This window comes from Zosterops lateralis (genome assembly GCF_965231275.1).
Source record: "Zosterops lateralis genome assembly, contig: HAP1_HAP1_SCAFFOLD_63, whole genome shotgun sequence".
In the NCBI taxonomy this organism is placed as follows: domain Eukaryota; kingdom Metazoa; phylum Chordata; class Aves; order Passeriformes; family Zosteropidae; genus Zosterops; species Zosterops lateralis.
In genome coordinates, this window is record NW_028154605.1 from 2,325 (window position 1) to 69,139 (window position 66,815).

Below are 66,815 nucleotides of genomic sequence, written 5' to 3' on the forward strand. Positions count from 1 at the left end.
CGGACTTGGTTCCTGCCTAGGGAGGCTGTGGGTAGACCTGCTGTCCGCGGCCGGACTTAGTTCCTGCCTAGGGAGGCTGTGGGTAGACCTGCTGTCCGCGGCCGGACTTAGTTCCTGCCTAGGGAAGCGGTGGGTAGACCTGCTCTCCGCGGCCGGACTTAGTTCCTGCCTAGGGAAGCTGTGGGTAGACCTGCTCTCCGCGGCCGGCCTCGCTTCCGGGGTAGACCTGGTCTCCGCGGCCGGACTTGGTTCCTGCCTAGGGAGGCTGTGGGTAGACCTGCTCTCCGCGGCCGGCCTCGCTTCCGGGGTAGACCTGCTCTCCGCGGCCGGACTTGGTTCCTGCCTAGGGAAGCGGTGGGTAGACCTGCTCTCCGCGGCCGGACTTGGTTCCTGCCTAGGGAGGCTGTGGGTAGACCTGCTGTCCGCGGCCGGACTTAGTTCCTGCCTAGGGAGGCTGTGGGTAGACCTGCTGTCCGCGGCCGGACTTAGTTCCTGCCTAGGGAAGCGGTGGGTAGACCTGCTCTCCGCGGCCGGACTTAGTTCCTGCCTAGGGAAGCTGTGGGTAGACCTGCTCTCCCCGGCCGGACTCAGTTCCTGCCTAGGGAGGCTGTGGGTAGACCTGCTGTCCGCGGCCGGACTTAGTTCCTGCCTAGAGAAGCGGTGGGTAGACCTGCTCTCCGCAAGCCGGACTCGGTTCCGGGGTAGACCTGGTCTCCGCGGCCGGACTTAGTTCCTGCCTAGGGAAGCGGTGGGTAGACCTGCTGTCCGCGGCCGGACTTCGTTCCTGCCTAGGGAAGCGGTGGGTAGACCTGCTCTCCGCGGCCGGACTTAGTTCCTGCCTAGGGAAGCGGTGGGTAGACCTGCTCTCCGCGGCCGGCCTCGCTTCCGGGGTAGACCTGCTCTCCGCGGCCGGACTTAGTTCCTGCCTAGGGAAGCGGTGGGTAGACCTGCTCTCCGCGGCCGGACTTAGTTCCTGCCTAGGGAAGCTGTGGGTAGACCTGCTCTCCGCGGCCGGCCTCGCTTCCGGGGTAGACCTGGTCTCCGCGGCCGGACTCGGTTCCTGCCTAGGGAAGCGGTGGGTAGACCTGCTGTCCGCGGCCGGACTTCGTTCCTGCCTAGGGAAGCGGTGGGTAGACCTGGTCTCCGCGGCCGGACTCGGTTCCTGCCTAGGGAGGCTGTGGGTAGACCTGGTCTCCGCGGCCGGACTCGGTTCCTGCCTAGGGAAGCTGTGGGTAGACCTGCTGTCCGCGGCCGGACTTCGTTCCTGCCTAGGGAAGCTGTGGGTAGACCTGCTCTCCGCGGCCGGCCTCGCTTCCGGGGTAGACCTGGTCTCCGCGGCCGGACTTGGTTCCTGCCTAGGGAGGCTGTGGGTAGACCTGCTCTCCGCGGCCGGCCTCGCTTCCGGGGTAGACCTGCTCTCCGCGGCCGGACTTGGTTCCTGCCTAGGGAAGCGGTGGGTAGACCTGCTCTCCGCGGCCGGACTTGGTTCCTGCCTAGGGAGGCTGTGGGTAGACCTGCTGTCCGCGGCCGGACTTAGTTCCTGCCTAGGGAGGCTGTGGGTAGACCTGCTGTCCGCGGCCGGACTTAGTTCCTGCCTAGGGAAGCGGTGGGTAGACCTGCTCTCCGCGGCCGGACTTAGTTCCTGCCTAGGGAAGCTGTGGGTAGACCTGCTCTCCCCGGCCGGACTTAGTTCCTGCCTAGGGAGGCTGTGGGTAGACCTGCTGTCCGCGGCCGGACTTAGTTCCTGCCTAGAGAAGCGGTGGGTAGACCTGCTCTCCGCAAGCCGGACTCGGTTCCGGGGTAGACCTGGTCTCCGCGGCCGGACTTAGTTCCTGCCTAGGGAAGCGGTGGGTAGACCTGCTGTCCGCGGCCGGACTTCGTTCCTGCCTAGGGAAGCGGTGGGTAGACCTGCTCTCCGCGGCCGGACTTAGTTCCTGCCTAGGGAAGCTGTGGGTAGACCTGCTCTCCGCGGCCGGCCTCGCTTCCGGGGTAGACCTGGTCTCCGCGGCCGGACTTGGTTCCTGCCTAGGGAGGCTGTGGGTAGACCTGCTCTCCGCGGCCGGCCTCGCTTCCGGGGTAGACCTGCTCTCCGCGGCCGGACTTGGTTCCTGCCTAGGGAAGCGGTGGGTAGACCTGCTCTCCGCGGCCGGACTTGGTTCCTGCCTAGGGAGGCTGTGGGTAGACCTGCTGTCCGCGGCCGGACTTAGTTCCTGCCTAGGGAGGCTGTGGGTAGACCTGCTGTCCGCGGCCGAACTTAGTTCCTGCCTAGGGAAGCGGTGGGTAGACCTGCTCTCCGCGGCCGGACTTAGTTCCTGCCTAGGGAAGCTGTGGGTAGACCTGCTCTCCCCGGCCGGACTCAGTTCCTGCCTAGGGAGGCTGTGGGTAGACCTGCTGTCCGCGGCCGGACTTAGTTCCTGCCTAGAGAAGCGGTGGGTAGACCTGCTCTCCGCAAGCCGGACTCGGTTCCGGGGTAGACCTGGTCTCCGCGGCCGGACTTAGTTCCTGCCTAGGGAAGCGGTGGGTAGACCTGCTCTCCGCGGCCGGACTCGGTTCCTGCCTAGGGAGGCTGTGGGTAGACCTGCTCTCCGCGGCCGGACTCGGTTCCTGCCTAGGGAGGCTGTGGGTAGACCTGCTCTCCGCGGCCGGACTTAGTTCCCGGCCGCTGGCTCCCGAGGTAGACCTGCTCTCCGCGGCCGGACTTAGTTCCTGCCTAGGGAAGCGGTGGGTAGACCTGGTCTCCGCGGCCGGACTTGGTTCCTGCCTAGGGAGGCTGTGGGTAGACCTGCTGTCCGCGGCCGGACTTAGTTCCTGCCTAGGGAAGCTGTGGGTAGACCTGCTCTCCGCGGCCGTACTTAGTTCCTGCCTAGGGAAGCGGTGGGTAGACCTGCTCTCCGCGGCCGGACTTAGTTCCTGCCTAGGGAAGCGGTGGGTAGACCTGGTCTCCGCGGCCGGACTCGGTTCCTGCCTAGGGAGGCTGTGGGTAGACCTGGTCTCCGCGGCCGGACTCGGTTCCTGCCTAGGGAAGCTGTGGGTAGACCTGCTGTCCGCGGCCGGACTTGGTTCCTGCCTAGGGAAGCTGTGGGTAGACCTGCTCTCCGCGGCCGGCCTCGCTTCCGGGGTAGACCTGGTCTCCGCGGCCGGACTTGGTTCCTGCCTAGGGAGGCTGTGGGTAGACCTGCTCTCCGCGGCCGGCCTCGCTTCCGGGGTAGACCTGCTCTCCGCGGCCGGACTTGGTTCCTGCCTAGGGAAGCGGTGGGTAGACCTGCTCTCCGCGGCCGGACTTGGTTCCTGCCTAGGGAGGCTGTGGGTAGACCTGCTGTCCGCGGCCGGACTTAGTTCCTGCCTAGGGAGGCTGTGGGTAGACCTGCTGTCCGCGGCCGGACTTAGTTCCTGCCTAGGGAAGCGGTGGGTAGACCTGCTCTCCGCGGCCGGACTTAGTTCCTGCCTAGGGAAGCTGTGGGTAGACCTGCTCTCCGCGGCCGGCCTCGCTTCCGGGGTAGACCTGGTCTCCGCGGCCGGACTTGGTTCCTGCCTAGGGAGGCTGTGGGTAGACCTGCTCTCCGCGGCCGGCCTCGCTTCCGGGGTAGACCTGCTCTCCGCGGCCGGACTTGGTTCCTGCCTAGGGAAGCGGTGGGTAGACCTGCTCTCCGCGGCCGGACTTGGTTCCTGCCTAGGGAGGCTGTGGGTAGACCTGCTGTCCGCGGCCGGACACAGTTCCTGCCTAGGGAGGCTGTGGGTAGACCTGCTGTCCGCGGCCGGACTTAGTTCCTGCCTAGGGAAGCGGTGGGTAGACCTGCTCTCCGCGGCCGGACTTAGTTCCTGCCTAGGGAAGCTGTGGGTAGACCTGCTCTCCCCGGCCGGACTCAGTTCCTGCCTAGGGAGGCTGTGGGTAGACCTGCTGTCCGCGGCCGGACTTAGTTCCTGCCTAGAGAAGCGGTGGGTAGACCTGCTCTCCGCAAGCCGGACTCGGTTCCGGGGTAGACCTGGTCTCCGCGGCCGGACTTAGTTCCTGCCTAGGGAAGCGGTGGGTAGACCTGCTCTCCGCGGCCGGACTCGGTTCCTGCCTAGGGAGGCTGTGGGTAGACCTGCTGTCCGCGGCCGGACTCGGTTCCTGCCTAGGGAGGCTGTGGGTAGACCTGCTCTCCGCGGCCGGACTTAGTTCCTGCCTAGGGAAGCGGTGGGTAGACCTGCTCTCCGCGGCCGGACTTAGTTCCTGCCTAGGGAAGCGGTGGGTAGACCTGCTCTCCGCGGCCGGACTTAGTTCCTGCCTAGGGAAGCTGTGGGTAGACCTGCTCTCCGCGGCCGGCCTCGCTTCCGGGGTAGACCTGCTGTCCGCGGCCGGACTTAGTTCCTGCCTAGGGAAGCGGTGGGTAGACCTGCTCTCCGCGGCCGGACTTAGTTCCTGCCTAGGGAAGCGGTGGGTAGACCTGGTCTCCGCGGCCGGACTTGGTTCCTGCCTAGGGAGGCTGTGGGTAGACCTGCTGTCCGCGGCCGGACTTAGTTCCTGCCTAGGGAAGCTGTGGGTAGACCTGCTCTCCGCGGCCGTACTTAGTTCCTGCCTAGGGAAGCGGTGGGTAGACCTGCTCTCCGCGGCCGGACTTAGTTCCTGCCTAGGGAAGCGGTAGGTAGACCTGCTCTCGGCGGCCGGACTTGGTTCCTGCCTAGAGAAGCGGTGGGTAGACCTGCTGTCCGCGGCCGGACTTGGTTCCTGCCTAGAGAAGCGGTGGGTAGACCTGCTGTCCGCGGCCGGACTTAGTTCCTGCCTAGGGAAGCGGTGGGTAGACCTGCTCTCCGCGGCCGGACTCAGTTCCCGGCCGCTGGCTCCCCAGGTAGACCTGGTCTCCGCGGCCGGACTTGGTTCCTGCCTAGGGAAGCTGTGGGTAGACCTGCTCTCCGCAAGCCGGACTCGGTTCCGGGGTAGACCTGCTCTCCGCGGCCGGACTTAGTTCCTGCCTAGGGAAGCGGTGGGTAGACCTGCTCTCCGCGGCCGGCCTCGCTTCCGGGGTAGACCTGCTCTCCGCGGCCGGACTTGGTTCCTGCCTAGGGAAGCGGTGGGTAGACCTGGTCTCCGCGGCCGGACTTAGTTCCTGCCTAGGGAAGCTGTGGGTAGACCTGGTCTCCGCGGCCGTACTTCGTTCCTGCCTAGGGAAGCGGTGGGTAGACCTGCTCTCCGCGGCCGGACTTAGTTCCTGCCTAGGGAAGCGGTGGGTAGACCTGCTCTCGGCGGCCGGACTTGGTTCCTGCCTAGAGAAGCGGTGGGTAGACCTGCTCTCCGCGGCCGGCCTCGCTTCCGGGGTAGACCTGGTCTCCGCGGCCGGACTCGGTTCCTGCCTAGGGAAGCGGTGGGTAGACCTGCTCTCCGCGGCCGGACTTAGTTCCTGCCTAGGGAAGCTGTGGGTAGACCTGCTCTCCCCGGCCGGACTTAGTTCCTGCCTAGGGAGGCTGTGGGTAGACCTGCTGTCCGCGGCCGGACTTAGTTCCTGCCTAGGGAAGCGGTGGGTAGACCTGCTGTCCGCGGCCGGCCTCGCTTCCGGGGTAGACCTGGTCTCCGCGGCCGGACTCGGTTCCTGCCTAGGGAAGCGGTGGGTAGACCTGCTGTCCGCGGCCGGACTTCGTTCCTGCCTAGGGAAGCGGTGGGTAGACCTGGTCTCCGCGGCCGGACTCGGTTCCTGCCTAGGGAGGCTGTGGGTAGACCTGGTCTCCGCGGCCGGACTCGGTTCCTGCCTAGGGAAGCTGTGGGTAGACCTGCTGTCCGCGGCCGGACTTCGTTCCTGCCTAGGGAAGCTGTGGGTAGACCTGCTCTCCGCGGCCGGCCTCGCTTCCGGGGTAGACCTGCTCTCCGCGGCCGGACTTGGTTCCTGCCTAGGGAAGCGGTGGGTAGACCTGGTCTCCGCGGCCGGACTTGGTTCCTGCCTAGGGAGGCTGTGGGTAGACCTGCTCTCCGCGGCCGGCCTCGCTTCCGGGGTAGACCTGCTCTCCGCGGCCGGACTTGGTTCCTGCCTAGGGAAGCGGTGGGTAGACCTGCTCTCCGCGGCCGGACTTGGTTCCTGCCTAGGGAGGCTGTGGGTAGACCTGCTGTCCGCGGCCGGACTTAGTTCCTGCCTAGGGAGGCTGTGGGTAGACCTGCTGTCCGCGGCCGGACTTAGTTCCTGCCTAGGGAAGCGGTGGGTAGACCTGCTCTCCGCGGCCGGACTTAGTTCCTGCCTAGGGAAGCTGTGGGTAGACCTGCTCTCCGCGGCCGGCCTCGCTTCCGGGGTAGACCTGGTCTCCGCGGCCGGACTTGGTTCCTGCCTAGGGAGGCTGTGGGTAGACCTGCTCTCCGCGGCCGGCCTCGCTTCCGGGGTAGACCTGCTCTCCGCGGCCGGACTTGGTTCCTGCCTAGGGAAGCGGTGGGTAGACCTGCTCTCCGCGGCCGGACTTGGTTCCTGCCTAGGGAGGCTGTGGGTAGACCTGCTGTCCGCGGCCGGACTTAGTTCCTGCCTAGGGAGGCTGTGGGTAGACCTGCTGTCCGCGGCCGGACTTAGTTCCTGCCTAGGGAAGCGGTGGGTAGACCTGCTCTCCGCGGCCGGACTTAGTTCCTGCCTAGGGAAGCGGTGGGTAGACCTGCTCTCCGCGGCCGGCCTCGCTTCCGGGGTAGACCTGGTCTCCGCGGCCGGACTTGGTTCCTGCCTAGGGAGGCTGTGGGTAGACCTGCTCTCCGCGGCCGGCCTCGCTTCCGGGGTAGACCTGCTCTCCGCGGCCGGACTTGGTTCCTGCCTAGGGAAGCGGTGGGTAGACCTGCTCTCCGCGGCCGGACTTGGTTCCTGCCTAGGGAGGCTGTGGGTAGACCTGCTGTCCGCGGCCGGACTTAGTTCCTGCCTAGGGAGGCTGTGGGTAGACCTGCTGTCCGCGGCCGGACTTAGTTCCTGCCTAGGGAAGCGGTGGGTAGACCTGCTCTCCGCGGCCGGACTTAGTTCCTGCCTAGGGAAGCTGTGGGTAGACCTGCTCTTCCGCGGCCGGCCTCGCTTCCGGGGTAGACCTGCTCTCCGCGGCCGGACTTGGTTCCTGCCTAGGGAAGCGGTGGGTAGACCTGCTCTCCGCGGCCGGACTTGGTTCCTGCCTAGGGAGGCTGTGGGTAGACCTGCTGTCCGCGGCCGGACTTAGTTCCTGCCTAGGGAGGCTGTGGGTAGACCTGCTGTCCGCGGCCGGACTTAGTTCCTGCCTAGGGAAGCGGTGGGTAGACCTGCTCTCCGCGGCCGGACTTAGTTCCTGCCTAGGGAAGCTGTGGGTAGACCTGCTCTCCCCGGCCGGACTTAGTTCCTGCCTAGGGAGGCTGTGGGTAGACCTGCTGTCCGCGGCCGGACTTAGTTCCTGCCTAGAGAAGCGGTGGGTAGACCTGCTCTCCGCAAGCCGGACTCGGTTCCGGGGTAGACCTGGTCTCCGCGGCCGGACTTAGTTCCTGCCTAGGGAAGCGGTGGGTAGACCTGCTGTCCGCGGCCGGACTTCGTTCCTGCCTAGGGAAGCGGTGGGTAGACCTGCTCTCCGCGGCCGGACTTAGTTCCTGCCTAGGGAAGCTGTGGGTAGACCTGCTCTCCGCGGCCGGCCTCGCTTCCGGGGTAGACCTGGTCTCCGCGGCCGGACTCGGTTCCTGCTTAGGGAAGCTGTGGGTAGACCTGCTGTCCGCGGCCGGACTCAGTTCCCGGCCGCTGGCTCCCGAGGTAGACCTGGTCTCCGCGGCCGGACTTGGTTCCTGCCTAGGGAGGCTGTGGGTAGACCTGCTGTCCGCGGCCGGACTCGGTTCCTGCCTAGGGAGGCTGTGGGTAGACCTGCTGTCCGCGGCCGGACACAGTTCCTGCCTAGGGAAGCGGTGGGTAGACCTGCTCTCCGCGGCCGGACTTAGTTCCTGCCTAGGGAAGCTGTGGGTAGACCTGCTCTCCGCGGCCGGCCTCGCTTCCGGGGTAGACCTGCTCTCCGCGGCCGGACTTAGTTCCTGCCTAGGGAAGCGGTGGGTAGACCTGCTCTCCGCGGCCGGACTTAGTTCCTGCCTAGGGAAGCGGTGGGTAGACCTGCTGTCCGCGGCCGGCCTCGCTTCCGGGGTAGACCTGGTCTCCGCGGCCGGACTTGGTTCCTGCCTAGGGAGGCTGTGGGTAGACCTGCTGTCCGCGGCCGGACTTAGTTCCTGCCTAGGGAAGCTGTGGGTAGACCTGCTCTCCGCGGCCGTACTTAGTTCCTGCCTAGGGAAGCGGTGGGTAGACCTGCTCTCGGCGGCCGGACTTGGTTCCTGCCTAGAGAAGCGGTGGGTAGACCTGCTGTCCGCGGCCGGACTTGGTTCCTGCCTAGAGAAGCGGTGGGTAGACCTGCTGTCCGCGGCCGGACTTAGTTCCTGCCTAGGGAAGCGGTGGGTAGACCTGCTCTCCGCGGCCGGACTCAGTTCCCGGCCGCTGGCTCCCCAGGTAGACCTGGTCTCCGCGGCCGGACTTGGTTCCTGCCTAGGGAAGCTGTGGGTAGACCTGCTCTCCGCAAGCCGGACTCGGTTCCGGGGTAGACCTGCTCTCCGCGGCCGGACTTAGTTCCTGCCTAGGGAAGCGGTGGGTAGACCTGCTCTCCGCGGCCGGCCTCGCTTCCGGGGTAGACCTGCTCTCCGCGGCCGGACTTGGTTCCTGCCTAGGGAAGCGGTGGGTAGACCTGGTCTCCGCGGCCGGACTTAGTTCCTGCCTAGGGAAGCTGTGGGTAGACCTGGTCTCCGCGGCCGTACTTCGTTCCTGCCTAGGGAAGCGGTGGGTAGACCTGCTCTCCGCGGCCGGACTTAGTTCCTGCCTAGGGAAGCGGTGGGTAGACCTGCTCTCGGCGGCCGGACTTGGTTCCTGCCTAGAGAAGCGGTGGGTAGACCTGCTCTCCGCGGCCGGCCTCGCTTCCGGGGTAGACCTGGTCTCCGCGGCCGGACTCGGTTCCTGCCTAGGGAAGCGGTGGGTAGACCTGCTCTCCGCGGCCGGACTTAGTTCCTGCCTAGGGAAGCTGTGGGTAGACCTGCTCTCCCCGGCCGGACTTAGTTCCTGCCTAGGGAGGCTGTGGGTAGACCTGCTGTCCGCGGCCGGACTTAGTTCCTGCCTAGGGAAGCGGTGGGTAGACCTGCTGTCCGCGGCCGGCCTCGCTTCCGGGGTAGACCTGGTCTCCGCGGCCGGACTCGGTTCCTGCCTAGGGAAGCGGTGGGTAGACCTGCTGTCCGCGGCCGGACTTCGTTCCTGCCTAGGGAAGCGGTGGGTAGACCTGGTCTCCGCGGCCGGACTCGGTTCCTGCCTAGGGAGGCTGTGGGTAGACCTGGTCTCCGCGGCCGGACTCGGTTCCTGCCTAGGGAAGCTGTGGGTAGACCTGCTGTCCGCGGCCGGACTTCGTTCCTGCCTAGGGAAGCTGTGGGTAGACCTGCTCTCCGCGGCCGGCCTCGCTTCCGGGGTAGACCTGGTCTCCGCGGCCGGACTTGGTTCCTGCCTAGGGAAGCGGTGGGTAGACCTGCTCTCCGCGGCCGGACTTGGTTCCTGCCTAGGGAGGCTGTGGGTAGACCTGCTGTCCGCGGCCGGACTTAGTTCCTGCCTAGGGAGGCTGTGGGTAGACCTGCTGTCCGCGGCCGGACTTAGTTCCTGCCTAGGGAAGCGGTGGGTAGACCTGCTCTCCGCGGCCGGACTTAGTTCCTGCCTAGGGAAGCTGTGGGTAGACCTGCTCTCCGCGGCCGGCCTCGCTTCCGGGGTAGACCTGGTCTCCGCGGCCGGACTTGGTTCCTGCCTAGGGAGGCTGTGGGTAGACCTGCTCTCCGCGGCCGGCCTCGCTTCCGGGGTAGACCTGCTCTCCGCGGCCGGACTTGGTTCCTGCCTAGGGAAGCGGTGGGTAGACCTGCTCTCCGCGGCCGGACTTGGTTCCTGCCTAGGGAGGCTGTGGGTAGACCTGCTGTCCGCGGCCGGACTTAGTTCCTGCCTAGGGAGGCTGTGGGTAGACCTGCTGTCCGCGGCCGGACTTAGTTCCTGCCTAGGGAAGCGGTGGGTAGACCTGCTCTCCGCGGCCGGACTTAGTTCCTGCCTAGGGAAGCTGTGGGTAGACCTGCTCTCCCAGGCCGGACTCAGTTCCTGCCTAGGGAGGCTGTGGGTAGACCTGCTGTCCGCGGCCGGACTTAGTTCCTGCCTAGAGAAGCGGTGGGTAGACCTGCTCTCCGCAAGCCGGACTCGGTTCCGGGGTAGACCTGGTCTCCGCGGCCGGACTTAGTTCCTGCCTAGGGAAGCGGTGGGTAGACCTGCTGTCCGCGGCCGGACTTCGTTCCTGCCTAGGGAAGCGGTGGGTAGACCTGCTCTCCGCGGCCGGACTTAGTTCCTGCCTAGGGAAGCGGTGGGTAGACCTGCTCTCCGCGGCCGGCCTCGCTTCCGGGGTAGACCTGCTCTCCGCGGCCGGACTTAGTTCCTGCCTAGGGAAGCGGTGGGTAGACCTGCTCTCCGCGGCCGGACTTAGTTCCTGCCTAGGGAAGCGGTGGGTAGACCTGCTCTCCGCGGCCGGCCTCGCTTCCGGGGTAGACCTGGTCTCCGCGGCCGGACTCGGTTCCTGCCTAGGGAAGCGGTGGGTAGACCTGCTCTCCGCGGCCGGACTTCGTTCCTGCCTAGGGAAGCGGTGGGTAGACCTGGTCTCCGCGGCCGGACTCGGTTCCTGCCTAGGGAGGCTGTGGGTAGACCTGGTCTCCGCGGCCGGACTCGGTTCCTGCCTAGGGAAGCTGTGGGTAGACCTGCTGTCCGCGGCCGGACTTCGTTCCTGCCTAGGGAAGCTGTGGGTAGACCTGCTCTCCGCGGCCGGCCTCGCTTCCGGGGTAGACCTGCTCTCCGCGGCCGGACTTGGTTCCTGCCTAGGGAGGCTGTGGGTAGACCTGCTCTCCGCGGCCGGCCTCGCTTCCGGGGTAGACCTGCTCTCCGCGGCCGGACTTGGTTCCTGCCTAGGGAAGCGGTGGGTAGACCTGCTCTCCGCGGCCGGACTTGGTTCCTGCCTAGGGAGGCTGTGGGTAGACCTGCTCTCCCCGGCCGGACTTAGTTCCTGCCTAGGGAGGCTGTGGGTAGACCTGCTGTCCGCGGCCGGACTTAGTTCCTGCCTAGAGAAGCGGTGGGTAGACCTGCTCTCCGCAAGCCGGACTCGGTTCCGGGGTAGACCTGGTCTCCGCGGCCGGACTTAGTTCCTGCCTAGGGAAGCGGTGGGTAGACCTGCTGTCCGCGGCCGGACTTCGTTCCTGCCTAGGGAAGCGGTGGGTAGACCTGCTCTCCGCGGCCGGACTTAGTTCCTGCCTAGGGAAGCTGTGGGTAGACCTGCTCTCCGCGGCCGGCCTCGCTTCCGGGGTAGACCTGGTCTCCGCGGCCGGACTTGGTTCCTGCCTAGGGAGGCTGTGGGTAGACCTGCTCTCCGCGGCCGGCCTCGCTTCCGGGGTAGACCTGCTCTCCGCGGCCGGACTTGGTTCCTGCCTAGGGAAGCGGTGGGTAGACCTGCTCTCCGCGGCCGGACTTGGTTCCTGCCTAGGGAGGCTGTGGGTAGACCTGCTGTCCGCGGCCGGACTTAGTTCCTGCCTAGGGAGGCTGTGGGTAGACCTGCTGTCCGCGGCCGGACTTAGTTCCTGCCTAGGGAAGCGGTGGGTAGACCTGCTCTCCGCGGCCGGACTTAGTTCCTGCCTAGGGAAGCTGTGGGTAGACCTGCTCTCCCCGGCCGGACTTAGTTCCTGCCTAGGGAGGCTGTGGGTAGACCTGCTGTCCGCGGCCGGACTTAGTTCCTGCCTAGAGAAGCGGTGGGTAGACCTGCTCTCCGCAAGCCGGACTCGGTTCCGGGGTAGACCTGGTCTCCGCGGCCGGACTTAGTTCCTGCCTAGGGAAGCGGTGGGTAGACCTGCTGTCCGCGGCCGGACTTCGTTCCTGCCTAGGGAAGCGGTGGGTAGACCTGCTCTCCGCGGCCGGACTTAGTTCCTGCCTAGGGAAGCTGTGGGTAGACCTGCTCTCCGCGGCCGGCCTCGCTTCCGGGGTAGACCTGGTCTCCGCGGCCGGACTCGGTTCCTGCTTAGGGAAGCTGTGGGTAGACCTGCTGTCCGCGGCCGGACTCAGTTCCCGGCCGCTGGCTCCCGAGGTAGACCTGGTCTCCGCGGCCGGACTTGGTTCCTGCCTAGGGAGGCTGTGGGTAGACCTGCTGTCCGCGGCCGGACTCGGTTCCTGCCTAGGGAGGCTGTGGGTAGACCTGCTGTCCGCGGCCGGACACAGTTCCTGCCTAGGGAAGCGGTGGGTAGACCTGCTGTCCGCGGCCGGACTTCGTTCCTGCCTAGGGAAGCTGTGGGTAGACCTGCTCTCCGCGGCCGGCCTCGCTTCCGGGGTAGACCTGGTCTCCGCGGCCGGACTTGGTTCCTGCCTAGGGAGGCTGTGGGTAGACCTGCTCTCCGCGGCCGGCCTCGCTTCCGGGGTAGACCTGCTCTCCGCGGCCGGACTTGGTTCCTGCCTAGGGAAGCGGTGGGTAGACCTGCTCTCCGCGGCCGGACTTGGTTCCTGCCTAGGGAGGCTGTGGGTAGACCTGCTGTCCGCGGCCGGACTTAGTTCCTGCCTAGGGAGGCTGTGGGTAGACCTGCTGTCCGCGGCCGGACTTAGTTCCTGCCTAGGGAAGCGGTGGGTAGACCTGCTCTCCGCGGCCGGACTTAGTTCCTGCCTAGGGAAGCGGTGGGTAGACCTGCTCTCCGCGGCCGGCCTCGCTTCCGGGGTAGACCTGGTCTCCGCGGCCGGACTTGGTTCCTGCCTAGGGAGGCTGTGGGTAGACCTGCTCTCCGCGGCCGGCCTCGCTTCCGGGGTAGACCTGCTCTCCGCGGCCGGACTTGGTTCCTGCCTAGGGAAGCGGTGGGTAGACCTGCTCTCCGCGGCCGGACTTGGTTCCTGCCTAGGGAGGCTGTGGGTAGACCTGCTGTCCGCGGCCGGACTTAGTTCCTGCCTAGGGAGGCTGTGGGTAGACCTGCTGTCCGCGGCCGGACTTAGTTCCTGCCTAGGGAAGCGGTGGGTAGACCTGCTCTCCGCGGCCGGACTTAGTTCCTGCCTAGGGAAGCTGTGGGTAGACCTGCTCTCCCCGGCCGGACTTAGTTCCTGCCTAGGGAGGCTGTGGGTAGACCTGCTGTCCGCGGCCGGACTTAGTTCCTGCCTAGAGAAGCGGTGGGTAGACCTGCTCTCCGCAAGCCGGACTCGGTTCCGGGGTAGACCTGGTCTCCGCGGCCGGACTTAGTTCCTGCCTAGGGAAGCGGTGGGTAGACCTGCTGTCCGCGGCCGGACTTCGTTCCTGCCTAGGGAAGCGGTGGGTAGACCTGCTCTCCGCGGCCGGACTTAGTTCCTGCCTAGGGAAGCTGTGGGTAGACCTGCTCTCCGCGGCCGGCCTCGCTTCCGGGGTAGACCTGGTCTCCGCGGCCGGACTTGGTTCCTGCCTAGGGAGGCTGTGGGTAGACCTGCTCTCCGCGGCCGGCCTCGCTTCCGGGGTAGACCTGCTCTCCGCGGCCGGACTTGGTTCCTGCCTAGGGAAGCGGTGGGTAGACCTGCTCTCCGCGGCCGGACTTGGTTCCTGCCTAGGGAGGCTGTGGGTAGACCTGCTGTCCGCGGCCGGACTTAGTTCCTGCCTAGGGAGGCTGTGGGTAGACCTGCTGTCCGCGGCCGGACTTAGTTCCTGCCTAGGGAAGCGGTGGGTAGACCTGCTCTCCGCGGCCGGACTTAGTTCCTGCCTAGGGAAGCTGTGGGTAGACCTGCTCTCCCCGGCCGGACTTAGTTCCTGCCTAGGGAGGCTGTGGGTAGACCTGCTGTCCGCGGCCGGACTTAGTTCCTGCCTAGAGAAGCGGTGGGTAGACCTGCTCTCCGCAAGCCGGACTCGGTTCCGGGGTAGACCTGGTCTCCGCGGCCGGACTTAGTTCCTGCCTAGGGAAGCGGTGGGTAGACCTGCTGTCCGCGGCCGGACTTCGTTCCTGCCTAGGGAAGCGGTGGGTAGACCTGCTCTCCGCGGCCGGACTTAGTTCCTGCCTAGGGAAGCTGTGGGTAGACCTGCTCTCCGCGGCCGGCCTCGCTTCCGGGGTAGACCTGGTCTCCGCGGCCGGACTCGGTTCCTGCTTAGGGAAGCTGTGGGTAGACCTGCTGTACGCGGCCGGACTCAGTTCCCGGCCGCTGGCTCCCGAGGTAGACCTGGTCTCCGCGGCCGGACTTGGTTCCTGCCTAGGGAGGCTGTGGGTAGACCTGCTGTCCGCGGCCGGACTCGGTTCCTGCCTAGGGAGGCTGTGGGTAGACCTGCTGTCCTCGGCCGGACACAGTTCCTGCCTAGGGAAGCGGTGGGTAGACCTGCTCTCCGCGGCCGGACTTAGTTCCTGCCTAGGGAAGCTGTGGGTAGACCTGCTCTCCGCGGCCGGCCTCGCTTCCGGGGTAGACCTGCTCTCCGCGGCCGGACTTGGTTCCTGCCTAGGGAAGCGGTGGGTAGACCTGCTCTCCGCGGCCGGACTTAGTTCCTGCCTAGGGAAGCGGTGGGTAGACCTGCTGTCCGCGGCCGGCCTCGCTTCCGGGGTAGACCTGGTCTCCGCGGCCGGACTTGGTTCCTGCCTAGGGAGGCTGTGGGTAGACCTGCTGTTCGCGGCCGGACTTAGTTCCTGCCTAGGGAAGCTGTGGGTAGACCTGCTCTCCGCGGCCGTACTTAGTTCCTGCCTAGGGAAGCGGTGGGTAGACCTGCTCTCCGCGGCCGGACTTAGTTCCTGCCTAGGGAAGCGGTGGGTAGACCTGCTCTCGGCGGCCGGACTTGGTTCCTGCCTAGAGAAGCGGTGGGTAGACCTGCTGTCCGCGGCCGGACTTGGTTCCTGCCTAGAGAAGCGGTGGGTAGACCTGCTGTCCGCGGCCGGACTTAGTTCCTGCCTAGGGAAGCGGTGGGTAGACCTGCTCTCCGCGGCCGGACTCAGTTCCCGGCCGCTGGCTTCCCAGGTAGACCTGGTCTCCGCGGCCGGACTTGGTTCCTGCCTAGGGAAGCTGTGGGTAGACCTGCTCTCCGCAAGCCGGACTCGGTTCCGGGGTAGACCTGCTCTCCGCGGCCGGACTTAGTTCCTGCCTAGGGAAGCGGTGGGTAGACCTGCTCTCCGCGGCCGGCCTCGCTTCCGGGGTAGACCTGCTCTCCGCGGCCGGACTTGGTTCCTGCCTAGGGAAGCGGTGGGTAGACCTGGTCTCCGCGGCCGGACTTAGTTCCTGCCTAGGGAAGCTGTGGGTAGACCTGGTCTCCGCGGCCGTACTTCGTTCCTGCCTAGGGAAGCGGTGGGTAGACCTGCTCTCCGCGGCCGGACTTAGTTCCTGCCTAGGGAAGCGGTGGGTAGACCTGCTCTCGGCGGCCGGACTTGGTTCCTGCCTAGAGAAGCGGTGGGTAGACCTGCTCTCCGCGGCCGGCCTCGCTTCCGGGGTAGACCTGGTCTCCGCGGCCGGACTCGGTTCCTGCCTAGGGAAGCGGTGGGTAGACCTGCTCTCCGCGGCCGGACTTAGTTCCTGCCTAGGGAAGCTGTGGGTAGACCTGCTCTCCCCGGCCGGACTTAGTTCCTGCCTAGGGAGGCTGTGGGTAGACCTGCTGTCCGCGGCCGGACTTAGTTCCTGCCTAGGGAAGCGGTGGGTAGACCTGCTGTCCGCGGCCGGCCTCGCTTCCGGGGTAGACCTGGTCTCCGCGGCCGGACTCGGTTCCTGCCTAGGGAAGCGGTGGGTAGACCTGCTGTCCGCGGCCGGACTTCGTTCCTGCCTAGGGAAGCGGTGGGTAGACCTGGTCTCCGCGGCCGGACTCGGTTCCTGCCTAGGGAGGCTGTGGGTAGACCTGGTCTCCGCGGCCGGACTCGGTTCCTGCCTAGGGAAGCTGTGGGTAGACCTGCTGTCCGCGGCCGGACTTCGTTCCTGCCTAGGGAAGCTGTGGGTAGACCTGCTCTCCGCGGCCGGCCTCGCTTCCGGGGTAGACCTGGTCTCCGCGGCCGGACTTGGTTCCTGCCTAGGGAGGCTGTGGGTAGACCTGCTCTCCGCGGCCGGCCTCGCTTCCGGGGTAGACCTGCTCTCCGCGGCCGGACTTGGTTCCTGCCTAGGGAAGCGGTGGGTAGACCTGCTCTCCGCGGCCGGACTTGGTTCCTGCCTAGGGAGGCTGTGGGTAGACCTGCTGTCCGCGGCCGGACTTAGTTCCTGCCTAGGGAGGCTGTGGGTAGACCTGCTGTCCGCGGCCGGACTTAGTTCCTGCCTAGGGAAGCGGTGGGTAGACCTGCTCTCCGCGGCCGGACTTAGTTCCTGCCTAGGGAAGCTGTGGGTAGACCTGCTCTCCGCGGCCGGCCTCGCTTCCGGGGTAGACCTGGTCTCCGCGGCCGGACTTGGTTCCTGCCTAGGGAGGCTGTGGGTAGACCTGCTCTCCGCGGCCGGCCTCGCTTCCGGGGTAGACCTGCTCTCCGCGGCCGGACTTGGTTCCTGCCTAGGGAAGCGGTGGGTAGACCTGCTCTCCGCGGCCGGACTTGGTTCCTGCCTAGGGAGGCTGTGGGTAGACCTGCTGTCCGCGGCCGGACTTAGTTCCTGCCTAGGGAGGCTGTGGGTAGACCTGCTGTCCGCGGCCGGACTTAGTTCCTGCCTAGGGAAGCGGTGGGTAGACCTGCTCTCCGCGGCCGGACTTAGTTCCTGCCTAGGGAAGCTGTGGGTAGACCTGCTCTCCCCGGCCGGACTCAGTTCCTGCCTAGGGAGGCTGTGGGTAGACCTGCTGTCCGCGGCCGGACTTAGTTCCTGCCTAGAGAAGCGGTGGGTAGACCTGCTCTCCGCAAGCCGGACTCGGTTCCGGGGTAGACCTGGTCTCCGCGGCCGGACTTAGTTCCTGCCTAGGGAAGCGGTGGGTAGACCTGCTGTCCGCGGCCGGACTTCGTTCCTGCCTAGGGAAGCGGTGGGTAGACCTGCTCTCCGCGGCCGGACTTAGTTCCTGCCTAGGGAAGCGGTGGGTAGACCTGCTCTCCGCGGCCGGCCTCGCTTCCGGGGTAGACCTGCTCTCCGCGGCCGGACTTAGTTCCTGCCTAGGGAAGCGGTGGGTAGACCTGCTCTCCGCGGCCGGACTTAGTTCCTGCCTAGGGAAGCGGTGGGTAGACCTGCTCTCCGCGGCCGGCCTCGCTTCCGGGGTAGACCTGGTCTCCGCGGCCGGACTCGGTTCCTGCCTAGGGAAGCGGTGGGTAGACCTGCTGTCCGCGGCCGGACTTCGTTCCTGCCTAGGGAAGCGGTGGGTAGACCTGGTCTCCGCGGCCGGACTCGGTTCCTGCCTAGGGAGGCTGTGGGTAGACCTGGTCTCCGCGGCCGGACTCGGTTCCTGCCTAGGGAAGCTGTGGGTAGACCTGCTGTCCGCGGCCGGACTTCGTTCCTGCCTAGGGAAGCTGTGGGTAGACCTGCTCTCCGCGGCCGGCCTCGCTTCCGGGGTAGACCTGGTCTCCGCGGCCGGACTTGGTTCCTGCCTAGGGAGGCTGTGGGTAGACCTGCTCTCCGCGGCCGGCCTCGCTTCCGGGGTAGACCTGCTCTCCGCGGCCGGACTTGGTTCCTGCCTAGGGAAGCGGTGGGTAGACCTGCTCTCCGCGGCCGGACTTGGTTCCTGCCTAGGGAGGCTGTGGGTAGACCTGCTGTCCGCGGCCGGACTTAGTTCCTGCCTAGGGAGGCTGTGGGTAGACCTGCTGTCCGCGGCCGGACTTAGTTCCTGCCTAGGGAAGCGGTGGGTAGACCTGCTCTCCGCGGCCGGACTTAGTTCCTGCCTAGGGAAGCTGTGGGTAGACCTGCTCTCCCCGGCCGGACTTAGTTCCTGCCTAGGGAGGCTGTGGGTAGACCTGCTGTCCGCGGCCGGACTTAGTTCCTGCCTAGAGAAGCGGTGGGTAGACCTGCTCTCCGCAAGCCGGACTCGGTTCCGGGGTAGACCTGGTCTCCGCGGCCGGACTTAGTTCCTGCCTAGGGAAGCGGTGGGTAGACCTGCTGTCCGCGGCCGGACTTCGTTCCTGCCTAGGGAAGCGGTGGGTAGACCTGCTCTCCGCGGCCGGACTTAGTTCCTGCCTAGGGAAGCTGTGGGTAGACCTGCTCTCCGCGGCCGGCCTCGCTTCCGGGGTAGACCTGGTCTCCGCGGCCGGACTTGGTTCCTGCCTAGGGAGGCTGTGGGTAGACCTGCTCTCCGCGGCCGGCCTCGCTTCCGGGGTAGACCTGCTCTCCGCGGCCGGACTTGGTTCCTGCCTAGGGAAGCGGTGGGTAGACCTGCTCTCCGCGGCCGGACTTGGTTCCTGCCTAGGGAGGCTGTGGGTAGACCTGCTGTCCGCGGCCGGACTTAGTTCCTGCCTAGGGAGGCTGTGGGTAGACCTGCTGTCCGCGGCCGAACTTAGTTCCTGCCTAGGGAAGCGGTGGGTAGACCTGCTCTCCGCGGCCGGACTTAGTTCCTGCCTAGGGAAGCTGTGGGTAGACCTGCTCTCCCCGGCCGGACTCAGTTCCTGCCTAGGGAGGCTGTGGGTAGACCTGCTGTCCGCGGCCGGACTTAGTTCCTGCCTAGAGAAGCGGTGGGTAGACCTGCTCTCCGCAAGCCGGACTCGGTTCCGGGGTAGACCTGGTCTCCGCGGCCGGACTTAGTTCCTGCCTAGGGAAGCGGTGGGTAGACCTGCTCTCCGCGGCCGGACTCGGTTCCTGCCTAGGGAGGCTGTGGGTAGACCTGCTCTCCGCGGCCGGACTCGGTTCCTGCCTAGGGAGGCTGTGGGTAGACCTGCTCTCCGCGGCCGGACTTAGTTCCCGGCCGCTGGCTCCCGAGGTAGACCTGCTCTCCGCGGCCGGACTTAGTTCCTGCCTAGGGAAGCGGTGGGTAGACCTGGTCTCCGCGGCCGGACTTGGTTCCTGCCTAGGGAGGCTGTGGGTAGACCTGCTGTCCGCGGCCGGACTTAGTTCCTGCCTAGGGAAGCTGTGGGTAGACCTGCTCTCCGCGGCCGTACTTAGTTCCTGCCTAGGGAAGCGGTGGGTAGACCTGCTCTCCGCGGCCGGACTTAGTTCCTGCCTAGGGAAGCGGTGGGTAGACCTGGTCTCCGCGGCCGGACTCGGTTCCTGCCTAGGGAGGCTGTGGGTAGACCTGGTCTCCGCGGCCGGACTCGGTTCCTGCCTAGGGAAGCTGTGGGTAGACCTGCTGTCCGCGGCCGGACTTGGTTCCTGCCTAGGGAAGCTGTGGGTAGACCTGCTCTCCGCGGCCGGCCTCGCTTCCGGGGTAGACCTGGTCTCCGCGGCCGGACTTGGTTCCTGCCTAGGGAGGCTGTGGGTAGACCTGCTCTCCGCGGCCGGCCTCGCTTCCGGGGTAGACCTGCTCTCCGCGGCCGGACTTGGTTCCTGCCTAGGGAAGCGGTGGGTAGACCTGCTCTCCGCGGCCGGACTTGGTTCCTGCCTAGGGAGGCTGTGGGTAGACCTGCTGTCCGCGGCCGGACTTAGTTCCTGCCTAGGGAGGCTGTGGGTAGACCTGCTGTCCGCGGCCGGACTTAGTTCCTGCCTAGGGAAGCGGTGGGTAGACCTGCTCTCCGCGGCCGGACTTAGTTCCTGCCTAGGGAAGCTGTGGGTAGACCTGCTCTCCGCGGCCGGCCTCGCTTCCGGGGTAGACCTGGTCTCCGCGGCCGGACTTGGTTCCTGCCTAGGGAGGCTGTGGGTAGACCTGCTCTCCGCGGCCGGCCTCGCTTCCGGGGTAGACCTGCTCTCCGCGGCCGGACTTGGTTCCTGCCTAGGGAAGCGGTGGGTAGACCTGCTCTCCGCGGCCGGACTTGGTTCCTGCCTAGGGAGGCTGTGGGTAGACCTGCTGTCCGCGGCCGGACACAGTTCCTGCCTAGGGAGGCTGTGGGTAGACCTGCTGTCCGCGGCCGGACTTAGTTCCTGCCTAGGGAAGCGGTGGGTAGACCTGCTCTCCGCGGCCGGACTTAGTTCCTGCCTAGGGAAGCTGTGGGTAGACCTGCTCTCCCCGGCCGGACTTAGTTCCTGCCTAGGGAGGCTGTGGGTAGACCTGCTGTCCGCGGCCGGACTTAGTTCCTGCCTAGAGAAGCGGTGGGTAGACCTGCTCTCCGCAAGCCGGACTCGGTTCCGGGGTAGACCTGGTCTCCGCGGCCGGACTTAGTTCCTGCCTAGGGAAGCGGTGGGTAGACCTGCTGTCCGCGGCCGGACTTCGTTCCTGCCTAGGGAAGCGGTGGGTAGACCTGCTCTCCGCGGCCGGACTTAGTTCCTGCCTAGGGAAGCTGTGGGTAGACCTGCTCTCCGCGGCCGGCCTCGCTTCCGGGGTAGACCTGGTCTCCGCGGCCGGACTCGGTTCCTGCTTAGGGAAGCTGTGGGTAGACCTGCTGTCCGCGGCCGGACTCAGTTCCCGGCCGCTGGCTCCCGAGGTAGACCTGGTCTCCGCGGCCGGACTTGGTTCCTGCCTAGGGAGGCTGTGGGTAGACCTGCTGTCCGCGGCCGGACTCGGTTCCTGCCTAGGGAGGCTGTGGGTAGACCTGCTGTCCGCGGCCGGACACAGTTCCTGCCTAGGGAAGCGGTGGGTAGACCTGCTCTCCGCGGCCGGACTTAGTTCCTGCCTAGGGAAGCTGTGGGTAGACCTGCTCTCCGCGGCCGGCCTCGCTTCCGGGGTAGACCTGCTCTCCGCGGCCGGACTTAGTTCCTGCCTAGGGAAGCGGTGGGTAGACCTGCTCTCCGCGGCCGGACTTAGTTCCTGCCTAGGGAAGCGGTGGGTAGACCTGCTGTCCGCGGCCGGCCTCGCTTCCGGGGTAGACCTGGTCTCCGCGGCCGGACTTGGTTCCTGCCTAGGGAGGCTGTGGGTAGACCTGCTGTCCGCGGCCGGACTTAGTTCCTGCCTAGGGAAGCTGTGGGTAGACCTGCTCTCCGCGGCCGTACTTAGTTCCTGCCTAGGGAAGCGGTGGGTAGACCTGCTCTCGGCGGCCGGACTTGGTTCCTGCCTAGAGAAGCGGTGGGTAGACCTGCTGTCCGCGGCCGGACTTGGTTCCTGCCTAGAGAAGCGGTGGGTAGACCTGCTGTCCGCGGCCGGACTTAGTTCCTGCCTAGGGAAGCGGTGGGTAGACCTGCTCTCCGCGGCCGGACTCAGTTCCCGGCCGCTGGCTCCCCAGGTAGACCTGGTCTCCGCGGCCGGACTTGGTTCCTGCCTAGGGAAGCTGTGGGTAGACCTGCTCTCCGCAAGCCGGACTCGGTTCCGGGGTAGACCTGCTCTCCGCGGCCGGACTTAGTTCCTGCCTAGGGAAGCGGTGGGTAGACCTGCTCTCCGCGGCCGGCCTCGCTTCCGGGGTAGACCTGCTCTCCGCGGCCGGACTTGGTTCCTGCCTAGGGAAGCGGTGGGTAGACCTGGTCTCCGCGGCCGGACTTAGTTCCTGCCTAGGGAAGCTGTGGGTAGACCTGGTCTCCGCGGCCGTACTTCGTTCCTGCCTAGGGAAGCGGTGGGTAGACCTGCTCTCCGCGGCCGGACTTAGTTCCTGCCTAGGGAAGCGGTGGGTAGACCTGCTCTCGGCGGCCGGACTTGGTTCCTGCCTAGAGAAGCGGTGGGTAGACCTGCTCTCCGCGGCCGGCCTCGCTTCCGGGGTAGACCTGGTCTCCGCGGCCGGACTCGGTTCCTGCCTAGGGAAGCGGTGGGTAGACCTGCTCTCCGCGGCCGGACTTAGTTCCTGCCTAGGGAAGCTGTGGGTAGACCTGCTCTCCCCGGCCGGACTTAGTTCCTGCCTAGGGAGGCTGTGGGTAGACCTGCTGTCCGCGGCCGGACTTAGTTCCTGCCTAGGGAAGCGGTGGGTAGACCTGCTGTCCGCGGCCGGCCTCGCTTCCGGGGTAGACCTGGTCTCCGCGGCCGGACTCGGTTCCTGCCTAGGGAAGCGGTGGGTAGACCTGCTGTCCGCGGCCGGACTTCGTTCCTGCCTAGGGAAGCGGTGGGTAGACCTGGTCTCCGCGGCCGGACTCGGTTCCTGCCTAGGGAGGCTGTGGGTAGACCTGGTCTCCGCGGCCGGACTCGGTTCCTGCCTAGGGAAGCTGTGGGTAGACCTGCTGTCCGCGGCCGGACTTCGTTCCTGCCTAGGGAAGCTGTGGGTAGACCTGCTCTCCGCGGCCGGCCTCGCTTCCGGGGTAGACCTGGTCTCCGCGGCCGGACTTGGTTCCTGCCTAGGGAAGCGGTGGGTAGACCTGCTCTCCGCGGCCGGACTTGGTTCCTGCCTAGGGAGGCTGTGGGTAGACCTGCTGTCCGCGGCCGGACTTAGTTCCTGCCTAGGGAGGCTGTGGGTAGACCTGCTGTCCGCGGCCGGACTTAGTTCCTGCCTAGGGAAGCGGTGGGTAGACCTGCTCTCCGCGGCCGGACTTAGTTCCTGCCTAGGGAAGCTGTGGGTAGACCTGCTCTCCGCGGCCGGCCTCGCTTCCGGGGTAGACCTGGTCTCCGCGGCCGGACTTGGTTCCTGCCTAGGGAGGCTGTGGGTAGACCTGCTCTCCGCGGCCGGCCTCGCTTCCGGGGTAGACCTGCTCTCCGCGGCCGGACTTGGTTCCTGCCTAGGGAAGCGGTGGGTAGACCTGCTCTCCGCGGCCGGACTTGGTTCCTGCCTAGGGAGGCTGTGGGTAGACCTGCTGTCCGCGGCCGGACTTAGTTCCTGCCTAGGGAGGCTGTGGGTAGACCTGCTGTCCGCGGCCGGACTTAGTTCCTGCCTAGGGAAGCGGTGGGTAGACCTGCTCTCCGCGGCCGGACTTAGTTCCTGCCTAGGGAAGCTGTGGGTAGACCTGCTCTCCCCGGCCGGACTCAGTTCCTGCCTAGGGAGGCTGTGGGTAGACCTGCTGTCCGCGGCCGGACTTAGTTCCTGCCTAGAGAAGCGGTGGGTAGACCTGCTCTCCGCAAGCCGGACTCGGTTCCGGGGTAGACCTGGTCTCCGCGGCCGGACTTAGTTCCTGCCTAGGGAAGCGGTGGGTAGACCTGCTGTCCGCGGCCGGACTTCGTTCCTGCCTAGGGAAGCGGTGGGTAGACCTGCTCTCCGCGGCCGGACTTAGTTCCTGCCTAGGGAAGCGGTGGGTAGACCTGCTCTCCGCGGCCGGCCTCGCTTCCGGGGTAGACCTGCTCTCCGCGGCCGGACTTAGTTCCTGCCTAGGGAAGCGGTGGGTAGACCTGCTCTCCGCGGCCGGACTTAGTTCCTGCCTAGGGAAGCGGTGGGTAGACCTGCTCTCCGCGGCCGGCCTCGCTTCCGGGGTAGACCTGGTCTCCGCGGCCGGACTCGGTTCCTGCCTAGGGAAGCGGTGGGTAGACCTGCTCTCCGCGGCCGGACTTCGTTCCTGCCTAGGGAAGCGGTGGGTAGACCTGGTCTCCGCGGCCGGACTCGGTTCCTGCCTAGGGAGGCTGTGGGTAGACCTGGTCTCCGCGGCCGGACTCGGTTCCTGCCTAGGGAAGCTGTGGGTAGACCTGCTGTCCGCGGCCGGACTTCGTTCCTGCCTAGGGAAGCTGTGGGTAGACCTGCTCTCCGCGGCCGGCCTCGCTTCCGGGGTAGACCTGCTCTCTGCGGCCGGACTTGGTTCCTGCCTAGGGAGGCTGTGGGTAGACCTGCTCTCCGCGGCCGGCCTCGCTTCCGGGGTAGACCTGCTCTCCGCGGCCGGACTTGGTTCCTGCCTAGGGAAGCGGTGGGTAGACCTGCTCTCCGCGGCCGGACTTGGTTCCTGCCTAGGGAGGCTGTGGGTAGACCTGCTGTCCGCGGCCGGACTTAGTTCCTGCCTAGGGAGGCTGTGGGTAGACCTGCTGTCCGCGGCCGGACTTAGTTCCTGCCTAGGGAAGCGGTGGGTAGACCTGCTCTCCGCGGCCGGACTTAGTTCCTGCCTAGGGAAGCTGTGGGTAGACCTGCTCTCCCCGGCCGGACTTAGTTCCTGCCTAGGGAGGCTGTGGGTAGACCTGCTGTCCGCGGCCGGACTTAGTTCCTGCCTAGAGAAGCGGTGGGTAGACCTGCTCTCCGCAAGCCGGACTCGGTTCCGGGGTAGACCTGGTCTCCGCGGCCGGACTTAGTTCCTGCCTAGGGAAGCGGTGGGTAGACCTGCTGTCCGCGGCCGGACTTCGTTCCTGCCTAGGGAAGCGGTGGGTAGACCTGCTCTCCGCGGCCGGACTTAGTTCCTGCCTAGGGAAGCTGTGGGTAGACCTGCTCTCCGCGGCCGGCCTCGCTTCCGGGGTAGACCTGGTCTCCGCGGCCGGACTCGGTTCCTGCTTAGGGAAGCTGTGGGTAGACCTGCTGTCCGCGGCCGGACTCAGTTCCCGGCCGCTGGCTCCCGAGGTAGACCTGGTCTCCGCGGCCGGACTTGGTTCCTGCCTAGGGAGGCTGTGGGTAGACCTGCTGTCCGCGGCCGGACTCGGTTCCTGCCTAGGGAGGCTGTGGGTAGACCTGCTGTCCGCGGCCGGACACAGTTCCTGCCTAGGGAAGCGGTGGGTAGACCTGCTGTCCGCGGCCGGACTTCGTTCCTGCCTAGGGAAGCTGTGGGTAGACCTGCTCTCCGCGGCCGGCCTCGCTTCCGGGGTAGACCTGGTCTCCGCGGCCGGACTTGGTTCCTGCCTAGGGAGGCTGTGGGTAGACCTGCTCTCCGCGGCCGGCCTCGCTTCCGGGGTAGACCTGCTCTCCGCGGCCGGACTTGGTTCCTGCCTAGGGAAGCGGTGGGTAGACCTGCTCTCCGCGGCCGGACTTGGTTCCTGCCTAGGGAGGCTGTGGGTAGACCTGCTGTCCGCGGCCGGACTTAGTTCCTGCCTAGGGAGGCTGTGGGTAGACCTGCTGTCCGCGGCCGGACTTAGTTCCTGCCTAGGGAAGCGGTGGGTAGACCTGCTCTCCGCGGCCGGACTTAGTTCCTGCCTAGGGAAGCGGTGGGTAGACCTGCTCTCCGCGGCCGGCCTCGCTTCCGGGGTAGACCTGGTCTCCGCGGCCGGACTTGGTTCCTGCCTAGGGAGGCTGTGGGTAGACCTGCTCTCCGCGGCCGGCCTCGCTTCCGGGGTAGACCTGCTCTCCGCGGCCGGACTTGGTTCCTGCCTAGGGAAGCGGTGGGTAGACCTGCTCTCCGCGGCCGGACTTGGTTCCTGCCTAGGGAGGCTGTGGGTAGACCTGCTGTCCGCGGCCGGACTTAGTTCCTGCCTAGGGAGGCTGTGGGTAGACCTGCTGTCCGCGGCCGGACTTAGTTCCTGCCTAGGGAAGCGGTGGGTAGACCTGCTCTCCGCGGCCGGACTTAGTTCCTGCCTAGGGAAGCTGTGGGTAGACCTGCTCTCCCCGGCCGGACTTAGTTCCTGCCTAGGGAGGCTGTGGGTAGACCTGCTGTCCGCGGCCGGACTTAGTTCCTGCCTAGAGAAGCGGTGGGTAGACCTGCTCTCCGCAAGCCGGACTCGGTTCCGGGGTAGACCTGGTCTCCGCGGCCGGACTTAGTTCCTGCCTAGGGAAGCGGTGGGTAGACCTGCTGTCCGCGGCCGGACTTCGTTCCTGCCTAGGGAAGCGGTGGGTAGACCTGCTCTCCGCGGCCGGACTTAGTTCTTGCCTAGGGAAGCTGTGGGTAGACCTGCTCTCCGCGGCCGGCCTCGCTTCCGGGGTAGACCTGGTCTCCGCGGCCGGACTTGGTTCCTGCCTAGGGAGGCTGTGGGTAGACCTGCTGTCCGCGGCCGGCCTCGCTTCCGGGGTAGACCTGCTCTCCGCGGCCGGACTTGGTTCCTGCCTAGGGAAGCGGTGGGTAGACCTGCTCTCCGCGGCCGGACTTGGTTCCTGCCTAGGGAGGCTGTGGGTAGACCTGCTGTCCGCGGCCGGACTTAGTTCCTGCCTAGGGAGGCTGTGGGTAGACCTGCTGTCCGCGGCCGGACTTAGTTCCTGCCTAGGGAAGCGGTGGGTAGACCTGCTCTCCGCGGCCGGACTTAGTTCCTGCCTAGGGAAGCTGTGGGTAGACCTGCTCTCCCCGGCCGGACTTAGTTCCTGCCTAGGGAGGCTGTGGGTAGACCTGCTGTCCGCGGCCGGACTTAGTTCCTGCCTAGAGAAGCGGTGGGTAGACCTGCTCTCCGCAAGCCGGACTCGGTTCCGGGGTAGACCTGGTCTCCGCGGCCGGACTTAGTTCCTGCCTAGGGAAGCGGTGGGTAGACCTGCTGTCCGCGGCCGGACTTCGTTCCTGCCTAGGGAAGCGGTGGGTAGACCTGCTCTCCGCGGCCGGACTTAGTTCCTGCCTAGGGAAGCTGTGGGTAGACCTGCTCTCCGCGGCCGGCCTCGCTTCCGGGGTAGACCTGGTCTCCGCGGCCGGACTCGGTTCCTGCTTAGGGAAGCTGTGGGTAGACCTGCTGTCCGCGGCCGGACTCAGTTCCCGGCCGCTGGCTCCCGAGGTAGACCTGGTCTCCGCGGCCGGACTTGGTTCCTGCCTAGGGAGGCTGTGGGTAGACCTGCTGTCCGCGGCCGGACTCGGTTCCTGCCTAGGGAGGCTGTGGGTAGACCTGCTGTCCGCGGCCGGACACAGTTCCTGCCTAGGGAAGCTGTGGGTAGACCTGCTCTCCGCGGCCGGCCTCGCTTCCGGGGTAGACCTGCTCTCCGCGGCCGGACTTAGTTCCTGCCTAGGGAAGCGGTGGGTAGACCTGCTCTCCGCGGCCGGACTTAGTTCCTGCCTAGGGAAGCGGTGGGTAGACCTGCTGTCCGCGGCCGGCCTCGCTTCCGGGGTAGACCTGGTCTCCGCGGCCGGACTTGGTTCCTGCCTAGGGAGGCTGTGGGTAGACCTGCTGTTCGCGGCCGGACTTAGTTCCTGCCTAGGGAAGCTGTGGGTAGACCTGCTCTCCGCGGCCGTACTTAGTTCCTGCCTAGGGAAGCGGTGGGTAGACCTGCTCTCCGCGGCCGGACTTAGTTCCTGCCTAGGGAAGCGGTGGGTAGACCTGCTCTCGGCGGCCGGACTTGGTTCCTGCCTAGAGAAGCGGTGGGTAGACCTGCTGTCCGCGGCCGGACTTGGTTCCTGCCTAGAGAAGCGGTGGGTAGACCTGCTGTCCGCGGCCGGACTTAGTTCCTGCCTAGGGAAGCGGTGGGTAGACCTGCTCTCCGCGGCCGGACTCAGTTCCCGGCCGCTGGCTTCCCAGGTAGACCTGGTCTCCGCGGCCGGACTTGGTTCCTGCCTAGGGAAGCTGTGGGTAGACCTGCTCTCCGCAAGCCGGACTCGGTTCCGGGGTAGACCTGCTCTCCGCGGCCGGACTTAGTTCCTGCCTAGGGAAGCGGTGGGTAGACCTGCTCTCCGCGGCCGGCCTCGCTTCCGGGGTAGACCTGCTCTCCGCGGCCGGACTTGGTTCCTGCCTAGGGAAGCGGTGGGTAGACCTGGTCTCCGCGGCCGGACTTAGTTCCTGCCTAGGGAAGCTGTGGGTAGACCTGGTCTCCGCGGCCGTACTTCGTTCCTGCCTAGGGAAGCGGTGGGTAGACCTGCTCTCCGCGGCCGGACTTAGTTCCTGCCTAGGGAAGCGGTGGGTAGACCTGCTCTCGGCGGCCGGACTTGGTTCCTGCCTAGAGAAGCGGTGGGTAGACCTGCTCTCCGCGGCCGGCCTCGCTTCCGGGGTAGACCTGGTCTCCGCGGCCGGACTCGGTTCCTGCCTAGGGAAGCGGTGGGTAGACCTGCTCTCCGCGGCCGGACTTAGTTCCTGCCTAGGGAAGCTGTGGGTAGACCTGCTCTCCCCGGCCGGACTTAGTTCCTGCCTAGGGAGGCTGTGGGTAGACCTGCTGTCCGCGGCCGGACTTAGTTCCTGCCTAGGGAAGCGGTGGGTAGACCTGCTGTCCGCGGCCGGCCTCGCTTCCGGGGTAGACCTGGTCTCCGCGGCCGGACTCGGTTCCTGCCTAGGGAAGCGGTGGGTAGACCTGCTGTCCGCGGCCGGACTTCGTTCCTGCCTAGGGAAGCGGTGGGTAGACCTGGTCTCCGCGGCCGGACTCGGTTCCTGCCTAGGGAGGCTGTGGGTAGACCTGGTCTCCGCGGCCGGACTCGGTTCCTGCCTAGGGAAGCTGTGGGTAGACCTGCTGTCCGCGGCCGGACTTCGTTCCTGCCTAGGGAAGCTGTGGGTAGACCTGCTCTCCGCGGCCGGCCTCGCTTCCGGGGTAGACCTGGTCTCCGCGGCCGGACTTGGTTCCTGCCTAGGGAGGCTGTGGGTAGACCTGCTCTCCGCGGCCGGCCTCGCTTCCGGGGTAGACCTGCTCTCCGCGGCCGGACTTGGTTCCTGCCTAGGGAAGCGGTGGGTAGACCTGCTCTCCGCGGCCGGACTTGGTTCCTGCCTAGGGAGGCTGTGGGTAGACCTGCTGTCCGCGGCCGGACTTAGTTCCTGCCTAGGGAGGCTGTGGGTAGACCTGCTGTCCGCGGCCGGACTTAGTTCCTGCCTAGGGAAGCGGTGGGTAGACCTGCTCTCCGCGGCCGGACTTAGTTCCTGCCTAGGGAAGCTGTGGGTAGACCTGCTCTCCGCGGCCGGCCTCGCTTCCGGGGTAGACCTGGTCTCCGCGGCCGGACTTGGTTCCTGCCTAGGGAGGCTGTGGGTAGACCTGCTCTCCGCGGCCGGCCTCGCTTCCGGGGTAGACCTGCTCTCCGCGGCCGGACTTGGTTCCTGCCTAGGGAAGCGGTGGGTAGACCTGCTCTCCGCGGCCGGACTTGGTTCCTGCCTAGGGAGGCTGTGGGTAGACCTGCTGTCCGCGGCCGGACTTAGTTCCTGCCTAGGGAGGCTGTGGGTAGACCTGCTGTCCGCGGCCGGACTTAGTTCCTGCCTAGGGAAGCGGTGGGTAGACCTGCTCTCCGCGGCCGGACTTAGTTCCTGCCTAGGGAAGCTGTGGGTAGACCTGCTCTCCCCGGCCGGACTCAGTTCCTGCCTAGGGAGGCTGTGGGTAGACCTGCTGTCCGCGGCCGGACTTAGTTCCTGCCTAGAGAAGCGGTGGGTAGACCTGCTCTCCGCAAGCCGGACTCGGTTCCGGGGTAGACCTGGTCTCCGCGGCCGGACTTAGTTCCTGCCTAGGGAAGCGGTGGGTAGACCTGCTGTCCGCGGCCGGACTTCGTTCCTGCCTAGGGAAGCGGTGGGTAGACCTGCTCTCCGCGGCCGGACTTAGTTCCTGCCTAGGGAAGCGGTGGGTAGACCTGCTCTCCGCGGCCGGCCTCGCTTCCGGGGTAGACCTGCTCTCCGCGGCCGGACTTAGTTCCTGCCTAGGGAAGCGGTGGGTAGACCTGCTCTCCGCGGCCGGACTTAGTTCCTGCCTAGGGAAGCGGTGGGTAGACCTGCTCTCCGCGGCCGGCCTCGCTTCCGGGGTAGACCTGGTCTCCGCGGCCGGACTCGGTTCCTGCCTAGGGAAGCGGTGGGTAGACCTGCTGTCCGCGGCCGGACTTCGTTCCTGCCTAGGGAAGCGGTGGGTAGACCTGGTCTCCGCGGCCGGACTCGGTTCCTGCCTAGGGAGGCTGTGGGTAGACCTGGTCTCCGCGGCCGGACTCGGTTCCTGCCTAGGGAAGCTGTGGGTAGACCTGCTGTCCGCGGCCGGACTTCGTTCCTGCCTAGGGAAGCTGTGGGTAGACCTGCTCTCCGCGGCCGGCCTCGCTTCCGGGGTAGACCTGGTCTCCGCGGCCGGACTTGGTTCCTGCCTAGGGAGGCTGTGGGTAGACCTGCTCTCCGCGGCCGGCCTCGCTTCCGGGGTAGACCTGCTCTCCGCGGCCGGACTTGGTTCCTGCCTAGGGAAGCGGTGGGTAGACCTGCTCTCCGCGGCCGGACTTGGTTCCTGCCTAGGGAGGCTGTGGGTAGACCTGCTGTCCGCGGCCGGACTTAGTTCCTGCCTAGGGAGGCTGTGGGTAGACCTGCTGTCCGCGGCCGGACTTAGTTCCTGCCTAGGGAAGCGGTGGGTAGACCTGCTCTCCGCGGCCGGACTTAGTTCCTGCCTAGGGAAGCTGTGGGTAGACCTGCTCTCCCCGGCCGGACTTAGTTCCTGCCTAGGGAGGCTGTGGGTAGACCTGCTGTCCGCGGCCGGACTTAGTTCCTGCCTAGAGAAGCGGTGGGTAGACCTGCTCTCCGCAAGCCGGACTCGGTTCCGGGGTAGACCTGGTCTCCGCGGCCGGACTTAGTTCCTGCCTAGGGAAGCGGTGGGTAGACCTGCTGTCCGCGGCCGGACTTCGTTCCTGCCTAGGGAAGCGGTGGGTAGACCTGCTCTCCGCGGCCGGACTTAGTTCCTGCCTAGGGAAGCTGTGGGTAGACCTGCTCTCCGCGGCCGGCCTCGCTTCCGGGGTAGACCTGGTCTCCGCGGCCGGACTTGGTTCCTGCCTAGGGAGGCTGTGGGTAGACCTGCTCTCCGCGGCCGGCCTCGCTTCCGGGGTAGACCTGCTCTCCGCGGCCGGACTTGGTTCCTGCCTAGGGAAGCGGTGGGTAGACCTGCTCTCCGCGGCCGGACTTGGTTCCTGCCTAGGGAGGCTGTGGGTAGACCTGCTGTCCGCGGCCGGACTTAGTTCCTGCCTAGGGAGGCTGTGGGTAGACCTGCTGTCCGCGGCCGGACTTAGTTCCTGCCTAGGGAAGCGGTGGGTAGACCTGCTCTCCGCGGCCGGACTTAGTTCCTGCCTAGGGAAGCTGTGGGTAGACCTGCTCTCCCCGGCCGGACTTAGTTCCTGCCTAGGGAGGCTGTGGGTAGACCTGCTGTCCGCGGCCGGACTTAGTTCCTGCCTAGAGAAGCGGTGGGTAGACCTGCTCTCCGCAAGCCGGACTCGCTTCCGGGGTAGACCTGGTCTCCGCGGCCGGACTTAGTTCCTGCCTAGGGAAGCGGTGGGTAGACCTGCTGTCCGCGGCCGGACTTCGTTCCTGCCTAGGGAAGCGGTGGGTAGACCTGCTCTCCGCGGCCGGACTTAGTTCCTGCCTAGGGAAGCTGTGGGTAGACCTGCTCTCCGCGGCCGGCCTCGCTTCCGGGGTAGACCTGGTCTCCGCGGCCGGACTCGGTTCCTGCTTAGGGAAGCTGTGGGTAGACCTGCTGTCCGCGGCCGGACTCAGTTCCCGGCCGCTGGCTCCCGAGGTAGACCTGGTCTCCGCGGCCGGACTTGGTTCCTGCCTAGGGAGGCTGTGGGTAGACCTGCTGTCCGCGGCCGGACTCGGTTCCTGCCTAGGGAGGCTGTGGGTAGACCTGCTGTCCGCGGCCGGACACAGTTCCTGCCTAGGGAAGCGGTGGGTAGACCTGCTCTCCGCGGCCGGCCTCGCTTCCGGGGTAGACCTGGTCTCCGCGGCCGGACTTGGTTCCTGCCTAGGGAGGCTGTGGGTAGACCTGCTCTCCGCGGCCGGCCTCGCTTCCGGGGTAGACCTGCTCTCCGCGGCCGGACTTGGTTCCTGCCTAGGGAAGCGGTGGGTAGACCTGCTCTCCGCGGCCGGACTTGGTTCCTGCCTAGGGAGGCTGTGGGTAGACCTGCTGTCCGCGGCCGGACTTAGTTCCTGCCTAGGGAGGCTGTGGGTAGACCTGCTGTCCGCGGCCGGACTTAGTTCCTGCCTAGGGAAGCGGTGGGTAGACCTGCTCTCCGCGGCCGGACTTAGTTCCTGCCTAGGGAAGCTGTGGGTAGACCTGCTCTCCGCGGCCGGCCTCGCTTCCGGGGTAGACCTGGTCTCCGCGGCCGGACTTGGTTCCTGCCTAGGGAGGCTGTGGGTAGACCTGCTCTCCGCGGCCGGCCTCGCTTCCGGGGTAGACCTGCTCTCCGCGGCCGGACTTGGTTCCTGCCTAGGGAAGCGGTGGGTAGACCTGCTCTCCGCGGCCGGACTTGGTTCCTGCCTAGGGAGGCTGTGGGTAGACCTGCTGTCCGCGGCCGGACACAGTTCCTGCCTAGGGAGGCTGTGGGTAGACCTGCTGTCCGCGGCCGGACTTAGTTCCTGCCTAGGGAAGCGGTGGGTAGACCTGCTCTCCGCGGCCGGACTTAGTTCCTGCCTAGGGAAGCTGTGGGTAGACCTGCTCTCCCCGGCCGGACTCAGTTCCTGCCTAGGGAGGCTGTGGGTAGACCTGCTGTCCGCGGCCGGACTTAGTTCCTGCCTAGAGAAGCGGTGGGTAGACCTGCTCTCCGCAAGCCGGACTCGGTTCCGGGGTAGACCTGGTCTCCGCGGCCGGACTTAGTTCCTGCCTAGGGAAGCGGTGGGTAGACCTGCTCTCCGCGGCCGGACTCGGTTCCTGCCTAGGGAGGCTGTGGGTAGACCTGCTGTCCGCGGCCGGACTCGGTTCCTGCCTAGGGAGGCTGTGGGTAGACCTGCTCTCCGCGGCCGGACTTAGTTCCTGCCTAGGGAAGCGGTGGGTAGACCTGCTCTCCGCGGCCGGACTTAGTTCCTGCCTAGGGAAGCGGTGGGTAGACCTGCTCTCCGCGGCCGGACTTAGTTCCTGCCTAGGGAAGCTGTGGGTAGACCTGCTCTCCGCGGCCGGCCTCGCTTCCGGGGTAGACCTGCTGTCCGCGGCCGGACTTAGTTCCTGCCTAGGGAAGCGGTGGGTAGACCTGCTCTCCGCGGCCGGACTTAGTTCCTGCCTAGGGAAGCGGTGGGTAGACCTGGTCTCCGCGGCCGGACTTGGTTCCTGCCTAGGGAGGCTGTGGGTAGACCTGCTGTCCGCGGCCGGACTTAGTTCCTGCCTAGGGAAGCTGTGGGTAGACCTGCTCTCCGCGGCCGTACTTAGTTCCTGCCTAGGGAAGCGGTGGGTAGACCTGCTCTCCGCGGCCGGACTTAGTTCCTGCCTAGGGAAGCGGTAGGTAGACCTGCTCTCGGCGGCCGGACTTGGTTCCTGCCTAGAGAAGCGGTGGGTAGACCTGCTGTCCGCGGCCGGACTTGGTTCCTGCCTAGAGAAGCGGTGGGTAGACCTGCTGTCCGCGGCCGGACTTAGTTCCTGCCTAGGGAAGCGGTGGGTAGACCTGCTCTCCGCGGCCGGACTCAGTTCCCGGCCGCTGGCTCCCCAGGTAGACCTGGTCTCCGCGGCCGGACTTGGTTCCTGCCTAGGGAAGCTGTGGGTAGACCTGCTCTCCGCAAGCCGGACTCGGTTCCGGGGTAGACCTGCTCTCCGCGGCCGGACTTAGTTCCTGCCTAGGGAAGCGGTGGGTAGACCTGCTCTCCGCGGCCGGCCTCGCTTCCGGGGTAGACCTGCTCTCCGCGGCCGGACTTGGTTCCTGCCTAGGGAAGCGGTGGGTAGACCTGGTCTCCGCGGCCGGACTTAGTTCCTGCCTAGGGAAGCTGTGGGTAGACCTGGTCTCCGCGGCCGTACTTCGTTCCTGCCTAGGGAAGCGGTGGGTAGACCTGCTCTCCGCGGCCGGACTTAGTTCCTGCCTAGGGAAGCGGTGGGTAGACCTGCTCTCGGCGGCCGGACTTGGTTCCTGCCTAGAGAAGCGGTGGGTAGACCTGCTCTCCGCGGCCGGCCTCGCTTCCGGGGTAGACCTGGTCTCCGCGGCCGGACTCGGTTCCTGCCTAGGGAAGCGGTGGGTAGACCTGCTCTCCGCGGCCGGACTTAGTTCCTGCCTAGGGAAGCTGTGGGTAGACCTGCTCTCCCCGGCCGGACTTAGTTCCTGCCTAGGGAGGCTGTGGGTAGACCTGCTGTCCGCGGCCGGACTTAGTTCCTGCCTAGGGAAGCGGTGGGTAGACCTGCTGTCCGCGGCCGGCCTCGCTTCCGGGGTAGACCTGGTCTCCGCGGCCGGACTCGGTTCCTGCCTAGGGAAGCGGTGGGTAGACCTGCTGTCCGCGGCCGGACTTCGTTCCTGCCTAGGGAAGCGGTGGGTAGACCTGGTCTCCGCGGCCGGACTCGGTTCCTGCCTAGGGAGGCTGTGGGTAGACCTGGTCTCCGCGGCCGGACTCGGTTCCTGCCTAGGGAAGCTGTGGGTAGACCTGCTGTCCGCGGCCGGACTTCGTTCCTGCCTAGGGAAGCTGTGGGTAGACCTGCTCTCCGCGGCCGGCCTCGCTTCCGGGGTAGACCTGCTCTCCGCGGCCGGACTTGGTTCCTGCCTAGGGAAGCGGTGGGTAGACCTGGTCTCCGCGGCCGGACTTGGTTCCTGCCTAGGGAGGCTGTGGGTAGACCTGCTCTCCGCGGCCGGCCTCGCTTCCGGGGTAGACCTGCTCTCCGCGGCCGGACTTGGTTCCTGCCTAGGGAAGCGGTGGGTAGACCTGCTCTCCGCGGCCGGACTTGGTTCCTGCCTAGGGAGGCTGTGGGTAGACCTGCTGTCCGCGGCCGGACTTAGTTCCTGCCTAGGGAGGCTGTGGGTAGACCTGCTGTCCGCGGCCGGACTTAGTTCCTGCCTAGGGAAGCGGTGGGTAGACCTGCTCTCCGCGGCCGGACTTAGTTCCTGCCTAGGGAAGCTGTGGGTAGACCTGCTCTCCGCGGCCGGCCTCGCTTCCGGGGTAGACCTGGTCTCCGCGGCCGGACTTGGTTCCTGCCTAGGGAGGCTGTGGGTAGACCTGCTCTCCGCGGCCGGCCTCGCTTCCGGGGTAGACCTGCTCTCCGCGGCCGGACTTGGTTCCTGCCTAGGGAAGCGGTGGGTAGACCTGCTCTCCGCGGCCGGACTTGGTTCCTGCCTAGGGAGGCTGTGGGTAGACCTGCTGTCCGCGGCCGGACTTAGTTCCTGCCTAGGGAGGCTGTGGGTAGACCTGCTGTCCGCGGCCGGACTTAGTTCCTGCCTAGGGAAGCGGTGGGTAGACCTGCTCTCCGCGGCCGGACTTAGTTCCTGCCTAGGGAAGCTGTGGGTAGACCTGCTCTCCCCGGCCGGACTTAGTTCCTGCCTAGGGAGGCTGTGGGTAGACCTGCTGTCCGCGGCCGGACTTAGTTCCTGCCTAGAGAAGCGGTGGGTAGACCTGCTCTCCGCAAGCCGGACTCGGTTCCGGGGTAGACCTGGTCTCCGCGGCCGGACTTAGTTCCTGCCTAGGGAAGCGGTGGGTAGACCTGCTGTCCGCGGCCGGACTTCGTTCCTGCCTAGGGAAGCGGTGGGTAGACCTGCTCTCCGCGGCCGGACTTAGTTCCTGCCTAGGGAAGCTGTGGGTAGACCTGCTCTCCGCGGCCGGCCTCGCTTCCGGGGTAGACCTGGTCTCCGCGGCCGGACTTGGTTCCTGCCTAGGGAGGCTGTGGGTAGACCTGCTCTCCGCGGCCGGCCTCGCTTCCGGGGTAGACCTGCTCTCCGCGGCCGGACTTGGTTCCTGCCTAGGGAAGCGGTGGGTAGACCTGCTCTCCGCGGCCGGACTTGGTTCCTGCCTAGGGAGGCTGTGGGTAGACCTGCTGTCCGCGGCCGGACTTAGTTCCTGCCTAGGGAGGCTGTGGGTAGACCTGCTGTCCGCGGCCGGACTTAGTTCCTGCCTAGGGAAGCGGTGGGTAGACCTGCTCTCCGCGGCCGGACTTAGTTCCTGCCTAGGGAAGCTGTGGGTAGACCTGCTCTCCCCGGCCGGACTTAGTTCCTGCCTAGGGAGGCTGTGGGTAGACCTGCTGTCCGCGGCCGGACTTAGTTCCTGCCTAGAGAAGCGGTGGGTAGACCTGCTCTCCGCAAGCCGGACTCGGTTCCGGGGTAGACCTGGTCTCCGCGGCCGGACTTAGTTCCTGCCTAGGGAAGCGGTGGGTAGACCTGCTGTCCGCGGCCGGACTTCGTTCCTGCCTAGGGAAGCGGTGGGTAGACCTGCTCTCCGCGGCCGGACTTAGTTCCTGCCTAGGGAAGCTGTGGGTAGACCTGCTCTCCGCGGCCGGCCTCGCTTCCGGGGTAGACCTGGTCTCCGCGGCCGGACTCGGTTCCTGCTTAGGGAAGCTGTGGGTAGACCTGCTGTCCGCGGCCGGACTCAGTTCCCGGCCGCTGGCTCCCGAGGTAGACCTGGTCTCCGCGGCCGGACTTGGTTCCTGCCTAGGGAGGCTGTGGGTAGACCTGCTGTCCGCGGCCGGACTCGGTTCCTGCCTAGGGAGGCTGTGGGTAGACCTGCTGTCCGCGGCCGGACACAGTTCCTGCCTAGGGAAGCGGTGGGTAGACCTGCTCTCCGCGGCCGGACTTAGTTCCTGCCTAGGGAAGCTGTGGGTAGACCTGCTCTCCGCGGCCGGCCTCGCTTCCGGGGTAGACCTGCTCTCCGCGGCCGGACTTAGTTCCTGCCTAGGGAAGCGGTGGGTAGACCTGCTCTCCGCGGCCGGACTTAGTTCCTGCCTAGGGAAGCGGTGGGTAGACCTGCTGTCCGCGGCCGGCCTCGCTTCCGGGGTAGACCTGGTCTCCGCGGCCGGACTTGGTTCCTGCCTAGGGAGGCTGTGGGTAGACCTGCTGTCCGCGGCCGGACTTAGTTCCTGCCTAGGGAAGCTGTGGGTAGACCTGCTCTCCGCGGCCGGACTTAGTTCCTGCCTAGGGAAGCGGTGGGTAGACCTGCTCTCGGCGGCCGGACTTGGTTCCTGCCTAGAGAAGCGGTGGGTAGACCTGCTGTCCGCGGCCGGACTTGGTTCCTGCCTAGAGAAGCGGTGGGTAGACCTGCTGTCCGCGGCCGGACTTAGTTCCTGCCTAGGGAAGCGGTGGGTAGACCTGCTCTCCGCGGCCGGACTCAGTTCCCGGCCGCTGGCTCCCCAGGTAGACCTGGTCTCCGCGGCCGGACTTGGTTCCTGCCTAGGGAAGCTGTGGGTAGACCTGCTCTCCGCAAGCCGGACTCGGTTCCGGGGTAGACCTGCTCTCCGCGGCCGGACTTAGTTCCTGCCTAGGGAAGCGGTGGGTAGACCTGCTCTCCGCGGCCGGCCTCGCTTCCGGGGTAGACCTGCTCTCCGCGGCCGGACTTGGTTCCTGCCTAGGGAAGCGGTGGGTAGACCTGGTCTCCGCGGCCGGACTTAGTTCCTGCCTAGGGAAGCTGTGGGTAGACCTGGTCTCCGCGGCCGTACTTCGTTCCTGCCTAGGGAAGCGGTGGGTAGACCTGCTCTCCGCGGCCGGACTTAGTTCCTGCCTAGGGAAGCGGTGGGTAGACCTGCTCTCGGCGGCCGGACTTGGTTCCTGCCTAGAGAAGCGGTGGGTAGACCTGCTCTCCGCGGCCGGCCTCGCTTCCGGGGTAGACCTGGTCTCCGCGGCCGGACTCGGTTCCTGCCTAGGGAAGCGGTGGGTAGACCTGCTCTCCGCGGCCGGACTTAGTTCCTGCCTAGGGAAGCTGTGGGTAGACCTGCTCTCCCCGGCCGGACTTAGTTCCTGCCTAGGGAGGCTGTGGGTAGACCTGCTGTCCGCGGCCGGACTTAGTTCCTGCCTAGGGAAGCGGTGGGTAGACCTGCTGTCCGCGGCCGGCCTCGCTTCCGGGGTAGACCTGGTCTCCGCGGCCGGACTCGGTTCCTGCCTAGGGAAGCGGTGGGTAGACCTGCTGTCCGCGGCCGGACTTCGTTCCTGCCTAGGGAAGCGGTAGGTAGACCTGGTCTCCGCGGCCGGACTCGGTTCCTGCCTAGGGAGGCTGTGGGTAGACCTGGTCTCCGCGGCCGGACTCGGTTCCTGCCTAGGGAAGCTGTGGGTAGACCTGCTGTCCGCGGCCGGACTTCGTTCCTGCCTAGGGAAGCTGTGGGTAGACCTGCTCTCCGCGGCCGGCCTCGCTTCCGGGGTAGACCTGGTCTCCGCGGCCGGACTTGGTTCCTGCCTAGGGAAGCGGTGGGTAGACCTGCTCTCCGCGGCCGGACTTGGTTCCTGCCTAGGGAGGCTGTGGGTAGACCTGCTGTCCGCGGCCGGACTTAGTTCCTGCCTAGGGAGGCTGTGGGTAGACCTGCTGTCCGCGGCCGGACTTAGTTCCTGCCTAGGGAAGCGGTGGGTAGACCTGCTCTCCGCGGCCGGACTTAGTTCCTGCCTAGGGAAGCTGTGGGTAGACCTGCTCTCCGCGGCCGGCCTCGCTTCCGGGGTAGACCTGGTCTCCGCGGCCGGACTTGGTTCCTGCCTAGGGAGGCTGTGGGTAGACCTGCTCTCCGCGGCCGGCCTCGCTTCCGGGGTAGACCTGCTCTCCGCGGCCGGACTTGGTTCCTGCCTAGGGAAGCGGTGGGTAGACCTGCTCTCCGCGGCCGGACTTGGTTCCTGCCTAGGGAGGCTGTGGGTAGACCTGCTGTCCGCGGCCGGACTTAGTTCCTGCCTAGGGAGGCTGTGGGTAGACCTGCTGTCCGCGGCCGGACTTAGTTCCTGCCTAGGGAAGCGGTGGGTAGACCTGCTCTCCGCGGCCGGACTTAGTTCCTGCCTAGGGAAGCTGTGGGTAGACCTGCTCTCCCCGGCCGGACTCAGTTCCTGCCTAGGGAGGCTGTGGGTAGACCTGCTGTCCGCGGCCGGACTTAGTTCCTGCCTAGAGAAGCGGTGGGTAGACCTGCTCTCCGCAAGCCGGACTCGGTTCCGGGGTAGACCTGGTCTCCGCGGCCGGACTTAGTTCCTGCCTAGGGAAGCGGTGGGTAGACCTGCTGTCCGCGGCCGGACTTCGTTCCTGCCTAGGGAAGCGGTGGGTAGACCTGCTCTCCGCGGCCGGACTTAGTTCCTGCCTAGGGAAGCGGTGGGTAGACCTGCTCTCCGCGGCCGGCCTCGCTTCCGGGGTAGACCTGCTCTCCGCGGCCGGACTTAGTTCCTGCCTAGGGAAGCGGTGGGTAGACCTGCTCTCCGCGGCCGGACTTAGTTCCTGCCTAGGGAAGCGGTGGGTAGACCTGCTCTCCGCGGCCGGCCTCGCTTCCGGGGTAGACCTGGTCTCCGCGGCCGGACTCGGTTCCTGCCTAGGGAAGCGGTGGGTAGACCTGCTCTCCGCGGCCGGACTTCGTTCCTGCCTAGGGAAGCGGTGGGTAGACCTGGTCTCCGCGGCCGGACTCGGTTCCTGCCTAGGGAGGCTGTGGGTAGACCTGGTCTCCGCGGCCGGACTCGGTTCCTGCCTAGGGAAGCTGTGGGTAGACCTGCTGTCCGCGGCCGGACTTCGTTCCTGCCTAGGGAAGCTGTGGGTAGACCTGCTCTCCGCGGCCGGCCTCGCTTCCGGGGTAGACCTGCTCTCTGCGGCCGGACTTGGTTCCTGCCTAGGGAGGCTGTGGGTAGACCTGCTCTCCGCGGCCGGCCTCGCTTCCGGGGTAGACCTGCTCTCCGCGGCCGGACTTGGTTCCTGCCTAGGGAAGCGGTGGGTAGACCTGCTCTCCGCGGCCGGACTTGGTTCCTGCCTAGGGAGGCTGTGGGTAGACCTGCTGTCCGCGGCCGGACTTAGTTCCTGCCTAGGGAGGCTGTGGGTAGACCTGCTGTCCGCGGCCGGACTTAGTTCCTGCCTAGGGAAGCGGTGGGTAGACCTGCTCTCCGCGGCCGGACTTAGTTCCTGCCTAGGGAAGCTGTGGGTAGACCTGCTCTCCCCGGCCGGACTTAGTTCCTGCCTAGGGAGGCTGTGGGTAGACCTGCTGTCCGCGGCCGGACTTAGTTCCTGCCTAGAGAAGCGGTGGGTAGACCTGCTCTCCGCAAGCCGGACTCGGTTCCGGGGTAGACCTGGTCTCCGCGGCCGGACTTAGTTCCTGCCTAGGGAAGCGGTGGGTAGACCTGCTGTCCGCGGCCGGACTTCGTTCCTGCCTAGGGAAGCGGTGGGTAGACCTGCTCTCCGCGGCCGGACTTAGTTCCTGCCTAGGGAAGCTGTGGGTAGACCTGCTCTCCGCGGCCGGCCTCGCTTCCGGGGTAGACCTGGTCTCCGCGGCCGGACTCGGTTCCTGCTTAGGGAAGCTGTGGGTAGACCTGCTGTCCGCGGCCGGACTCAGTTCCCGGCCGCTGGCTCCCGAGGTAGACCTGGTCTCCGCGGCCGGACTTGGTTCCTGCCTAGGGAGGCTGTGGGTAGACCTGCTGTCCGCGGCCGGACTCGGTTCCTGCCTAGGGAGGCTGTGGGTAGACCTGCTGTCCGCGGCCGGACACAGTTCCTGCCTAGGGAAGCGGTGGGTAGACCTGCTGTCCGCGGCCGGACTTCGTTCCTGCCTAGGGAAGCTGTGGGTAGACCTGCTCTCCGCGGCCGGCCTCGCTTCCGGGGTAGACCTGGTCTCCGCGGCCGGACTTGGTTCCTGCCTAGGGAGGCTGTGGGTAGACCTGCTCTCCGCGGCCGGCCTCGCTTCCGGGGTAGACCTGCTCTCCGCGGCCGGACTTGGTTCCTGCCTAGGGAAGCGGTGGGTAGACCTGCTCTCCGCGGCCGGACTTGGTTCCTGCCTAGGGAGGCTGTGGGTAGACCTGCTGTCCGCGGCCGGACTTAGTTCCTGCCTAGGGAGGCTGTGGGTAGACCTGCTGTCCGCGGCCGGACTTAGTTCCTGCCTAGGGAAGCGGTGGGTAGACCTGCTCTCCGCGGCCGGACTTAGTTCCTGCCTAGGGAAGCGGTGGGTAGACCTGCTCTCCGCGGCCGGCCTCGCTTCCGGGGTAGACCTGGTCTCCGCGGCCGGACTTGGTTCCTGCCTAGGGAGGCTGTGGGTAGACCTGCTCTCCGCGGCCGGCCTCGCTTCCGGGGTAGACCTGCTCTCCGCGGCCGGACTTGGTTCCTGCCTAGGGAAGCGGTGGGTAGACCTGCTCTCCGCGGCCGGACTTGGTTCCTGCCTAGGGAGGCTGTGGGTAGACCTGCTGTCCGCGGCCGGACTTAGTTCCTGCCTAGGGAGGCTGTGGGTAGACCTGCTGTCCGCGGCCGGACTTAGTTCCTGCCTAGGGAAGCGGTGGGTAGACCTGCTCTCCGCGGCCGGACTTAGTTCCTGCCTAGGGAAGCTGTGGGTAGACCTGCTCTCCCCGGCCGGACTTAGTTCCTGCCTAGGGAGGCTGTGGGTAGACCTGCTGTCCGCGGCCGGACTTAGTTCCTGCCTAGAGAAGCGGTGGGTAGACCTGCTCTCCGCAAGCCGGACTCGGTTCCGGGGTAGACCTGGTCTCCGCGGCCGGACTTAGTTCCTGCCTAGGGAAGCGGTGGGTAGACCTGCTGTCCGCGGCCGGACTTCGTTCCTGCCTAGGGAAGCGGTGGGTAGACCTGCTCTCCGCGGCCGGACTTAGTTCTTGCCTAGGGAAGCTGTGGGTAGACCTGCTCTCCGCGGCCGGCCTCGCTTCCGGGGTAGACCTGGTCTCCGCGGCCGGACTTGGTTCCTGCCTAGGGAGGCTGTGGGTAGACCTGCTCTCCGCGGCCGGCCTCGCTTCCGGGGTAGACCTGCTCTCCGCGGCCGGACTTGGTTCCTGCCTAGGGAAGCGGTGGGTAGACCTGCTCTCCGCGGCCGGACTTGGTTCCTGCCTAGGGAGGCTGTGGGTAGACCTGCTGTCCGCGGCCGGACTTAGTTCCTGCCTAGGGAGGCTGTGGGTAGACCTGCTGTCCGCGGCCGGACTTAGTTCCTGCCTAGGGAAGCGGTGGGTAGACCTGCTCTCCGCGGCCGGACTTAGTTCCTGCCTAGGGAAGCTGTGGGTAGACCTGCTCTCCCCGGCCGGACTTAGTTCCTGCCTAGGGAGGCTGTGGGTAGACCTGCTGTCCGCGGCCGGACTTAGTTCCTGCCTAGAGAAGCGGTGGGTAGACCTGCTCTCCGCAAGCCGGACTCGGTTCCGGGGTAGACCTGGTCTCCGCGGCCGGACTTAGTTCCTGCCTAGGGAAGCGGTGGGTAGACCTGCTGTCCGCGGCCGGACTTCGTTCCTGCCTAGGGAAGCGGTGGGTAGACCTGCTCTCCGCGGCCGGACTTAGTTCCTGCCTAGGGAAGCTGTGGGTAGACCTGCTCTCCGCGGCCGGCCTCGCTTCCGGGGTAGACCTGGTCTCCGCGGCCGGACTCGGTTCCTGCTTAGGGAAGCTGTGGGTAGACCTGCTGTCCGCGGCCGGACTCAGTTCCCGGCCGCTGGCTCCCGAGGTAGACCTGGTCTCCGCGGCCGGACTTGGTTCCTGCCTAGGGAGGCTGTGGGTAGACCTGCTGTCCGCGGCCGGACTCGGTTCCTGCCTAGGGAGGCTGTGGGTAGACCTGCTGTCCGCGGCCGGACACAGTTCCTGCCTAGGGAAGCTGTGGGTAGACCTGCTCTCCGCGGCCGGCCTCGCTTCCGGGGTAGACCTGCTCTCCGCGGCCGGACTTAGTTCCTGCCTAGGGAAGCGGTGGGTAGACCTGCTCTCCGCGGCCGGACTTAGTTCCTGCCTAGGGAAGCGGTGGGTAGACCTGCTGTCCGCGGCCGGCCTCGCTTCCGGGGTAGACCTGGTCTCCGCGGCCGGACTTGGTTCCTGCCTAGGGAGGCTGTGGGTAGACCTGCTGTTCGCGGCCGGACTTAGTTCCTGCCTAGGGAAGCTGTGGGTAGACCTGCTCTCCGCGGCCGTACTTAGTTCCTGCCTAGGGAAGCGGTGGGTAGACCTGCTCTCCGCGGCCGGACTTAGTTCCTGCCTAGGGAAGCGGTGGGTAGACCTGCTCTCGGCGGCCGGACTTGGTTCCTGCCTAGAGAAGCGGTGGGTAGACCTGCTGTCCGCGGCCGGACTTGGTTCCTGCCTAGAGAAGCGGTGGGTAGACCTGCTGTCCGCGGCCGGACTTAGTTCCTGCCTAGGGAAGCGGTGGGTAGACCTGCTCTCCGCGGCCGGACTCAGTTCCCGGCCGCTGGCTTCCCAGGTAGACCTGGTCTCCGCGGCCGGACTTGGTTCCTGCCTAGGGAAGCTGTGGGTAGACCTGCTCTCCGCAAGCCGGACTCGGTTCCGGGGTAGACCTGCTCTCCGCGGCCGGACTTAGTTCCTGCCTAGGGAAGCGGTGGGTAGACCTGCTCTCCGCGGCCGGCCTCGCTTCCGGGGTAGACCTGCTCTCCGCGGCCGGACTTGGTTCCTGCCTAGGGAAGCGGTGGGTAGACCTGGTCTCCGCGGCCGGACTTAGTTCCTGCCTAGGGAAGCTGTGGGTAGACCTGGTCTCCGCGGCCGTACTTCGTTCCTGCCTAGGGAAGCGGTGGGTAGACCTGCTCTCCGCGGCCGGACTTAGTTCCTGCCTAGGGAAGCGGTGGGTAGACCTGCTCTCGGCGGCCGGACTTGGTTCCTGCCTAGAGAAGCGGTGGGTAGACCTGCTCTCCGCGGCCGGCCTCGCTTCCGGGGTAGACCTGGTCTCCGCGGCCGGACTCGGTTCCTGCCTAGGGAAGCGGTGGGTAGACCTGCTCTCCGCGGCCGGACTTAGTTCCTGCCTAGGGAAGCTGTGGGTAGACCTGCTCTCCCCGGCCGGACTTAGTTCCTGCCTAGGGAGGCTGTGGGTAGACCTGCTGTCCGCGGCCGGACTTAGTTCCTGCCTAGGGAAGCGGTGGGTAGACCTGCTGTCCGCGGCCGGCCTCGCTTCCGGGGTAGACCTGGTCTCCGCGGCCGGACTCGGTTCCTGCCTAGGGAAGCGGTGGGTAGACCTGCTGTCCGCGGCCGGACTTCGTTCCTGCCTAGGGAAGCGGTGGGTAGACCTGGTCTCCGCGGCCGGACTCGGTTCCTGCCTAGGGAGGCTGTGGGTAGACCTGGTCTCCGCGGCCGGACTCGGTTCCTGCCTAGGGAAGCTGTGGGTAGACCTGCTGTCCGCGGCCGGACTTCGTTCCTGCCTAGGGAAGCTGTGGGTAGACCTGCTCTCCGCGGCCGGCCTCGCTTCCGGGGTAGACCTGGTCTCCGCGGCCGGACTTGGTTCCTGCCTAGGGAGGCTGTGGGTAGACCTGCTCTCCGCGGCCGGCCTCGCTTCCGGGGTAGACCTGCTCTCCGCGGCCGGACTTGGTTCCTGCCTAGGGAAGCGGTGGGTAGACCTGCTCTCCGCGGCCGGACTTGGTTCCTGCCTAGGGAGGCTGTGGGTAGACCTGCTGTCCGCGGCCGGACTTAGTTCCTGCCTAGGGAGGCTGTGGGTAGACCTGCTGTCCGCGGCCGGACTTAGTTCCTGCCTAGGGAAGCGGTGGGTAGACCTGCTCTCCGCGGCCGGACTTAGTTCCTGCCTAGGGAAGCTGTGGGTAGACCTGCTCTCCGCGGCCGGCCTCGCTTCCGGGGTAGACCTGGTCTCCGCGGCCGGACTTGGTTCCTGCCTAGGGAGGCTGTGGGTAGACCTGCTCTCCGCGGCCGGCCTCGCTTCCGGGGTAGACCTGCTCTCCGCGGCCGGACTTGGTTCCTGCCTAGGGAAGCGGTGGGTAGACCTGCTCTCCGCGGCCGGACTTGGTTCCTGCCTAGGGAGGCTGTGGGTAGACCTGCTGTCCGCGGCCGGACTTAGTTCCTGCCTAGGGAGGCTGTGGGTAGACCTGCTGTCCGCGGCCGGACTTAGTTCCTGCCTAGGGAAGCGGTGGGTAGACCTGCTCTCCGCGGCCGGACTTAGTTCCTGCCTAGGGAAGCTGTGGGTAGACCTGCTCTCCCCGGCCGGACTCAGTTCCTGCCTAGGGAGGCTGTGGGTAGACCTGCTGTCCGCGGCCGGACTTAGTTCCTGCCTAGAGAAGCGGTGGGTAGACCTGCTCTCCGCAAGCCGGACTCGGTTCCGGGGTAGACCTGGTCTCCGCGGCCGGACTTAGTTCCTGCCTAGGGAAGCGGTGGGTAGACCTGCTGTCCGCGGCCGGACTTCGTTCCTGCCTAGGGAAGCGGTGGGTAGACCTGCTCTCCGCGGCCGGACTTAGTTCCTGCCTAGGGAAGCGGTGGGTAGACCTGCTCTCCGCGGCCGGCCTCGCTTCCGGGGTAGACCTGCTCTCCGCGGCCGGACTTAGTTCCTGCCTAGGGAAGCGGTGGGTAGACCTGCTCTCCGCGGCCGGACTTAGTTCCTGCCTAGGGAAGCGGTGGGTAGACCTGCTCTCCGCGGCCGGCCTCGCTTCCGGGGTAGACCTGGTCTCCGCGGCCGGACTCGGTTCCTGCCTAGGGAAGCGGTGGGTAGACCTGCTGTCCGCGGCCGGACTTCGTTCCTGCCTAGGGAAGCGGTGGGTAGACCTGGTCTCCGCGGCCGGACTCGGTTCCTGCCTAGGGAGGCTGTGGGTAGACCTGGTCTCCGCGGCCGGACTCGGTTCCTGCCTAGGGAAGCTGTGGGTAGACCTGCTGTCCGCGGCCGGACTTCGTTCCTGCCTAGGGAAGCTGTGGGTAGACCTGCTCTCCGCGGCCGGCCTCGCTTCCGGGGTAGACCTGGTCTCCGCGGCCGGACTTGGTTCCTGCCTAGGGAGGCTGTGGGTAGACCTGCTCTCCGCGGCCGGCCTCGCTTCCGGGGTAGACCTGCTCTCCGCGGCCGGACTTGGTTCCTGCCTAGGGAAGCGGTGGGTAGACCTGCTCTCCGCGGCCGGACTTGGTTCCTGCCTAGGGAGGCTGTGGGTAGACCTGCTGTCCGCGGCCGGACTTAGTTCCTGCCTAGGGAGGCTGTGGGTAGACCTGCTGTCCGCGGCCGGACTTAGTTCCTGCCTAGGGAAGCGGTGGGTAGACCTGCTCTCCGCGGCCGGACTTAGTTCCTGCCTAGGGAAGCTGTGGGTAGACCTGCTCTCCCCGGCCGGACTTAGTTCCTGCCTAGGGAGGCTGTGGGTAGACCTGCTGTCCGCGGCCGGACTTAGTTCCTGCCTAGAGAAGCGGTGGGTAGACCTGCTCTCCGCAAGCCGGACTCGGTTCCGGGGTAGACCTGGTCTCCGCGGCCGGACTTAGTTCCTGCCTAGGGAAGCGGTGGGTAGACCTGCTGTCCGCGGCCGGACTTCGTTCCTGCCTAGGGAAGCGGTGGGTAGACCTGCTCTCCGCGGCCGGACTTAGTTCCTGCCTAGGGAAGCTGTGGGTAGACCTGCTCTCCGCGGCCGGCCTCGCTTCCGGGGTAGACCTGGTCTCCGCGGCCGGACTTGGTTCCTGCCTAGGGAGGCTGTGGGTAGACCTGCTCTCCGCGGCCGGCCTCGCTTCCGGGGTAGACCTGCTCTCCGCGGCCGGACTTGGTTCCTGCCTAGGGAAGCGGTGGGTAGACCTGCTCTCCGCGGCCGGACTTGGTTCCTGCCTAGGGAGGCTGTGGGTAGACCTGCTGTCCGCGGCCGGACTTAGTTCCTGCCTAGGGAGGCTGTGGGTAGACCTGCTGTCCGCGGCCGGACTTAGTTCCTGCCTAGGGAAGCGGTGGGTAGACCTGCTCTCCGCGGCCGGACTTAGTTCCTGCCTAGGGAAGCTGTGGGTAGACCTGCTCTCCCCGGCCGGACTTAGTTCCTGCCTAGGGAGGCTGTGGGTAGACCTGCTGTCCGCGGCCGGACTTAGTTCCTGCCTAGAGAAGCGGTGGGTAGACCTGCTCTCCGCAAGCCGGACTCGCTTCCGGGGTAGACCTGGTCTCCGCGGCCGGACTTAGTTCCTGCCTAGGGAAGCGGTGGGTAGACCTGCTGTCCGCGGCCGGACTTCGTTCCTGCCTAGGGAAGCGGTGGGTAGACCTGCTCTCCGCGGCCGGACTTAGTTCCTGCCTAGGGAAGCTGTGGGTAGACCTGCTCTCCGCGGCCGGCCTCGCTTCCGGGGTAGACCTGGTCTCCGCGGCCGGACTCGGTTCCTGCTTAGGGAAGCTGTGGGTAGACCTGCTGTCCGCGGCCGGACTCAGTTCCCGGCCGCTGGCTCCCGAGGTAGACCTGGTCTCCGCGGCCGGACTTGGTTCCTGCCTAGGGAGGCTGTGGGTAGACCTGCTGTCCGCGGCCGGACTCGGTTCCTGCCTAGGGAGGCTGTGGGTAGACCTGCTGTCCGCGGCCGGACACAGTTCCTGCCTAGGGAAGCGGTGGGTAGACCTGCTCTCCGCGGCCGGACTTAGTTCCTGCCTAGGGAAGCTGTGGGTAGACCTGCTCTCCGCGGCCGGCCTCGCTTCCGGGGTAGACCTGCTCTCCGCGGCCGGACTTAGTTCCTGCCTAGGGAAGCGGTGGGTAGACCTGCTCTCCGCGGCCGGACTTAGTTCCTGCCTAGGGAAGCGGTGGGTAGACCTGCTGTCCGCGGCCGGCCTCGCTTCCGGGGTAGACCTGGTCTCCGCGGCCGGACTCGGTTCCTGCCTAGGGAAGCGGTGGGTAGACCTGCTGTCCGCGGCCGGACTTCGTTCCTGCCTAGGGAAGCGGTGGGTAGACCTGGTCTCCGCGGCCGGACTCGGTTCCTGCCTAGGGAGGCTGTGGGTAGACCTGGTCTCCGCGGCCGGACTCGGTTCCTGCCTAGGGAAGCTGTGGGTAGACCTGCTGTCCGCGGCCGGACTTCGTTCCTGCCTAGGGAAGCTGTGGGTAGACCTGCTCTCCGCGGCCGGCCTCGCTTCCGGGGTAGACCTGGTCTCCGCGGCCGGACTTGGTTCCTGCCTAGGGAGGCTGTGGGTAGACCTGCTCTCCGCGGCCGGCCTCGCTTCCGGGGTAGACCTGCTCTCCGCGGCCGGACTTGGTTCCTGCCTAGGGAAGCGGTGGGTAGACCTGCTCTCCGCGGCCGGACTTGGTTCCTGCCTAGGGAGGCTGTGGGTAGACCTGCTGTCCGCGGCCGGACTTAGTTCCTGCCTAGGGAGGCTGTGGGTAGACCTGCTGTCCGCGGCCGGACTTAGTTCCTGCCTAGGGAAGCGGTGGGTAGACCTGCTCTCCGCGGCCGGACTTAGTTCCTGCCTAGGGAAGCTGTGGGTAGACCTGCTCTCCGCGGCCGGCCTCGCTTCCGGGGTAGACCTGGTCTCCGCGGCCGGACTTGGTTCCTGCCTAGGGAGGCTGTGGGTAGACCTGCTCTCCGCGGCCGGCCTCGCTTCCGGGGTAGACCTGCTCTCCGCGGCCGGACTTGGTTCCTGCCTAGGGAAGCGGTGGGTAGACCTGCTCTCCGCGGCCGGACTTGGTTCCTGCCTAGGGAGGCTGTGGGTAGACCTGCTGTCCGCGGCCGGACTTAGTTCCTGCCTAGGGAGGCTGTGGGTAGACCTGCTGTCCGCGGCCGGACTTAGTTCCTGCCTAGGGAAGCGGTGGGTAGACCTGCTCTCCGCGGCCGGACTTAGTTCCTGCCTAGGGAAGCTGTGGGTAGACCTGCTCTCCCCGGCCGGACTCAGTTCCTGCCTAGGGAGGCTGTGGGTAGACCTGCTGTCCGCGGCCGGACTTAGTTCCTGCCTAGAGAAGCGGTGGGTAGACCTGCTCTCCGCAAGCCGGACTCGGTTCCGGGGTAGACCTGGTCTCCGCGGCCGGACTTAGTTCCTGCCTAGGGAAGCGGTGGGTAGACCTGCTCTCCGCGGCCGGACTCGGTTCCTGCCTAGGGAGGCTGTGGGTAGACCTGCTCTCCGCGGCCGGACTCGGTTCCTGCCTAGGGAGGCTGTGGGTAGACCTGCTCTCCGCGGCCGGACTCAGTTCCCGGCCGCTGGCTCCCGAGGTAGACCTGGTCTCCGCGGCCGGACTTGGTTCCTGCCTAGGGAGGCTGTGGGTAGACCTGCTGTCCGCGGCCGGCCTCGGTTCCTGCCTAGGGAGGCTGTGGGTAGACCTGCTGTCCGCGGCCGGACTTAGTTCCTGCCTAGGGAAGCGGTGGGTAGACCTGCTCTCCGCGGCCGGACTTAGTTCCTGCCTAGGGAAGCGGTGGGTAGACCTGCTCTCCGCGGCCGGACTTAGTTCCTGCCTAGGGAAGCTGTGGGTAGACCTGCTCTCCGCGGCCGGCCTCGCTTCCGGGGTAGACCTGCTGTCCGCGGCCGGACTTAGTTCCTACCGAGGGAAGCGGTGGGTAGACCTGCTCTCCGCGGCCGGACTTAGTTCCTGCCTAGGGAAGCGGTGGGTAGACCTGGTCTCCGCGGCCGGACTTGGTTCCTGCCTAGGGAGGCTGTGGGTAGACCTGCTGTCCGCGGCCGGACTTAGTTCCTGCCTAGGGAAGCTGTGGGTAGACCTGCTCTCCGCGGCCGTACTTAGTTCCTGCCTAGGGAAGCGGTGGGTAGACCTGCTCTCCGCGGCCGGACTTAGTTCCTGCCTAGGGAAGCGGTGGGTAGACCTGCTCTCGGCGGCCGGACTTGGTTCCTGCCTAGAGAAGCGGTGGGTAGACCTGCTGTCCGCGGCCGGACTTGGTTCCTGCCTAGAGAAGCGGTGGGTAGACCTGCTGTCCGCGGCCGGACTTAGTTCCTGCCTAGGGAAGCGGTGGGTAGACCTGCTCTCCGCGGCCGGACTCAGTTCCCGGCCGCTGGCTCCCCAGGTAGACCTGGTCTCCGCGGCCGGACTTGGTTCCTGCCTAGGGAAGCTGTGGGTAGACCTGCTCTCCGCAAGCCGGCCTCGCTTCCGGGGTAGACCTGCTCTCCGCGGCCGGACTTAGTTCCTGCCTAGGGAAGCGGTGGGTAGACGTGCTCTCCGCGGCCGGACTTAGTTCCTGCCTAGGGAAGCTGTGGGTAGACCTGCTCTCCGCGGCCGGCCTCGCTTCCGGGGTAGACCTGCTCTCCGCGGCCGGACTTAGTTCCTGCCTAGGGAAGCGGTGGGTAGACCTGCTCTCCGCGGCCGGACTTAGTTCCTGCCTAGGGAAGCGGTGGGTAGACCTGCTCTCCGCGGCCGGACTTGGTTCCTGCCTAGGGAGGCTGTGGGTAGACCTGCTGTCCGCGGCCGGACTTAGTTCCTGCCTAGGGAGGCTGTGGGTAGACCTGCTGTCCGCGGCCGGACTTAGTTCCTGCCTAGGGAAGCGGTGGGTAGACCTGCTCTCCGCGGCCGGACTTAGTTCCTGCCTAGGGAAGCTGTGGGTAGACCTGCTCTCCCCGGCCGGACTCAGTTCCTGCCTAGGGAGGCTGTGGGTAGACCTGCTGTCCGCGGCCGGACTTAGTTCCTGCCTAGAGAAGCGGTGGGTAGACCTGCTCTCCGCAAGCCGGACTCGGTTCCGGGGTAGACCTGGTCTCCGCGGCCGGACTTAGTTCCTGCCTAGGGAAGCGGTGGGTAGACCTGCTCTCCGCGGCCGGACTCGGTTCCTGCCTAGGGAGGCTGTGGGTAGACCTGCTCTCCGCGGCCGGACTCGGTTCCTGCCTAGGGAGGCTGTGGGTAGACCTGCTCTCCGCGGCCGGACTCAGTTCCCGGCCGCTGGCTCCCGAGGTAGACCTGGTCTCCGCGGCCGGACTTGGTTCCTGCCTAGGGAGGCTGTGGGTAGACCTGCTGTCCGCGGCCGGCCTCGGTTCCTGCCTAGGGAGGCTGTGGGTAGACCTGCTGTCCGCGGCCGGACTTAGTTCCTGCCTAGGGAAGCGGTGGGTAGACCTGCTCTCCGCGGCCGGACTTAGTTCCTGCCTAGGGAAGCGGTGGGTAGACCTGCTCTCCGCGGCCGGACTTAGTTCCTGCCTAGGGAAGCTGTGGGTAGACCTGCTCTCCGCGGCCGGCCTCGCTTCCGGGGTAGACCTGCTGTCCGCGGCCGGACTTAGTTCCTACCGAGGGAAGCGGTGGGTAGACCTGCTCTCCGCGGCCGGACTTAGTTCCTGCCTATGGAAGCGGTGGGTAGACCTGGTCTCCGCGGCCGGACTTGGTTCCTGCCTAGGGAGGCTGTGGGTAGACCTGCTGTCCGCGGCCGGACTTAGTTCCTGCCTAGGGAAGCTGTGGGTAGACCTGCTCTCCGCGGCCGTACTTAGTTCCTGCCTAGGGAAGCGGTGGGTAGACCTGCTCTCCGCGGCCGGACTTAGTTCCTGCCTAGGGAAGCGGTGGGTAGACCTGCTCTCGGCGGCCGGACTTGGTTCCTGCCTAGAGAAGCGGTGGGTAGACCTGCTGTCCGCGGCCGGACTTGGTTCCTGCCTAGAGAAGCGGTGGGTAGACCTGCTGTCCGCGGCCGGACTTAGTTCCTGCCTAGGGAAGCGGTGGGTAGACCTGCTCTCCGCGGCCGGACTCAGTTCCCGGCCGCTGGCTCCCCAGGTAGACCTGGTCTCCGCGGCCGGACTTGGTTCCTGCCTAGGGAAGCTGTGGGTAGACCTGCTCTCCGCAAGCCGGCCTCGCTTCCGGGGTAGACCTGCTCTCCGCGGCCGGACTTAGTTCCTGCCTAGGGAAGCGGTGGGTAGACCTGCTCTCCGCGGCCGGCCTCGCTTCCGGGGTAGACCTGCTCTCCGCGGCCGGACTTGGTTCCTGCCTAGGGAAGCGGTGGGTAGACCTGGTCTCCGCGGCCGGACTTAGTTCCTGCCTAGGGAAGCTGTGGGTAGACCTGGTCTCCGCGGCCGTACTTCGTTCCTGCCTAGGGAAGCGGTGGGTAGACCTGCTCTCCGCGGCCGGACTTAGTTCCTGCCTAGGGAAGCGGTGGGTAGACCTGCTCTCGGCGGCCGGACTTGGTTCCTGCCTAGAGAAGCGGTGGGTAGACCTGCTCTCCGCGGCCGGCCTCGCTTCCGGGGTAGACCTGGTCTCCGCGGCCGGACTCGGTTCCTGCCTAGGGAAGCGGTGGGTAGACCTGCTCTCCGCGGCCGGACTTAGTTCCTGCCTAGGGAAGCTGTGGGTAGACCTGCTCTCCCCGGCCGGACTTAGTTCCTGCCTAGGGAGGCTGTGGGTAGACCTGCTGTCCGCGGCCGGACTTAGTTCCTGCCTAGGGAAGCGGTGGGTAGACCTGCTGTCCGCGGCCGGCCTCGCTTCCGGGGTAGACCTGGTCTCCGCGGCCGGACTCGGTTCCTGCCTAGGGAAGCGGTGGGTAGACCTGCTGTCCGCGGCCGGACTTCGTTCCTGCCTAGGGAAGCGGTGGGTAGACCTGGTCTCCGCGGCCGGACTCGGTTCCTGCCTAGGGAGGCTGTGGGTAGACCTGGTCTCCGCGGCCGGACTCGGTTCCTGCCTAGGGAAGCTGTGGGTAGACCTGCTGTCCGCGGCCGGACTTCGTTCCTGCCTAGGGAAGCTGTGGGTAGACCTGCTCTCCGCGGCCGGCCTCGCTTCCGGGGTAGACCTGGTCTCCGCGGCCGGACTTGGTTCCTGCCTAGGGAGGCTGTGGGTAGACCTGCTCTCCGCGGCCGGCCTCGCTTCCGGGGTAGACCTGCTCTCCGCGGCCGGACTTGGTTCCTGCCTAGGGAAGCGGTGGGTAGACCTGCTCTCCGCGGCCGGACTTGGTTCCTGCCTAGGGAAGCTGTGGGTAGACCTGCTCTCCGCGGCCGGCCTCGCTTCCGGGGTAGACCTGCTCTCCGCGGCCGGACTTGGTTCCTGCCTAGGGAGGCTGTGGGTAGACCTGCTGTCCGCGGCCGGACTTAGTTCCTGCCTAGGGAGGCTGTGGGTAGACCTGCTCTCCGCGGCCGGCCTCGCTTCCGGGGTAGACCTGGTCTCCGCGGCCGGACTTAGTTCCTGCCTAGGGAAGCGGTGGGTAGACCTGCTCTCCGCGGCCGGACTTAGTTCCTTCCTAGGGAGGCTGTGGGTAGACCTGGTCTCCGCGGCCGGACTTGGTTCCTGCCTAGGGAAGCGGAGGGTAGACCTGGTCTCCGCGGCCGGACTTAGCTCCTGCCTAGGGAAGCTGTGGGTAGACCTGCTCTCCGCGGCCGGCCTCGCTCCCGAGGTAGACCTGGTCTCCGCGGCCGGACTTGGTTCCTGCCTAGGGAGGCTGTGGGTAGACCTGCTGTCCGCGGCCGGACTCGGTTCCTGCCTAGGGAGGCTGTGGGTAGACCTGCTCTCCGCGGCCGGACTTAGCTCCTGCCTAGGGAAGCTGTGGGTAGACCTGCTCTCCGCGGCCGGCCTCGCTTCCGGGGTAGACCTGGTCTCCGCGGCCGGACTCGGTTCCTGCCTAGGGAAGCGGTGGGTAGACCTGCTGTCCGCGGCCGGACTCAGTTCCCGGCCGCTGGCTCCCGAGGTAGACCTGCTGTCCGCGGCCGGACTCGGTTCCTGCCTAGGGAGGCTGTGGGTAGACCTGCTGTCCGCGGCCGGACTTAGTTCCTGCCTAGGGAAGCTGTGGGTAGACCTGCTCTCCGCAAGCCGGACTCGGTTCCGGGGTAGACCTGCTGTCCGCGGCCGGACTTAGTTCCTGCCTAGGGAGGCTGTGGGTAGACCTGCTGTCCGCGGCCGGACTTAGTTCCTGCCTAGGGAGGCTGTGGGTAGACCTGGTCTCCGCGGCCGGACTCGGTTCCTGCCTAGGGAGGCTGTGGGTAGACCTGCTGTCCGCGGCCGGACTCAGTTCCCGGCCGCTGGCTCCCGGGGTAGACCTGCTGTCCGCGGCCGGACTCGGTTCCTGCCTAGGGAGGCTGTGGGTAGACCTGCTGTCCGCGGCCGGCCTCGCTTCCGGGGTAGACCTGCTCTCCGCGGCCGGACTTAGTTCCTGCCTAGGGAAGCTGTGGGTAGACCTGCTGTCCGCGGCCGGCCTCGCTCCCGAGGTAGACCTGGTCTCCGCGGCCGGACTTGGTTCCTGCCTAGGGAGGCTGTGGGTAGACCTGCTGTCCGCGGCCGGACTCGGTTCCTGCCTACGGAGGCTGTGGGTAGACCTGCTCTCCGCGGCCGGACTTAGCTCCTGCCTAGGGAAGCTGTGGGTAGACCTGCTCTCCGCGGCCGGCCTCGCTTCCGGGGTAGACCTGGTCTCCGCGGCCGGACTCGGTTCCTGCCTAGGGAAGCGGTGGGTAGACCTGCTGTCCGCGGCCGGACTCAGTTCCCGGCCGCTGGCTCCCGAGGTAGACCTGCTGTCCGCGGCCGGACTCGGTTCCTGCCTAGGGAGGCTGTGGGTAGACCTGCTGTCCGCGGCCGGACTTAGTTCCTGCCTAGGGAAGCTGTGGGTAGACCTGCTCTCCGCAAGCCGGACTCGGTTCCGGGGTAGACCTGCTCTCCGCGGCCGGACTTAGTTCCTGCCTAGGGAGGCTGTGGGTAGACCTGCTGTCCGCGGCCGGACTTAGTTCCTGCCTAGGGAAGCTGTGGGTAGACCTGCTCTCCGCAAGCCGGACTCGGTTCCGGGGTAGACCTGGTCTCCGCGGCCGGACTTAGTTCCTGCCTAGGGAGGCTGTGGGTAGACCTGCTCTCCGCGGCCGGACTTAGTTCCTGCCTAGGGAAGCTGTGGGTAGACCTGCTCTCCGCGGCCGGCCTCGCTTCCGGGGTAGACCTGGTCTCCGCGGCCGGACTCGGTTCCTGCCTAGGGAAGCTGTGGGTAGACCTGCTCTCCGCGGCCGGACTCGGTTCCTGCCTAGGGAGGCTGTGGGTAGACCTGCTGTCCGCGGCCGGACTTAGTTCCTGCCTAGGGAAGCTGTGGGTAGACCTGCTCTCCGCGGCCGGCCTCGCTTCCGGGGTAGACCTGGTCTCCGCGGCCGGACTCGGTTCCTTCCTAGGGAGGCTGTGGGTAGACCTGCTGTCCGCGGCCGGACTCGGTTCCTGCCTAGAGAAGCGGTGGGTAGACCTGCTGTCCGCGGCCGGACTCAGTTCCCGGTTGCTGGCTCCCGAGGTAGACCTGGTCTCCGCGGCCGGACTTGGTTCCTGCCTAGGGAAGCTGTGGGTAGACCTGCTCTCCGCAAGCCGGACTCGGTTCCGGGGTAGACCTGCTCTCCGCGGCCGGCCTCGCTTCCGGGGTAGACCTGGTCTCCGCGGCCGGACTCGGTTCCTGCCTAGGGAAGCGGTGGGTAGACCTGCTCTCGGCGGCCGGACTTGGTTCCTGCCTAGGGAGGCTGTGGGTAGACCTGCTGTCCGCGGCCGGACTTAGTTCCTGCCTAGGGAAGCGGTGGGTAGACCTGCTCTCCGCGGCCGGACTTAGTTCCTGCCTAGGGAAGCGGTGGGTAGACCTGCTCTCCGCGGCCGGACTTAGTTCCTGCCTAGGGAGGCTGTGGGTAGACCTGCTGTCCGCGGCCGGACTCAGTTCCTGCCTAGGGAGGCTGTGGGTAGACCTGCTGTCCGCGGCCGGCCTCGCTTCCGGGGTAGACCTGGTCTCCGCGGCCGGACTCGGTTCCTGCCTAGGGAAGCTGTGGGTAGACCTGCTCTCCGCGGCCGGACTTAGTTCCTGCCTAGGGAAGCTGTGGGTAGACCTGCTGTCCGCGGCCGGACTCAGTTCCCGGCCGCTGGCTCCCGAGGTAGACCTGCTCTCCGCGGCCGGACTTGGTTCCTGCCTAGGGAGGCTGTGGGTAGACCTGCTCTCCGCGGCCGGCCTCGCTTCCGGGGTAGACCTGCTCTCCGCGGCCGGACTTGGTTCCTGCCTAGGGAGGCTGTGGGTAGACCTGCTCTCCGCGGCCGGACTTAGTTCCTGCCTAGGGAAGCTGTGGGTAGACCTGCTCTCCGCGGCCGGCCTCGCTTCCGGGGTAGACCTGGTCTCCGCGGCCGGACTCGGTTCCTGCCTAGGGAAGCTGTGGGTAGACCTGCTCTCCGCGGCCGGACTCGGTTCCTGCCTAGGGAGGCTGTGGGTAGACCTGCTGTCCGCGGCCGGACTTAGTTCCTGCCTAGGGAAGCTGTGGGTAGACCTGCTCTCCGCGGCCGGCCTCGCTTCCGGGGTAGACCTGGTCTCCGCGGCCGGACTCGGTTCCTTCCTAGGGAGGCTGTGGGTAGACCTGCTGTCCGCGGCCGGACTCGGTTCCTGCCTAGAGAAGCGGTGGGTAGACCTGCTGTCCGCGGCCGGACTCAGTTCCCGGTTGCTGGCTCCCGAGGTAGACCTGGTCTCCGCGGCCGGACTTGGTTCCTGCCTAGGGAAGCTGTGGGTAGACCTGCTCTCCGCAAGCCGGACTCGGTTCCGGGGTAGACCTGCTCTCCGCGGCCGGCCTCGCTTCCGGGGTAGACCTGGTCTCCGCGGCCGGACTCGGTTCCTGCCTAGGGAAGCGGTGGGTAGACCTGCTCTCCGCGGCCGGACTTGGTTCCTGCCTAGGGAGGCTGTGGGTAGACCTGCTGTCCGCGGCCGGACTTAGTTCCTGCCTAGGGAAGCGGTGGGTAGACCTGCTCTCCGCGGCCGGACTTAGTTCCTGCCTAGGGAAGCGGTGGGTAGACCTGCTCTCCGCGGCCGGACTTAGTTCCTGCCTAGGGAGGCTGTGGGTAGACCTGCTGTCCGCGGCCGGACTCAGTTCCTGCCTAGGGAGGCTGTGGGTAGACCTGCTGTCCGCGGCCGGCCTCGCTTCCGGGGTAGACCTGGTCTCCGCGGCCGGACTCGGTTCCTGCCTAGGGAAGCTGTGGGTAGACCTGCTCTCCGCGGCCGGACTTAGTTCCTGCCTAGGGAAGCTGTGGGTAGACCTGCTGTCCGCGGCCGGACTCAGTTCCCGGCCGCTGGCTCCCGAGGTAGACCTGCTCTCCGCGGCCGGACTTGGTTCCTGCCTAGGGAAGCTGTGGGTAGACCTGCTCTCCGCGGCCGGCCTCGCTTCCGGGGTAGACCTGCTCTCCGCGGCCGGACTTGGTTCCTGCCTAGGGAGGCTGTGGGTAGACCTGCTGTCCGCGGCCGGACTTAGTTCCTGCCTAGGGAGGCTGTGGGTAGACCTGCTCTCCGCGGCCGGCCTCGCTTCCGGGGTAGACCTGGTCTCCGCGGCCGGACTTAGTTCCTGCCTAGGGAAGCGGTGGGTAGACCTGCTCTCCGCGGCCGGACTTAGTTCCTTCCTAGGGAGGCTGTGGGTAGACCTGGTCTCCGCGGCCGGACTTGGTTCCTGCCTAGGGAAGCGGAGGGTAGACCTGGTCTCCGCGGCCGGACTTAGCTCCTGCCTAGGGAAGCTGTGGGTAGACCTGCTCTCCGCGGCCGGCCTCGCTCCCGAGGTAGACCTGGTCTCCGCGGCCGGACTTGGTTCCTGCCTAGGGAGGCTGTGGGTAGACCTGCTGTCCGCGGCCGGACTCGGTTCCTGCCTAGGGAGGCTGTGGGTAGACCTGCTCTCCGCGGCCGGACTTAGCTCCTGCCTAGGGAAGCTGTGGGTAGACCTGCTCTCCGCGGCCGGCCTCGCTTCCGGGGTAGACCTGGTCTCCGCGGCCGGACTCGGTTCCTGCCTAGGGAAGCGGTGGGTAGACCTGCTGTCCGCGGCCGGACTCAGTTCCCGGCCGCTGGCTCCCGAGGTAGACCTGCTGTCCGCGGCCGGACTCGGTTCCTGCCTAGGGAGGCTGTGGGTAGACCTGCTGTCCGCGGCCGGACTTAGTTCCTGCCTAGGGAAGCTGTGGGTAGACCTGCTCTCCGCAAGCCGGACTCGGTTCCGGGGTAGACCTGCTGTCCGCGGCCGGACTTAGTTCCTGCCTAGGGAGGCTGTGGGTAGACCTGCTGTCCGCGGCCGGACTTAGTTCCTGCCTAGGGAGGCTGTGGGTAGACCTGGTCTCCGCGGCCGGACTCGGTTCCTGCCTAGGGAGGCTGTGGGTAGACCTGCTGTCCGCGGCCGGACTCAGTTCCCGGCCGCTGGCTCCCGGGGTAGACCTGCTGTCCGCGGCCGGACTCGGTTCCTGCCTAGGGAGGCTGTGGGTAGACCTGCTGTCCGCGGCCGGCCTCGCTTCCGGGGTAGACCTGCTCTCCGCGGCCGGACTTAGTTCCTGCCTAGGGAAGCTGTGGGTAGACCTGCTGTCCGCGGCCGGCCTCGCTCCCGAGGTAGACCTGGTCTCCGCGGCCGGACTTGGTTCCTGCCTAGGGAGGCTGTGGGTAGACCTGCTGTCCGCGGCCGGACTCGGTTCCTGCCTACGGAGGCTGTGGGTAGACCTGCTCTCCGCGGCCGGACTTAGCTCCTGCCTAGGGAAGCTGTGGGTAGACCTGCTCTCCGCGGCCGGCCTCGCTTCCGGGGTAGACCTGGTCTCCGCGGCCGGACTCGGTTCCTGCCTAGGGAAGCGGTGGGTAGACCTGCTGTCCGCGGCCGGACTCAGTTCCCGGCCGCTGGCTCCCGAGGTAGACCTGCTGTCCGCGGCCGGACTCGGTTCCTGCCTAGGGAGGCTGTGGGTAGACCTGCTGTCCGCGGCCGGACTTAGTTCCTGCCTAGGGAAGCTGTGGGTAGACCTGCTCTCCGCGGCCGGACTTAGTTCCTGCCTAGGGAGGCTGTGGGTAGACCTGCTGTCCGCGGCCGGACTTAGTTCCTGCCTAGGGAAGCTGTGGGTAGACCTGGTCTCCGCGGCCGGACTTGGTTCCTGCCTAGGGAAGCGGAGGGTAGACCTGGTCTCCGCGGCCGGACTTGGTTCCTGCCTAGGGAAGCGGAGGGTAGACCTGCTCTCCGCGGCCGGCCTCGCTTCCGGGGTAGACCTGGTCTCCGCGGCCGGACTCGGTTCCTGCCTAGGGAAGCTGTGGGTAGACCTGCTCTCCGCGGCCGGACTTAGTTCCTGCCTAGGGAAGCTGTGGGTAGACCTGCTGTCCGCGGCCGGACTCAGTTCCCGGCCGCTGGCTCCCGAGGTAGACCTGCTCTCCGCGGCCGGACTTGGTTCCTGCCTAGGGAGGCTGTGGGTAGACCTGCTGTCCGCGGCCGGACTTAGTTCCTGCCTAGGGAGGCTGTGGGTAGACCTGCTCTCCGCGGCCGGCCTCGCTTCCGGGGTAGACCTGGTCTCCGCGGCCGGACTTGGTTCCTGCCTAGGGAGGCTGTGGGTAGACCTGCTGTCCGCGGCCGGACTCAGTTCCCGGCCGCTGGCTCCCGAGGTAGACCTGGTCTCCGCGGCCGGACTTAGTTCCTGCCTAGGGAAGCGGTGGGTAGACCTGCTCTCCGCGGCCGGACTTAGTTCCTTCCTAGGGAGGCTGTGGGTAGACCTGGTCTCCGCGGCCGGACTTGGTTCCTGCCTAGGGAAGCGGAGGGTAGACCTGGTCTCCGCGGCCGGACTTAGCTCCTGCCTAGGGAAGCTGTGGGTAGACCTGCTCTCCGCGGCCGGCCTCGCTCCCGAGGTAGACCTGGTCTCCGCGGCCGGACTTGGTTCCTGCCTAGGGAGGCTGTGGGTAGACCTGCTGTCCGCGGCCGGACTCGGTTCCTGCCTAGGGAGGCTGTGGGTAGACCTGCTCTCCGCGGCCGGACTTAGCTCCTGCCTAGGGAAGCTGTGGGTAGACCTGCTCTCCGCGGCCGGCCTCGCTTCCGGGGTAGACCTGGTCTCCGCGGCCGGACTCGGTTCCTGCCTAGGGAAGCGGTGGGTAGACCTGCTGTCCGCGGCCGGACTCAGTTCCCGGCCGCTGGCTCCCGAGGTAGACCTGCTGTCCGCGGCCGGACTCGGTTCCTGCCTAGGGAGGCTGTGGGTAGACCTGCTGTCCGCGGCCGGACTTAGTTCCTGCCTAGGGAAGCTGTGGGTAGACCTGCTCTCCGCAAGCCGGACTCGGTTCCGGGGTAGACCTGCTCTCCGCGGCCGGACTTAGTTCCTGCCTAGGGAGGCTGTGGGTAGACCTGCTGTCCGCGGCCGGACTTAGTTCCTGCCTAGGGAGGCTGTGGGTAGACCTGGTCTCCGCGGCCGGACTCGGTTCCTGCCTAGGGAGGCTGTGGGTAGACCTGCTGTCCGCGGCCGGACTCAGTTCCCGGCCGCTGGCTCCCGGGGTAGACCTGCTGTCCGCGGCCGGACTCGGTTCCTGCCTAGGGAGGCTGTGGGTAGACCTGCTGTCCGCGGCCGGCCTCGCTTCCGGGGTAGACCTGCTCTCCGCGGCCGGACTTAGTTCCTGCCTAGGGAAGCTGTGGGTAGACCTGCTGTCCGCGGCCGGCCTCGCTCCCGAGGTAGACCTGGTCTCCGCGGCCGGACTTGGTTCCTGCCTAGGGAGGCTGTGGGTAGACCTGCTGTCCGCGGCCGGACTCGGTTCCTGCCTACGGAGGCTGTGGGTAGACCTGCTCTCCGCGGCCGGACTTAGCTCCTGCCTAGGGAAGCTGTGGGTAGACCTGCTCTCCGCGGCCGGCCTCGCTTCCGGGGTAGACCTGGTCTCCGCGGCCGGACTCGGTTCCTGCCTAGGGAAGCGGTGGGTAGACCTGCTGTCCGCGGCCGGACTCAGTTCCCGGCCGCTGGCTCCCGAGGTAGACCTGCTGTCCGCGGCCGGACTCGGTTCCTGCCTAGGGAGGCTGTGGGTAGACCTGCTGTCCGCGGCCGGACTTAGTTCCTGCCTAGGGAAGCTGTGGGTAGACCTGGTCTCCGCGGCCGGACTTAGTTCCTGCCTAGGGAGGCTGTGGGTAGACCTGCTGTCCGCGGCCGGACTTAGTTCCTGCCTAGGGAAGCTGTGGGTAGACCTGGTCTCCGCGGCCGGACTTGGTTCCTGCCTAGGGAAGCGGAGGGTAGACCTGGTCTCCGCGGCCGGACTTGGTTCCTGCCTAGGGAAGCGGAGGGTAGACCTGGTCTCCGCGGCCGGACTCGGTTCCTGCCTAGGGAAGCGGTGGGTAGACCTGCTGTCCGCGGCCGGACACAGTTCCTGCCTAGGGAGGCTGTGGGTAGACCTGCTGTCCGCGGCAGGCCTCGCTTCCGGGGTAGACCTGGTCTCCGCGGCCGGACTCGGTTCCTGCCTAGGGAAGCTGTGGGTAGACCTGCTCTCCGCGGCCGGACTTAGTTCCTGCCTAGGGAAGCTGTGGGTAGACCTGCTGTCCGCGGCCGGACTCAGTTCCCGGCCGCTGGCTCCCGAGGTAGACCTGCTCTCCGCGGCCGGACTTGGTTCCTGCCTAGGGAGGCTGTGGGTAGACCTGCTGTCCGCGGCCGGACTTAGTTCCTGCCTAGGGAGGCTGTGGGTAGACCTGCTCTCCGCGGCCGGCCTCGCTTCCGGGGTAGACCTGGTCTCCGCGGCCGGACTTGGTTCCTGCCTAGGGAGGCTGTGGGTAGACCTGCTGTCCGCGGCCGGACTCAGTTCCCGGCCGCTGGCTCCCGAGGTAGACCTGGTCTCCGCGGCCGGACTTAGTTCCTGCCTAGGGAAGCGGTGGGTAGACCTGCTGTCCGCGGCCGGACTTAGTTCCTGCCTAGGGAGGCTGTGGGTAGACCTGCTGTCCGCGGCCGGACTTAGTTCCTGCCTAGGGAAGCTGTGGGTAGACCTGGTCTCCGCGGCCGGCCTCGGTTCCTGCCTAGGGAGGCTGTGGGTAGACCTGCTGTCCGCGGCCGGACTCAGTTCCCGGCCGCTGGCTCCCGAGGTAGACCTGGTCTCCGCGGCCGGCCTCGGTTCCTGCCTAGGGAGGCTGTGGGTAGACCTGCTCTCCGCGGCCGGCCTCGCTTCCGGGGTAGACCTGGTCTCCGCCGCCGGACTCGGTTCCTGCCTAGGGAAGCGGTGGGTAGACCTGCTGTACGCGGCCGGACTTAGTTCCTGCCTAGGGAGGCTGTGGGTAGACCTGCTGTCCGCGGCCGGACTTAGTTCCTGCCTAGAGAAGCGGTGGGTAGACCTGCTGTCCGCGGCCGGACTTAGTTCCTGCCTAGGGAAGCTGTGGGTAGACCTGCTGTCCGCGGCCGGACTTAGTTCCTGCCTAGGGAGGCTGTGGGTAGACCTGGTCTCCGCGGCCGGCCTCGGTTCCTGCCTAGGGAGGCTGTGGGTAGACCTGCTGTCCGCGGCCGGACTCAGTTCCCGGCCGCTGGCTCCCGAGGTAGACCTGGTCTCCGCGGCCGGCCTCGGTTCCTGCCTAGGGAGGCTGTGGGTAGACCTGCTGTCCGCGGCCGGACTCAGTTCCCGGCCGCTGGCTCCCGAAGTAGACCTGCTCTCCGCAAGCCGGACTCGGTTCCGGGGTAGACCTGCTCTCCGCGGCCGGCCTCGCTTCCGGGGTAGACCTGGTCTCCGCGGCCGGACTCGGTTCCTGCCTAGGGAAGCGGTGGGTAGACCTGCTCTCCGCGGCCGGACTTGGTTCCTGCCTAGGGAGGCTGTGGGTAGACCTGCTGTCCGCGGCCGGACTTAGTTCCTGCCTAGGGAAGCGGTGGGTAGACCTGCTCTCCGCGGCTTGACTTAGTTCCTGCCTAGGGAAGCGGTGGGTAGACCTGCTCTCCGCGGCCGGACTTAGTTCCTGCCTAGGGAGGCTGTGGGTAGACCTGCTGTCCGCGGCCGGACTCAGTTCCCGGCCGCTGGCTCCCGAGGTAGACCTGCTGTCCGCGGCCGGACTCGGTTCCTGCCTAGGGAGGCTGTGGGTAGACCTGCTGTCCGCGGCCGGACTTAGTTCCTGCCTAGGGAAGCTGTGGGTAGACCTGCTCTCCGCAAGCCGGACTCGGTTCCGGGGTAGACCTGGTCTCCGCGGCCGGACTTAGTTCCTGCCTAGGGAGGCTGTGGGTAGACCTGCTCTCCGCGGCCGGACTTAGTTCCTGCCTAGGGAAGCTGTGGGTAGACCTGCTCTCCGCGGCCGGCCTCGCTTCCGGGGTAGACCTGGTCTCCGCGGCCGGACTCGGTTCCTGCCTAGGGAAGCTGTGGGTAGACCTGCTCTCCGCGGCCGGACTCGGTTCCTGCCTAGGGAGGCTGTGGGTAGACCTGCTGTCCGCGGCCGGACTTAGTTCCTGCCTAGGGAAGCTGTGGGTAGACCTGCTCTCCGCGGCCGGCCTCGCTTCCGGGGTAGACCTGGTCTCCGCGGCCGGACTCGGTTCCTTCCTAGGGAGGCTGTGGGTAGACCTGCTGTCCGCGGCCGGACTCGGTTCCTGCCTAGAGAAGCGGTGGGTAGACCTGCTGTCCGCGGCCGGACTTGGTTCCTGCCTAGGGAGGCTGTGGGTAGACCTGCTCTCCGCAAGCCGGACTCGGTTCCGGGGTAGACCTGCTCTCCGCGGCCGGCCTCGCTTCCGGGGTAGACCTGGTCTCCGCGGCCGGACTCGGTTCCTGCCTAGGGAAGCGGTGGGTAGACCTGCTCTCCGCGGCCGGACTTGGTTCCTGCCTAGGGAGGCTGTGGGTAGACCTGCTGTCCGCGGCCGGACTTAGTTCCTGCCTAGGGAAGCGGTGGGTAGACCTGCTCTCCGCGGCCGGACTTAGTTCCTGCCTAGGGAAGCGGTGGGTAGACCTGCTCTCCGCGGCCGGACTTAGTTCCTGCCTAGGGAGGCTGTGGGTAGACCTGCTGTCCGCGGCCGGACTCAGTTCCTGCCTAGGGAGGCTGTGGGTAGACCTGCTGTCCGCGGCCGGCCTCGCTTCCGGGGTAGACCTGGTCTCCGCGGCCGGACTCGGTTCCTGCCTAGGGAAGCTGTGGGTAGACCTGCTCTCCGCGGCCGGACTTAGTTCCTGCCTAGGGAAGCTGTGGGTAGACCTGCTGTCCGCGGCCGGACTCAGTTCCCGGCCGCTGGCTCCCGAGGTAGACCTGCTCTCCGCGGCCGGACTTGGTTCCTGCCTAGGGAAGCTGTGGGTAGACCTGCTCTCCGCGGCCGGCCTCGCTTCCGGGGTAGACCTGCTCTCCGCGGCCGGACTTGGTTCCTGCCTAGGGAGGCTGTGGGTAGACCTGCTGTCCGCGGCCGGACTTAGTTCCTGCCTAGGGAGGCTGTGGGTAGACCTGCTCTCCGCGGCCGGCCTCGCTTCCGGGGTAGACCTGGTCTCCGCGGCCGGACTTAGTTCCTGCCTAGGGAAGCGGTGGGTAGACCTGCTCTCCGCGGCCGGACTTAGTTCCTTCCTAGGGAGGCTGTGGGTAGACCTGGTCTCCGCGGCCGGACTTGGTTCCTGCCTAGGGAAGCGGAGGGTAGACCTGGTCTCCGCGGCCGGACTTAGCTCCTGCCTAGGGAAGCTGTGGGTAGACCTGCTCTCCGCGGCCGGCCTCGCTCCCGAGGTAGACCTGGTCTCCGCGGCCGGACTTGGTTCCTGCCTAGGGAGGCTGTGGGTAGACCTGCTGTCCGCGGCCGGACTCGGTTCCTGCCTAGGGAGGCTGTGGGTAGACCTGCTCTCCGCGGCCGGACTTAGCTCCTGCCTAGGGAAGCTGTGGGTAGACCTGCTCTCCGCGGCCGGCCTCGCTTCCGGGGTAGACCTGGTCTCCGCGGCCGGACTCGGTTCCTGCCTAGGGAAGCGGTGGGTAGACCTGCTGTCCGCGGCCGGACTCAGTTCCCGGCCGCTGGCTCCCGAGGTAGACCTGCTGTCCGCGGCCGGACTCGGTTCCTGCCTAGGGAGGCTGTGGGTAGACCTGCTGTCCGCGGCCGGACTTAGTTCCTGCCTAGGGAAGCTGTGGGTAGACCTGCTCTCCGCAAGCCGGACTCGGTTCCGGGGTAGACCTGCTGTCCGCGGCCGGACTTAGTTCCTGCCTAGGGAGGCTGTGGGTAGACCTGCTGTCCGCGGCCGGACTTAGTTCCTGCCTAGGGAGGCTGTGGGTAGACCTGGTCTCCGCGGCCGGACTCGGTTCCTGCCTAGGGAGGCTGTGGGTAGACCTGCTGTCCGCGGCCGGACTCAGTTCCCGGCCGCTGGCTCCCGGGGTAGACCTGCTGTCCGCGGCCGGACTCGGTTCCTGCCTAGGGAGGCTGTGGGTAGACCTGCTGTCCGCGGCCGGCCTCGCTTCCGGGGTAGACCTGCTCTCCGCGGCCGGACTTAGTTCCTGCCTAGGGAAGCTGTGGGTAGACCTGCTGTCCGCGGCCGGCCTCGCTCCCGAGGTAGACCTGGTCTCCGCGGCCGGACTTGGTTCCTGCCTAGGGAGGCTGTGGGTAGACCTGCTGTCCGCGGCCGGACTCGGTTCCTGCCTACGGAGGCTGTGGGTAGACCTGCTCTCCGCGGCCGGACTTAGCTCCTGCCTAGGGAAGCTGTGGGTAGACCTGCTCTCCGCGGCCGGCCTCGCTTCCGGGTAGACCTGGTCTCCGCGGCCGGACTCGGTTCCTGCCTAGGGAAGCGGTGGGTAGACCTGCTGTCCGCGGCCGGACTCAGTTCCCGGCCGCTGGCTCCCGAGGTAGACCTGCTGTCCGCGGCCGGACTCGGTTCCTGCCTAGGGAGGCTGTGGGTAGACCTGCTGTCCGCGGCCGGACTTAGTTCCTGCCTAGGGAAGCTGTGGGTAGACCTGCTCTCCGCAAGCCGGACTCGGTTCCGGGGTAGACCTGCTCTCCGCGGCCGGACTTAGTTCCTGCCTAGGGAGGCTGTGGGTAGACCTGCTGTCCGCGGCCGGACTTAGTTCCTGCCTAGGGAAGCTGTGGGTAGACCTGCTCTCCGCAAGCCGGACTCGGTTCCGGGGTAGACCTGGTCTCCGCGGCCGGACTTAGTTCCTGCCTAGGGAGGCTGTGGGTAGACCTGCTCTCCGCAAGCCGGACTCGGTTCCGGGGTAGACCTGGTCTCCGCGGCCGGACTTAGTTCCTGCCTAGGGAAGCTGTGGGTAGACCTGCTCTCCGCGGCCGGCCTCGCTTCCGGGGTAGACCTGGTCTCCGCGGCCGGACTCGGTTCCTGCCTAGGGAAGCTGTGGGTAGACCTGCTCTCCGCGGCCGGACTCGGTTCCTGCCTAGGGAGGCTGTGGGTAGACCTGCTGTCCGCGGCCGGACTTAGTTCCTGCCTAGGGAAGCTGTGGGTAGACCTGCTCTCCGCGGCCGGCCTCGCTTCCGGGGTAGACCTGGTCTCCGCGGCCGGACTCGGTTCCTTCCTAGGGAGGCTGTGGGTAGACCTGCTGTCCGCGGCCGGACTCGGTTCCTGCCTAGAGAAGCGGTGGGTAGACCTGCTGTCCGCGGCCGGACTCAGTTCCCGGTTGCTGGCTCCCGAGGTAGACCTGGTCTCCGCGGCCGGACTTGGTTCCTGCCTAGGGAAGCTGTGGGTAGACCTGCTCTCCGCAAGCCGGACTCGGTTCCGGGGTAGACCTGCTCTCCGCGGCCGGCCTCGCTTCCGGGGTAGACCTGGTCTCCGCGGCCGGACTCGGTTCCTGCCTAGGGAAGCGGTGGGTAGACCTGCTCTCCGCGGCCGGACTTGGTTCCTGCCTAGGGAGGCTGTGGGTAGACCTGCTGTCCGCGGCCGGACTTAGTTCCTGCCTAGGGAAGCGGTGGGTAGACCTGCTCTCCGCGGCCGGACTTAGTTCCTGCCTAGGGAAGCGGTGGGTAGACCTGCTCTCCGCGGCCGGACTTAGTTCCTGCCTAGGGAGGCTGTGGGTAGACCTGCTGTCCGCGGCCGGACTCAGTTCCTGCCTAGGGAGGCTGTGGGTAGACCTGCTCTCCGCGGCCGGCCTCGCTTCCGGGGTAGACCTGGTCTCCGCGGCCGGACTCGGTTCCTGCCTAGGGAAGCGGAGGGTAGACCTGGTCTCCGCGGCCGGACTTAGCTCCTGCCTAGGGAAGCTGTGGGTAGACCTGCTCTCCGCGGCCGGCCTCGCTCCCGAGGTAGACCTGGTCTCCGCGGCCGGACTTGGTTCCTGCCTAGGGAGGCTGTGGGTAGACCTGCTGTCCGCGGCCGGACTCGGTTCCTGCCTAGGGAGGCTGTGGGTAGACCTGCTCTCCGCGGCCGGACTTAGCTCCTGCCTAGGGAAGCTGTGGGTAGACCTGCTCTCCGCGGCCGGCCTCGCTTCCGGGGTAGACCTGGTCTCCGCGGCCGGACTCGGTTCCTGCCTAGGGAAGCGGTGGGTAGACCTGCTGTCCGCGGCCGGACTCAGTTCCCGGCCGCTGGCTCCCGAGGTAGACCTGCTGTCCGCGGCCGGACTCGGTTCCTGCCTAGGGAGGCTGTGGGTAGACCTGCTGTCCGCGGCCGGACTTAGTTCCTGCCTAGGGAAGCTGTGGGTAGACCTGCTCTCCGCAAGCCGGACTCGGTTCCGGGGTAGACCTGCTGTCCGCGGCCGGACTTAGTTCCTGCCTAGGGAGGCTGTGGGTAGACCTGCTGTCCGCGGCCGGACTTAGTTCCTGCCTAGGGAGGCTGTGGGTAGACCTGGTCTCCGCGGCCGGACTCGGTTCCTGCCTAGGGAGGCTGTGGGTAGACCTGCTGTCCGCGGCCGGACTCAGTTCCCGGCCGCTGGCTCCCGGGGTAGACCTGCTGTCCGCGGCCGGACTCGGTTCCTGCCTAGGGAGGCTGTGGGTAGACCTGCTGTCCGCGGCCGGCCTCGCTTCCGGGGTAGACCTGCTCTCCGCGGCCGGACTTAGTTCCTGCCTAGGGAAGCTGTGGGTAGACCTGCTGTCCGCGGCCGGCCTCGCTCCCGAGGTAGACCTGGTCTCCGCGGCCGGACTTGGTTCCTGCCTAGGGAGGCTGTGGGTAGACCTGCTGTCCGCGGCCGGACTCGGTTCCTGCCTACGGAGGCTGTGGGTAGACCTGCTCTCCGCGGCCGGACTTAGCTCCTGCCTAGGGAAGCTGTGGGTAGACCTGCTCTCCGCGGCCGGCCTCGCTTCCGGGGTAGACCTGGTCTCCGCGGCCGGACTCGGTTCCTGCCTAGGGAAGCGGTGGGTAGACCTGCTGTCCGCGGCCGGACTCAGTTCCCGGCCGCTGGCTCCCGAGGTAGACCTGCTGTCCGCGGCCGGACTCGGTTCCTGCCTAGGGAGGCTGTGGGTAGACCTGCTGTCCGCGGCCGGACTTAGTTCCTG